This window comes from Tamandua tetradactyla, chromosome 1 (assembly GCF_023851605.1).
Source record: "Tamandua tetradactyla isolate mTamTet1 chromosome 1, mTamTet1.pri, whole genome shotgun sequence".
NCBI lineage: Eukaryota > Metazoa > Chordata > Mammalia > Pilosa > Myrmecophagidae > Tamandua > Tamandua tetradactyla.
The window spans coordinates 98,317,032-98,389,120 of NC_135327.1; the positions used below are offsets into that span (position 1 = coordinate 98,317,032).

A 72,089-nucleotide genomic window follows, 5' to 3' on the forward strand; every position below is an offset into this window, starting at 1 on the left:
TGATATTGTGAATTATTGATTATATACATAGAATGGAATGATCATTAAAAATAAAAATTTAAAAAAAAGTAATTCGGTCATCCCTGACAAACTTCTGTGGAAGTTGGCTTCCTGCCTCTCCTGGGCTTGGGACTGAACACTTGTTCCTATATCCAGGTGGGACTGTCAATCTCTTTGTTAGGCCACTAGCCTGGAGAGTCACGTGCTCCTCAGAGCACAGGGAAGCAGGTGGGACGTGAGCCCCACTGGTTTATATATTACCTCCCTTGCTGCCCCAGCATAGATAACTTATATAGTGATGTTGACCTGCACTACTGTTCAAGGCTGTTGGAGGGAAGTAGCCTTTGGGGAGAATTATTTTCCTCTGCTCTAATCTCCTACTTACCTATTGAAAATTCCAGCACCAAGCAACTGGGCTGGTTTGGGTGGAGACGAGGCTGGGTTCTGGATGGTAGAACCGTGTTTCTGGGAAGGACCAACTGGACTTTACCCCCTTGGTGGGAGATAAAATGGGGTAACAGATCAGGAAAGGCATCTTTGAGGTGAATCTTTTGTCTTGTCCTTTAATTTTTTGTCTTTGGGCCTTCTGCTACCCTCTGTACCACGTAACTGATATTATAGATCAGCTTTTTTTTGTTGCTGCTTTTAGAGGCAGTGAGGGCCTAGCCAGCCTGGCCTCAGGAGCAGGCTGAGTAGCTAAATAAAGACTTAGGCTTTTTCTTGTTTTTCTTTTAAATGCTTGCTCTTTCCCCGTTTCTTTCTATTGCTCTACCTTTATTGTTGTTAGTTACAAAAATGACCATATATTATAAGTTTTCCCATGAATAAAGACTGAACAAAAAGGATTAAAAAAAAATCAAGCCCTAAACCCAAATGTAGGGGAATTTATTATGAATTCTTGGGGGGATACTTTTTCCTCCCTCCAAGTCCTGAGGTCAAGCCAGACAGGACTCCTTGTTTCTCCCCTTTGCCAATGGGTGGGCAGCATTTTAACCATATTATTCAAGTGTTCCAGCATTATGCATGGATCTCCGTGACCACCACACACTACCTCCTGTCCTTACCTGAGCTTTACTTCCCTTCTCCTGGGCTGCTGTTAAAGACTAAGGCTCTTTCACATCAGCAAAAGTCCTTAAGATAGGGCCAGAACCTGCTTATGCTTAACCCATTAGTTTTCAGTTTTGGTTCCCCACTTTACCCCTGCTTCCTACCAGAAGATTTCTTTGCTTTCTTGTGGCCTGCTATGTTTGTTTTGTTTGTTTTTTCCAAATCAATAGTTGAGTTTTACCTGCATATTTAAAATCACAAATAGGTCTAGGTCTAAGGAATCATCTGGCATCTTATTTCCATAGCTGAACAACTCTTAGATCTTATTCATCAGCCTGCTGAACTGTTCCTTTTTTCCAGAGATACAGAGACCATACAAAATTTTCCTGATATCCTTATTTTTGACTGTTGTGGTTTGCTTAATCAAAGCAGCTGAATTTCTTCAAGAATAAGCTCATCTTTCTTAGCTTGAGATACTGAATAAGCAACGCCTGGCCTCATCCAAACCCTGAAGATATATTTTTCACCCAAGAAATTTCAGATGTGAGCAAAAGACCAACTCTCCTGAATAATAACATTGATGGGGAAGTGAGCAGACACAGATCTTCTCTTGTAATGGAAGCCCAGTGGGACACCCTTGATTATGTTCTATTCATAACTACAGGCAGTGTGAACTCTAGTCAACTCCTTTTTAGTTCCTCACCATTTGTTGACTCCAAACCGCTTCATTATCTTTACAAGGAGATTGAGTTCTCATTGATGTGACTGAAATTTACAGCTGGATAAAAATGCTCAATACAATCTTTAGCTGGAAAATGCTTAGTATAGTCTTTGGTAGCTAGAAATGTTTATTGTAATCAAAGGTTTGATTACAATAGACTTGATTCACTTCAAGCCTGAAAGCCCTTGTCAGCATAACTTGCTGTGACCTAATCTCAAGTTTGCGCTCTGTCCCTAGTTATATTAACAAGACTTTTTCCAGTCTTGCCTGCAGAGATTAGACTACAGTCTAATGCAAGATGGAGCAAAGTCATAAACACCATATGGACTAATAAATCAATGCCACCCTTTTCTTAAAGGAGATCACAGCCTTAATGACTAGCATGAGAGGAGGAATTATGAGATAACGGGATATGCTGACCAAACAAAATAAAGCAGGCAACCATTACTCAATTTTAATGAATCTGGTGACTTAGCTTTTTTTTTTTTCTTTTCTTTTTTTCTGCTTTCTTCTGGACCCTTGCCATTCCTTTGTCAGTTTGGAATGTGAAAACCCAAATCACTTTTCTCACTTCAATTTGGTCTTTGAAAAATTTTCCCTCCAGTTCCATGTGGATGCATCTTCAACAAACACACCTTCTCACTAAAGAAAAGAGACTTGTTTCTTTGTTTGATGCAGGATCAGTGGCCTAACTATTGAAGAGCGTGTATTCTGATGGTAACAAAGTCCCACCACAGGGTTCCTCTAGGGCTTTTCCCAATAATTGTGTGTCCCTTCAGTGTGATGTTGACATTTCCTGGAATGCTGACAATCTGGTTGCTGAGAATGATCTTCATTCTTGCAGTAGACATGGCAAAGAGCTCAATTATACTTTAATTTTGGCGGGGGGAGGGCTATTTTACTAAAATATTTTTTCATCAGGAGGGTTTTCAAAATATGTCTTCCAATATATTGCTGGAAATAGAAATCTAAGGCATTTGCTTTACAACAATATATATACCCCTTACTAGTCACTATCTGTTCTGAGAGATTAGATGAAGGTAGGCAGAACAGGTGTACCAGATATGAATATGAAACAGAGCAATTGGAAGAATATTACTGTGCTCCTCAACTAATGCTCTCAGATATCTTGATAAGCTGTACGTCCCATGAATCTCTTTAAAACTTAAATACATAGATTTTATAACACAGAACTTGTGGTATCTGCTTTATGACAGGAATGTGCTAAATGATCGTTTTTGTTGCTTTTTCTCTTCATCCTCCCATTCTTTCAATAACAGGACACTATATCCACAATTTCCTTAGTTAAAAGTCAAGAACTTGCTGTTTTCTATTCTCCACCTCATTGGAATACAGCTAAGATGATAGCTATCAATTCACTTGGCCAACTGATTTACTGCTACATCTATACAAACTGTAACATTAACACAGTGCAACCTCCCCATTGGTCAATTCCTGTATGATTGGAGACTAGAAATTTATGATACCACAACACCAAATTAATTTGAAGAACAATTATCTATTTAAGGACATTTTCCTTGGGAGGGATATAATTGGTGTTTCAGTTTGCTAAAGCTTCCAGAACACAATGTACCAGAAATGGGTTGGCTTTTACAATGGAGATTTATTAACTTACAAATTTACAGTTCTAAGGCCATGAACATGTCCAAATTAAGGCACCAAAAGGAAGATACCTTCTCTGAAGAAAGACTACTGCCATCCTGGGTTCCTCTGTTAGACAGCAAGGCACATGGCCAGCATCTGCTGGTCCTTCACTCCTAAGTTTGTTGCTTTCAGCTCCAGGCTCCAATGGCCTCCTCTTGAGCTTCTCCAAGGCTGTTCTGTCTAAGTTCTCTCCCAAGTTCTCTCTGTTTCTCTCTGAGCACTCTGGCATTTTTCTGTCTTTTATCTTTTCACAAAGGACTCCAGTAAAATGATCAAGACCCACTTTGAATTAGGGGGTCACAACTCAGTTGAAACAACCTAATCAAAAGGTCCCACCCACAATAGGTCTATACCCACAGGAATGGATTAAAAGAACCTGTCATTTCCTGGGGTACATAACAGCTTCAAACCAGCATAGGTGGCAATATCAGAACTTGGCTTACAAATTGTGGGCTGAATTTTCAGAGTGTTGCTAGGCCCAGTCTTTTTAAAACATATCCATTTGTCATATGAGACTATTGTTCTAGTTTTCTAGCTGCCAGAATGCAATATACCAGAAACGGAATGGTTTTTAAAAAGGGGAATTTAATAAATTGCTAGTTTATAGTTCTAAGGCTAAGAAAATGTCCCAATTAAAACAAGTCTATAGAAATGTCCAATTTAAGGCATCCAGAGAACAATACCTTGGTTCAAGAAAGCCGATGAAGTTCAACGTTTCTCTCTCAGCTGGAAGGGCACATGGTGAACATGACAGCATCTGCTGGTGTTCTTGTGACTGTACAAAAGGGACTCTCTCCAAAATGCTTCCTCCTTTAAAGGATTCCAGTAAGCAATCCCACCTTCAATAGGTAGAGACACACCTCCATGGAAATCATCTAACCAAAAGTTACCACCCACAATTGGGTGAGTCACATCTCCATGGGAACAATCGAAATGCTCCCACCCAGCAATACTGAATGAGGATTAAAGGACATGACTTATCTGGGGTCCAACACAGATTCAAACCAGCACATTCCACCCTTTGGACCCCAAAAAGACATGCTCTTTCCAAATGCAAAATACATTCATTCCATAACAATATCAGAAAGCCTTAAACCATTTCAGTAACAATACAAATAAAATACAAAGTTAGAAACAGTATAAAATCTCATCAAGTCAGTTACAGGCATGATCTGTCCTGAGGCAAAATTTTCCTCCGGCTCTGGACCTGTAAAACTCAGAACACATTATTTACTGCCAACATATAAAAAAGGAACATTCATAGGATACATATACCAAATTCCCTAGGGAAGGAAGGAACACAGGGGTCAGTTTCGAAAACCTGCAGGGCAAAGCCCATCAGATTTCAAGGTCTGAGAGACATTTATCTTTCTGCCTTTAGAAAGCAGCAGTCCCACCCTTTTCAAGGGCCTATGCAGTGGCTTGCCTCTCTCTGAACACAACCTTGAGGGACATTGGGGAGATCACTTTTTTCTCAGTTCCACCCTCTCCTAGCATGGGGGCTGCACCCGGGCTCTCAAGCATCTTTGGGACACATGCTCAACTCCTCCATGTGGTAGCAGCCAGGCTCTCCCCAAACCCCAAAGAATTGCTTCACCCTCTCCAAGGCCTAAGGTGGCATAACTCTTCCACTGCAACAAAGCAGAAGGCCCATCCTCTGCCTTCGGGGAAAACTCATCCTCTCCCCATGCTTGGGTAGGTCTGCTCTCCTGGCCTGAGGCTTCTTGATTCCAGACCACAGCCTCAATGGTTTTGCCTCTGAATTACTTTTCCTCCAATGTGTCTCTTCTCTGTCCCTCTCAGTCCTGACTGGCAGTGGTTCTCTTTATACAGATCCTGCTACACTCTTGCTGGCTTTCTATGCAGGAGCCTTGGATCATGCCCATCAGACACAAGGAGTTTCCACAAACCCTTCCTGGATAACTTCATGTCTGAGCCTGGCTTTCTCTGAACTGGCTGACTGGTTCCACAACTGGTTAAATACTCAAGTGGGACACTTTTCTCTGGGATCTCCCTTTCTGGAGGCCCAGAATTTTCCAGAACTTCAGTTTCTGGTTTCTTTGTATCCAAGAGTTCAGTTCTCAGCTTATCTCTTTCCTGTCGCATTTCACTATAAGCTGCGAGGAAAAGCTACTGGTGTAGAAAACTCTTCTGCTAAATATCCAAGTTCATGGCTTTTAAAATCTGCCTTCCAGCCAAACCCACTAGTGAATTTACCAGATTATCTGCCATTTAAAAAAAAAAAAAGATCACCTTCCTTCCAGTCGGTAATGACACATGCTTCATTTCTATCTAGAGCCTGGTCAGAGGTATCTTTAGAGTCCACATTTCTACCAAGAGTCTCTTCAAAGCATTCCAGGCCTTCTCTATTAAGCTCCTCACAATGCCTCCAAAATCTTCCCCTTATCCATTTAAATAGCTGTTCCAACAGGTTTGGTATTTGCAAACTGCAGCAGCACCCATTCCTCTGGTACCAAAATCTGTTCTAGTTTGCTAGCTGCTGGAATGCAATACACCAGAAACGGAGTGGCTTTTTAAAAGGGGAATTTAATAAGTTGCTAGTTTATAGCTCTAAGGCTGAGAAAATGTCCCAATTAAAACAAGTCTATAGAAATGCCCAATTTAAGGCATCCAGGGAGCAATACCTTGACTCAGGAAGGCCGATGACCTTCAATGTTTCTCTCTCAGCTAGAAGGGCATGTGGTGAATATGGCAGCATTTGCTGTCTTTCTTGAGGCTCTACAAAAAGGACTCTATCCAAAACATTTCATCTTTCAAAGGATTCTAGTAAGCAGCTCCACCTTCAACGGGTGGAGACACACCTTCATGGAAATCATCTAATCAAAAGTTACCACCCACAATTGGGTGTGTCACATCTCCATGGAACAATAAAAATGCTCTCACCCAGCAATATTGAATGAGGATTAAAGGACATGGCTTTTCTGCTGTAACCACAGATTCAAACCAGCACAACTACTTAAGAACATTTCACTATCTTGGTCCCCTCAAAAACACACAAAAAGTCTTGAATAGTGGTGTAATTGTGCAGCAGTAAGACTGGACAGAAAGGGAAGTGAAAATCAGGACAGAAAAAAGCCATAGAAATATCCTTAGCCCTATAATGGAATGGCTGGCCTGGAGCCAAAATCATAGGATCCGTGTTTTGGAAGGACTGTAAAGTAATCTATGTCAGCCCCCAGGTATTGCTTAAATTGGAGGTAGGAGGAAGCATACTCAAGTGTAAGCTACACCACAGGAGTGTTCACTGATTTAATCCAGAAACCCAGAAAAACGCCTGACACATAATATGCATTCAATAAAAACTTTACTAATGAATACAACGGTGCTAGACAGAATATAGCAGAGGAGGAGCAATTCACTAGATTTGGGAGGCTAAATTTAGGAAGCAAAAGGGAATAGAGAAGAAACTTTCCAGTGACAGAACTGAGTATATCAGAAACGGCAGCTAAATTTTGGAGGAAAAGTGTGGTATCCGGAAGCCCCTGTAATTGTTTGAATTTCTAATGATACCAACCAATTACTTTAACACGACGTTTACCTAGGTTATAAGGAAAGGAAATCCTTTAGATTTCCAATAATTATTCTCTAATCATCTTAAAACGTTCCTTCTAGATGCTGCCGGGACACAGACGCAGTGGGGCGAGGGATGGGTGAACCCGAATGTCGGCAGAAAGAAGGCGGCAGGTGAGAAGCTAGAGCTATAACACTGTCTTTGCCGAAAACTGCAGCACCTTCGTCAGTCTGGGGGCATCCATCAAGGGAAGATTTGGAAGATGACTTAAAGTAACAGGTTAAAGAGCAAGGTCACCAGCTTGAGTCCAACTTTTAATGTCTCCTGGTCACAGACTTCCCCAGGGACGTAGTTGGCGCCAGACACAGAATTACGGTTCAGCTGAGTAAAGGTCGTCGGCTGAAGGGATAGTAATCAGAAGACCTGTAGATGTGTCAATGATGAGGCGTCTCCTTCCCGGCAGGTAAAACACCCTTTCGAAGCGTATTACCTCTGCAGGAGAACACCCACCACGCCCATCTCGCCGGCCCACGCCTGCGCACTAAGGCCGAGGTAGGTGATGTCAGCCTTCCCAGCACAACCTGACGTCACACTCCCGATGGCCTGTCGTAAAGGCCCGGCAAGTTAGGCCTTCAGGGGAAGGGCACACACGCGAGACAACCTACCATGCTAGCTGGCATGCGCGCGCATGCTGCTACGTCAGGCCGCGGAGACAGGAGCCAATGCGGTGCGGCTGACGTCACTCCGGATGTGCCGGCCCGGCCGCACGTTGGGCCGCAAAGAGGCGGAGCGCGTTAGGTTGCACCAACACCGGTACATAGGCGCGGAGCGGCGTGTCCTTGGAGTTAGAGAGCGGGACGTTGGTCATCTGAGCGGTTTCTTCGTACCCTACGCGACGAGAGAGCGGTGAGCACGGGGCCCGGAAGCTGCAGTGGGTGGGAGGTCGAGCCAGGAGGAACTCGCACCTGCGTGAGGGACGCTCGGGTGTAGTCGAGACCGCACCAGTACCAGGGAGCGAAGCCCGTGCGCAAAGGCGGGTTGGTAGTGATGTCACTGCCCTGTGGTCAAGCCATGAGGGAACGGAGCCCCATTAAGGTAGCGGCGCGGACTCAGGGAAGTCCTTGAGGGCCCTGAGGCGGCTGGGATGCGAATCCAACCGAGACATGGGCCCCTCCATTGTCGGTTCTGAGAGGTCCTGGAAATGGTGACCAAGGCTTCTTCCCGGGTGTGGGCGAGGTTGGGGAAACGATTGGCGGTGCTTTTTGTCCTTTTTCAAAGAGAGCGAAAGCTTTTACTTCTCTTATCAGGGATTATTTCATTTTCTGGTCCCTTGTCCCAACGGTTAACCAGCTTAGGTGCTATAGAAGGGCGGTTTTCATCGCATTTCCCTAGAAACCTGAAAGGATGACCTCATGATGGCCCCCCAGAGATCCCAGAGCTGGAGGATGGGAATGTCACTAGGAGAACTTGTAGCCGGCAACTGTCTTCTAGTCCTCAGCAAAGCAGGTTCTAGTGACCTGAGCTATGCGTGTGACCTGAACAGGTTGAATCAGGCCTCGACCTCTTTTTTTTTTTTTAATTGACTTGCCTTGCTTTATCCTGGAAGAGAAATGACTCGAAATTGGAATATGTATGAATAATTAAGTTTTCTTAAAGTTGTAATTTGGGTGCTTTTAGTTCAATGTAGTCGTGGTTCAACTTAACCAGAGTTGTGACTCTTTGACCTTGACCTCGTCCTTTGAAACTGGGGTTTTGAACTTGGTTCTCACCCTGCTTACTTGGATCTTAACTTTCCTTTATTCACACACAACATATCCACACCCAGGCACAGGAGTTTCTCCTTCCAAATAGTGTTTTGGTATTAAAAAGTCTATTGCAAGTGGATTATTGTTAACTGAGTGGAGTGATCACTGGTTTCCCTTGTATTTCTTATTAGAAGAGAAATTACTAAGTTGGGACTTTCATTTTTAGAACTCAAAATGGGTGATGTTGAGAAGGGCAAGAAGATTTTTGTTCAGAAGTGTGCCCAGTGCCACACCGTGGAAAAGGGAGGCAAACACAAGACTGGGCCAAATCTGCATGGTCTCTTTGGGCGGAAGACAGGTCAGGCCCCTGGATTCTCTTACACAGATGCCAACAAGAACAAAGGTAAGGGGGGGGCAGTTGTCAAATATCCGAAAGTATTAATTGCGTAAATGTAGCTGGTAAACCCTTTATCAGCAGTGTAAAATACTTAACCAATGTATCTCTTTTTGTTTAGGCATCATTTGGGAAGAGGAGACATTGTTGGAGTATTTGGAGAATCCCAAGAAGTACATCCCTGGAACAAAAATGATCTTTGCTGGCATTAAGAAGAAGGCAGAAAGGGCAGACTTGATAGCTTATCTCAAAAAAGCTACTAATGAGTAATAGTTGGCCACTGCATTATTTATTCTAAAACAGATGTCTTGTGACTTTTGTACATGTATCATATTTAAATTGATCTCATACACCAGAATTCAGATCATGAATGGCTGATAGTATATTTTTGTTGAGCAGTCCTGAGTTAAATAAGATTAGCTTATAGTTAAAATGAATAGATCAAGCTTTTTTAATTTTGATAGTAATTCTGGTTCAGCAAGTGGTATCACTATTTCCCCTTTCTAAAGACATAATTGGATTTGAGCCTAGTTTGAATCAGTAATGTTCAACTTTTCACAGAGATGGTGAATACCAATTCCTTATCTACAGATTGGTTTTATATTTAGATATACATAACTGGTTTTATGAATATATTTGAATACTAGGGAAATCACTTCACTGTCCCAGAACAGAGCAAGACTCACCTGGGTTTCAATTGGTGTTATTAGCCTGTTTAAAGGCAGGTGCTGAAAATAAGGTAGCTATGTCCGCTTTATCTTTTTGGTCTTAACTGTGTCAATCTAATTAAAATTCGCTCAATTTTATTATCTGAAATGTTGCCTTTTAGTTAGCAAAAGGCATTTTGTTGTGGTTTATGTATAATACCCAATAAAGAATGCTGAACCTTTCTCACATTTTATAGATAACATAAAGTTGAATGTTTTAAAAAAATCAGTGTGGCAAGTTAAATTTTGCTTTTTCTTTACTATCTTAAGTCAAGACTAAGTTATAATTCAAGTTGTCTTTAAACTGCAATTCAAAAAATAAACACACATAATACATAAAATTGTAGAGCCACTGAATTATGTGTGTTTGGTCATGATGCTTTTGTCAGCTCATAAGGAGTTAGGTGGGAGAGATAGACCAGCAGTACAAGTTTGTAAATTTTGTTATCAGAAGGTTTAAAATGATTAAAATACACACACAGACCATGAGTTTTTTTAATGTGCTTGATTTAATGTCTGGTGCCAAAATTTTAATGGTATTAAAAAGTACAGTAGCCCTGAATAGCCACATAGCAGAGGTACTAGTCAGTATTAGATTGTGTTTACTTGCTCCTCTGGGACCATCTGAACTGTAATAACATGTCAGTAATTCAGCTTTAGTATTTCTTTGGCCAGTGAGAACTGCAACATTTATGCCACATGTGGATAGAAGAATGTGCTCCTGGTCATAGTTTTTTGGTATGTAGCTGTACAGCAGTTATGTACTAAATTATTTCATACATGTTCCATACCATACACATTTAGAGTAATCCCTGGGAATTTTAGAAATGGTGAGTTTGAGCTAAGCAGTAAAGAATGATGAGAAATGTTCTTAGGGACGTTAATCTACTCTGGTTGAGGTGAGAGTCCTGTCTTTGTGGGATAGTGAGGAAGGAGGGTTGGCTGATATGTGGGTTCAAAGATGAGGTGAATGATTAGATAGTCCTTTAAAGCCTGGCAAAATAAATTATAACATGTGGATCTTCTTTTCAGTCAGGAAAAATGAGAAAGCAAAATCTGGAAACACAAGCAGAAACAATTTGGGGAGGCAAAGGAAGGTGTACTATAATTCAGATTTTAAGTCCTACTCTGAGGGTTAATTGTGGGAAGTTTTATCAGTTGGGCCTTTCATCCTGATTTGCCAATTCAAAAATTTGATTTTATCAGCTTAACCCAGAAGTGATCAAGCCCTGTGATTTAGCTCTCATGAAGAGTATGTTTTAATTTTTTTACAGGTTTAAAATATTTTCTCATACTTGGACCTGTGGTGAGTGACACAGATAATTACTACATACCTTAACCATCTTTTAGTCCAGTGGTACTCAAATAAGTACTTCTGGTGATTTATGATGTAAATAGTTCTGTAGATAATTCAAGAGATACTGTTGAAGGCACCATAGGAAATGGGAAAAAAGTACATTTCTAGCTGTAAGAGGTGTATGCCCTTTTAGAAATAAGGAAACAGGCAAAAAGCTAACACTATACCCCATGTATTTGATTCTTGGAGCTTCATGTTAGGTGGCTTGGTGAGTGGTATCTAAAGAAAGAACTGGGTATATTTAAGGGGTGTTTCTTTCACATGCCACCTACTCTCAATCTTGTCTAGAATAACACTGATACAATTTTCTACGATGATGGATCTCTTCTAGACCTACACCATCCAGTATGTGGCTGGCCTGACTGAGGAACTGAATTTAATCTTCAGCTTTAAATTTACCTAGCTACACATGGTTAGTGTCTGCTATGCTGACAGCGTAGGTCTGAACTAAAACGGGTAGTCTGTAACAAAAGGGTCCTCCCCTGGACTTTTATCCTCTTAATCTAGGATTTTGCAAGTACACTTTTATGTCCCTCAGAACACCATTTCCATTTCCTTTCTCTAAACCTGTTATGCTCAGCTCTAATTTTACCAAAGTTTTTACCTATTCCGTCTATAAGTTTGCAATTTATTTTAGGTAGATGGCATTCTGGTGGTAGGTTAAGGATACATTTTTTTCTCATCCTTTTTCTGCACTTTTCTCCAATTTATTTTTTGACATTTTACATCTTAGCTTTGACCTGTGAAGATTGTTAGAAATTGAAAAGGATGTGACCGAATTCATGTAGCTGTCTAGGAAGATATATTGAGTGGCATGGCCTTAGTGAACTTTTTAATAGACCATATCTGGCTTTTCTCAGTTGACAAAACATAGGCAGTTTCATGTGGTCAAACTCGAGAATAAACCAAAAACCAATTTACTTAACATGGGGATCATTCTGTTTTAGTGATAGGCTCTTTTGGCTGCCATTCCTCATATCAAATTACTTGAAAGCCAAGTAGGATATTGTTCATCAAAGCTATAATTCACACAGGCAGAACTGATGTCTGTTGCATACAAATATACCTGCCTGGACCAGATGAATCTCCTCTAGGCAGTGCTGGGTACACACTGAGCCTGCTTCCTTGGCTGTATTTTCTTATATCCCCAGATTGACCATACTATCCTGGTGTTCACATACTTAAAAATATAACACAAGGTATTAGGTTTCTGTTTGCTTAATAATTGAGTTTCGGGTTGGGATATTTGAAAGTTCGACTTGGGATATTTGAAAGCACCAGTTATACCCTTGGGCTAGTTTATTCACCAGATGGACTGTGTTTATAGTTAGTTTATTTCTCAAAAAAGAGCAAATCTATTTCCATGTTTTTAAGGGGAGCTTGACTGGCACTCGCCTAATATATCACCAACAAATAAAAGTAAAGCTTTCCATACAAAGAGTTGCACAATGATGAGAGGATTGATGGGTCATGACTGAGATATTGTTGACCATTTTTAGAAATTGATAAAAGTGGCAAGAGATGGACTCACTGACTTAAAGCATATTATTTTCAGAGAAGTCAGAATGTCAAAGCTGGAAGAGAACTGATAATTTTTTTTTACAATCCAACTGTGCCATTATACAGATGAGAGGTGAAGTTAACCTGAACTAGACTCAGCTGAAACCAGAACCAAGGTACCTGACTAATTGTGTCAGCCTAAACCCCCTTCTTCCAAACATTGTATTGAGTGTCTTTGCTTTTTACTTGTTCCTTTATTCATTAGAAATGTGGCCAGGTTCCAGATTAGGGCCGTTAAATATGTGTCTATAGCTTGAACGGGGTACTTTGAAAATGGGTCATTGCCTGGTTAATTGTATTTTCTGTGCTATAATGGAAAGGATGCTGGGCTTGGATTAGAAAAGTGTGGAGAGTAGAGTCGGCGAACTGCAGCCTATGAGCCAAATCTAGCCAGACACCTTTTTTGTAGATGAAAATTTTTATTGAGACACAGCCATATTCATTTATGTATTGTCTAGGGCTGCTTTTGTTACAACATCAAAATAGTTATGACAGAGACTGAAATATATACCATTTGGCACTATATAGAAAGTTTCCCAACTCTTAATTTAGAGTTGACCTTGCCCTGCTACTCACTTTTGCTGTCTGGAAAGTAGGAATAATCTATATCTCGTAAAATTAGTGTTGAGCATTGAATGACACATGTGGAAGCCCCTATTGTGACCAGCACTGAAATATTTGTGTGGTTTTTATACCCATATTAAGTTCTTCGAAAGTCACAGTGTAAAATTGCTGGTTCAGTACGACATTTTGCCCACATTCTAATCCCATAACATTGTTTTATAGTTAAAAGGTGCATTCACACCTCAGTTCATCCTCATAAAGTACAGGGACAGTTAGTGTCAGTATTTTATAGGTAAGTAAACAGGCTCTGAGAGGTTGTACTGCCAAGAGGTCACACAGGTTTATTACCTTGTTAGTATCACGTATGTACTGACCCCTACCTTATACTGTGCCTTGTGAAATTGTATTAACTGGGTTAACTATATTAGACTCTTCACAGAACACTGGCATGCTTCCTTTCCTTAGTAGAAATGCAGATTTCTCCAGACTTCACCACCTCTACAACCCTGACAAGTGGAGCATATGTGTGCATGTTCTTCCAGGATGTGCACAACAGATGCCTCATGGTGGCCTCTAGATCGTTATTCTGCTACAAGCAGAACTTTTTGCATGGAATTTTTTTCTTTTTAATTATCTTGGTAATAGCTCAACATATAAGTGAGTGAATGACTGATCCTTATACTGTGTTAGCCTCATTATTTCTCTTGATTTTAATTCTTAGCAACTTTCCCATGGTGACAACTTGTCATTGCTCCAAAACTACTACACCTCTGAATTTTTAAGTTCCACTTTGCCGGTCTTTGATCACAACCTCCCATTTCCCTACGTTTGGGCTGTCTCTGAACTCCTCAAGACCCCCATGCCCTGATTATTCTCTTGTGGTCTTTCCGCTTTTATCACCTGTGTTTCCTTTCATGGCATTCACTGTGTAAACACCCAGCCTTGGGGCGGTCCAGCCAACTGCTTTCTCCACATTTGCACCTGACCTGAGCTCTCTTGGACCAAATCACACATTTTTGTTAATCAGTGTTACTAAACCTTTCCTCTGTGGTTAAAGTGAACCAGCAGAAACCCTGTGCAACTGTCCTTCTATATGTCCATCCTGAGTCTTCCTTGTAGGTATTTTAGACCTCCACCATGTTCCTCAAGCTTCTTGTCTCACTCCATCCCCCTTATTCAAGTGGATGGCGTGGGCTGCTTTTTCAGATAAGAATTCTGCTTCCTGACTACGAGGGAGTTTTCTGTCATCCCCTACCACCCCCCTCAACAATGTTTTCTTAATTCAGATATGGTTCAGACTGTTTGATTGCATCATGGTAGCTGCAGATGTCACAGATGCTTCAAAATGGTCAACCTAACACCCATTACCAAGCCCCTTGTCTTGCTTTCCTCTCCAGTTGAAGTTGCAGGAACTAAATGTTTGCTTTTTGTTTCAGTACAGCAGCTTTGCATTGGGACCCACACTTATGCTGTCTGCATAAGTTCTGGTAATTTAAACTTTCCTTATTCAGTTTAATTGTAGCTGTCTACCTGAATTGGGCATCTGGATCAAGAAAATAATTGCCATTTTGGGAATGGTGGGGAAAATATATAGATTTTCTGTCTCCTGCACTGAGTTAGGGCATACTGTATTGTTAGAAATATGAAAACTGTTTTTCTTGTTTGTACTCTTGAAATTAGAGTTCAATGATGAAAGAAGACAGTCCAAGGGTCTGAGCCCTCTACTGACACTGCTTACATTTGGGCAAATTGCATGGAAGGAAAAGGATGCTCACTGAAATAGCTCTTGCTAAGTAAAGTCAACAGGAGGTTTATTGGTAGAGAAAGACCCGGAATTAAGATTTATGCCCATGACTTCAGCCCAGAATTCTTATAACTCACCCATTAGGTGACTTCTCATTCCCTATTAGTGACCTAGATCAGCAATCATTAAGTCCAATCTTTACCAACTCCGTTTATTTTGAAAACTTTTCTGTGGGGGTTCGAGACTTGTGGTCAAAAGATAAATTGGATACCTAATTTTCATACACTCCATCTTCCTAAGTGTTTAGTTTTTCCAGTAACCTGACAAAGGCAGTTTTAGCAGCCTGCTTACTAGGATAATGCCAGCCCTAGCCAACTTTTGAAATTTTAAAGGTCATCTCAACAAGAAGGGAGATAAAATTAGATGCGAAAATGTGCATTAGAAGCAGCTTAGAGTGGGAAGTGCTTTAGGAGGTTAGCTATGGCCCTTCTTTGTTCCCCATCCCCATGCTTTGTCAGGAAGCTCAATCCGGGTCGTAGTAGCGTGCCACATGGAGGGCCCTTGACTGTGAAGAGCTAGCACTTTCTTCCTGTCCAGTCACAATGCATTGTTGACTTGTCATAAGAAGTATTCAGGTAAAGATTGTTCTGGAGCACAGCATCTCATAATTCTTGGCCTTGTGTGATATAAGAAGGCATAACTATGTTGGCCAAATAAACACTTTATCACACACACCAATAACTTCATATCTTTATCTACAATCCAAATTCTTGATCTCAAAAGCCAGGTACTCAAGTGCCTTTTAGATTCTTTATTTGGGTTCTCTCCATAGGCATGTGGTAGGCTAAATGATGGTTCCCCCAAAGATAGTCCCTGGAGCCTGTGAATGTTACCTTATATGGGAAAATGGACTTTGCAGATGTGATCAAATTGAGGATCTTGAGATGGAGAGATTACTCTGGATTATCCAAGTGGGTCTGATGCAGTTACAGGGGTCATTATAAGAGGGATGCAGAAAAAGTCAGAATAAGACATGTGACACCAAAAGCAGAGATTTGAGTGATGTGGCCATAAGCCAAGGAATGCCAGTACCCTCTAGAAACTGGAAGAGGAAAGGAAAGAATTTCCCCCTTTGGAGTCTCCAGAAGGAAACAGTTCTCCCAGCACCTTGATTTTAGCTCCTTAAGACTTATTTCAGACTTCTGACCTCCAAAACTATTAGAGGACATTTATGGAAATTTGTTCCATCAGCAGTGAGAAACAAATACAGGCACTTCCAACTTAACATCCCTTAAATAATTCATTAGTTTTTCTCAAAACCAGGTCCTCCTATATTTCCTGTCTTTACTATTTTATCATTCAAACCAGAAATTAGGCACAAATCCTAGATTGTTTCTTTCCATTGTTCACTGATTACATGGTATTTTCAGTTGTATGTATTGTCTTTCAAATCAGTCCTAATGTCAAACCTGCATTATCTTCCATCTGTACCATTACTATAGCTCAGTGGTTCTCAATAGAGAACTATTTTGCCACCCCACAGATACTTGGCAACATCTGAAGACATTTTTGGTCCTCACCACTGTGTGTGCGGAGTGCTACTGAACAGCCCACTGTGCACAGGATGGACCCCCACAATAAGGGATGGGTCTAGCCCAAGAAGTAGCGCCATGGTTGAGAAACCCTGCTTACAACTAGTTTCTATACCGTCCCATATTAAGCCATTCCAGTCATCATTGTAAATTCCATTTCTCTGGTAAAATCTTTTTTCTTGTTAATCAGAAATCTTTTGGAGTCCTTGTCTCATAGTACCAATATCTAGATCTCTTACGGAGCTCTCTATTGTCTCTCAGTTTTCAGTCATTTTGCCTTTTCTTGACATGTCTGGTGACTTTTTTTTTTAGTTTTAGTTTTTTTATTTCTGGTAGCTTTTAATTGGATGCCAGCATGGGGTATGAAAAATTATAGTGGCTCTGAAATCTTCCTGAGAATGTTCATCTTTTCTTTTGATAGGTAGATAGAAATGGAGGCTGAATTCTTAATCCATTTAGAGACTGAGCTGACTTGAGGCTGGCTTAGAAATGTGGAAAGGCTCTACCTTTGGTTCAACGCTGCTCTTAATGTGTAGACTTTTCATGGGCTCCGTCAGAGCCTGGAGAGTTGGACAGAGCTGTTGGGGCCCTTGCCCTGGTGAGTTTTTAAATACTAATTCTTGTCCCTCTGGTACTACAGGACTGACAAAAACTCTCTTCTCTTCATAGACTTTCTGCCTGGCCTCCTGCCTTGCTCAGTTTGAAAATTCAGTAAATGTCTTAAGGGCAGGGACTTAGACATGTATTTTGCCCTTCTCACTAGTATGTTCACCTTTGATTCTTCTAAAATGTGTCCCCCATCCCCGTGGGACTGCCAAAAGTTCTATGGTTTCTCTGCCTTTTCGTAGAGGCACTCTGCCTAAGTACATTCCCTGGATTCTTAGGCTTTTGTCCCATAACCAGAATTGGCAATTGTCCTGAAGGAAAATGCCACTGCAGAACATTGGCTCACCTATATCTGAAGTTCTCTCTTCTCTAAATTTGTCTTTTCAAGTCCTGACTGCTTCTCTGTTATCTTCAAAGAGATAAAAACAAACAATAACAAATTGGCTTTTCTCATTTTTCCTAATTGTTCTCAGCGGGAATTATTGTGCTGCAAGCTGCTTCATCTTGGCTCCTTGCATGAGGGAGAGGTGAATGTCAGGCCTTCTGAGCTGGCCTCTGGCTTCTATCCTGGACCTACAAGTTCATTTATAAATAACCTGTCCCTGTAAGGAACTTGCCTGTATCTGAGCCCTCCTTAGTGACAGAGGAATGACACTCTCTCTTTCCCTACCATCTAATAGTGCCTCAGTCCTGTTTATTTCCCAACCCTCAAACTAGCCTCACTCTATATCCCAAGGTAGAGTAAATAATATGTGGGCTTTGTTTGTTTTTCTGTAAAGTAAGCTTATCTGCTTTCTCAATCCTGTAACTTTATGTTATAGAGTTCTAAGTCCTCTCTCCTTGTCAATTAATTGTTGTTAATCCTGTGCCAGCTCCAGATCAATCACTAAAGAAGGCTCATTTGGTCGTTCATAGATGTAATGCATTGTTTTACAATTTATCCCTGAATGGAAGCCTTGATAACTACTTTGTATTTTCTTCTGTGGATTATGAGTTGGTTAATTTGGGACTATTTTGGTAAACAGTGGTGAAGATCTTTATTAAAAAATAATGTCCCTACCATCTGGTAATACCACTACTTGGTATATACTCAAAGGTCTGAATGCAGTGACAGGAACAGACATTTTCACACCAATGTTTATAGTGGCATTATGCACAATTGCCAAGAGATAGAAACAATCCAAGCGACCCATCAACAGATGAGTAGATAAACGAAATGTGGTATATACATACGATGAAATATTATGTAGCCCTTAAGACAAAGTGAGGTCCTGATGCATATAACAATATGGATAAACCTTGAGGTCTTCATGCTGAGTGAAATAAGCCAGACACAAAAAGGATAGATACTGTATGATTTTGCTAATATGACCCTAGTAAAGGTAAATTTAGAGGTTTATAATGTAGAATATAGGGGACCTAGAGATACACAGAAGCTAGAGATAGGTGAATGGTTGGTTATCTGATGAGGTTGAGCTTAAATCTATGGGAATGGATAGAAGTGATGGTAATTGTTATTGGGTTTATAAGTAATATTGCCATAATGAAGGTGAATATGATTGAAATGGGTTGTATATAGCTATATATCTCACTGAGTAACACTACAAATATAAGTAAGTTCTTGCATGAACCACTTTGATGATATGAATCTTGTTCAAAGAGTCAATAATAGAGGGGTGCAGGGGGAAAACTACTATTGCATGATATGATATATATTTAACAGGAAGACACCAGTATCACAGCAATACTAGAAGTAAATAATTGAGGGTGGGGAAGGGACAAGAGATAGAGGGAGTTTGGGATTTTCTCTTTGGTCAGTGTGTGTTTATCTATTATTTTTTCTCTTTGGAAAAAACGATAGCTATTTTATAGCTATATTTTGTGCTCCAACTACATGGGTACCAAGTGTATCATATGCTCAGCCTCAGTTATTGCTCACAACAGTTCTGTGTATGTGTGGTTGTGGGACGGGAGGGCAGCTATTATTGACTGTACTTTGTTTTGAGGAAACTGAAGCTTAGAGATGTTAAATTGTTCAATAGTAAGTGATAGACTAAGATTCAAAGCTAGATCTCTCTGACTCGAAAGCCCTTGCTCTTTTGAGTACATTTCACTCTTTCTCTTTAGACTGAAAACCCTAACTCCTGACCCGCAATTCTCGGCATCTGATGACGCATAACATTTCTAACCTCCACCCTGGCTTGACATCCTGACTACCCATGGGCACCCAGTGAGAGTGTTGATAACACAAAGCAGTTGTTCTAAATTGCTAGCTGTTGGAATGCAATATACCAGAAACGGAATGACTTTTAAAAGGGGGAATTTAGTAAGTTGCTAGTTTACATTTCCAGGCCGAGAAAATGTCCCAATTATAATAAATCTATAGAAATGTCCAATCTAAGGCATCCAGGGAAAGATACCTTGGTTCAAGAAGGCCAGTGATGTTCAGGGTTTCTCTCTCAGCTGGAAGGGCACATGGCAAACATGGTGGCATCTGCTGGCTTTCTCTCCAGGCCTCTTGTTTCATGAAGCACCACGGGAGGCTCCAAAAGTTGCTGGCTGGTGGAGTCTGCTTTGTGGTACTGCAGCATTCTGCAGACTTCTCCAAGATGCTTCCTCTTTTAAAGAATTCCAGTAAACTAATCAACACCCACCTGGAATGGGTGGAGACAGATCTCCACCTAATCAAGTTTAATACCCACACTTGATTGAATAACATCTCCATGGAGATAATCTAGTTAAAGTTTCCAACAAACCATATTGAATAGGGATTAGAAGAAATGGCTGCCTTTACAAAATGAGATTAGGATTAAAACATGGCTTTTCTAGAGTACGTAAATCCTTTCAGACCAGCACAGCAGTTCATTACCTTGACTGCACAGTTAAAATGCAGTGACACAGACTACCTCTTTAGAGGCTGATAATAACATGTAAAAGTATCGTGCTTAAATACAAGTCAGTGATTGTAAACACACAAATCCAATAGCACTGACTTTTATTCATTCATGTTAAGTTACCTGAAATGATGTCTAAATGCTCATCTAAATGCATGTAAATGCTCATTAACATAAATGGCTGAACAAATCCATTTCAATGGATGCTCAATATCTCACATAGTAAGTCATTTCAACACAGCCTCATGACAGCTCCCACACCAAAACGGTGCTTTATTTTGTAAATAAAAATTAATTAATTAATTAATTTAAAAATAAAATTTAGAGATGATTGGAGGTTTTTAAGTACTTTGTTATCTCTAGAAAGAAAATAGTTTCATGGCCCATGCATTGTAACTTGTTGACAGGGTCTAAAAGAACTGCTGGCCTCACCAAATTGTGCATAGGTGGGTATAGGATGTGGATAAGGTAATGGAACCATGATCCACATAGCTTCTGAGCTGGCCAGCTAATAGGGAGAGTCTTGGAACTCGGTTCCAGATAGAGCCACACGTGTTAGTTTTTCCAGCCCTAGTAAACTTTGTGTCACTCTTATAGTTGGAATTGCGTTTTTTCCCAGAATAATTTTTTTTAAATATGTTATATTATTGTCAAGATAGCTCAGGTAAGGGAAAGTTTTGAAGGCTTGTTTTGTTTTTATAAGATATACTGTCAATAGTGAAAAGTCTGAGATTTACCCTATTTATGAGATAACTATGAGATAAGTTAACTTGCCATAGTTTAATGGATAGCAGAAGAAATGGGACTGCCACATCAGAGACAAAGGACAGTTATTAAAATAGCACCAGACACTATTATCATTTTTGCATCTGTTTTCTAATCCCCAGTTCCCTCAGAACAGCACTAAGAGGTCCAGATAATGCCTGCATATGCAGTGGGTTGCACTAGATGAGGAACCATAGCTTTGAAAACTCAAATCTTTTGTACTGAGCCTAAGCCTGTCTAACTTTTGCCTCCTTGGGAGACATTATCTTTATTATGCTGGACAGTAAACACACCTGCCCTTTGCTCCAGAGGGAGACCCTGTAGCTCCCAAGTCTGTTCACTATACAAACATCCTTGAAAATATAGTCCAGAGCAAAGACAGTGTGTCTGTTCATAAGATATGCAGAAATATGAGAGACCCGTGGAGAATTAACTCCCAAAACACCCATGGGATCTGATGAAATTCCAAGGATGAGTTTGGGACTCACTAAATCTGGAGCTGAAAGATAGCAGGGGTTTGGGGATCTTAACTCTTGAGCATTACTATTATTGGTATGCTGCCACACTCCACACATCTGACTCTGCTACCCCCTACTAGGAAATTCTTCCTTTGGCTTCAATACAAAAATATAATTGGCTCAGCTCTTTTTTTCATCCCAAACCTTATGTCACATGTTGACCAGTCCATGAATTGGCTTAGTCATGTTCCACCGATGGTCTAGACAACAGTGGGGGAGGAGTTTGTATAATCTTTAAAACCGCCGTGTGTGTTGGTGTCTCCAGAGTGTTTCAGAAATGATCTCTCTTCTCCACCCAGGTTCTGAACAAAATGAAAAATAAAAGATCAAGGCAGATGGGAAATAAAAATAACACTTTATTTACTGATAAAGATGAAGTTGGAAAGTGGCCTACTAACTGAACCCCAGAATTAAGCAGATTTATGCACCCACTTGTAGGCAATGCTGGATCAGAGTTAGAATGTTTGCACCTTAGGCTGCTAACTCCTAAAAGGAAGAGAAGATTGGTCTACATATGCCCCTTTTAATTTTTGCTAAATCTATACTTTGCCAGAGGAAGGATTAAGAGAGTAGAGACAGGCTATGACTGACATTAACTGAGCTTCTTTAATGTAGTCAGAAGCATTGGCAAGTATTCTAACAGTAGAAAGCAATACCTGTTGGCATTGAAGTTTTCACTGACCTTCGATCTGCTCCCCCGACCCTTACCCCTGCCCTGCACCACTGAAAGCTGGGCATCTCCTTATACATCCAATTCCGAAGATTCCCATGACATTTCCAATTGGAATCTCTGAATTCCTGGAAGTCAGGGTTAATGTTCTATTTATCTTTGCATCCTTAGCTTTTAACATAATGCTTGGTAGTAGGATATTAGTAAATGTTACATGAATTGATATGCATGATCTTCCCAACTATCATTGAAATCCTGTGATTACAGACTACCTCTTTTAATTTTTATTCCCCACACTGCTGTTAGTTAATCCTGTTTGTATGAACCAGAATCTCAGACTACCTCAAGTAGTCGAGTCTATTGGAAAAAACTCACTGCAGTGAGAGGAAGCTTCTAAGAATAGCGTCCATTCCTGATCTAAGGCAGTTCTAAGGACCAGATTTATTTGTTTTGGCCCACTCAGCAGGAATTGTTGAATCCTTAATCTACACTTACACTGCCATAAATATTACTCCTCTTTTAATTTTTTTTTGCCTTCTGTAAACCTGTTATTAACTGCCGAACTCCACCTGAGTCTTCAGCTAACCTTACTAATTACCACTATGCACAATACATAAGAGCTTTTAAACCAAACCACCTCATAGCTTGCCGGGTGCTCATCTCTACCCCAGTGAGTGGCCTTACTCAAAAAACAGCCCGGTGCACATTGCCGATAGCCTGGCGCTCGCAGGGCAGGAGCAACATTTTCTAGAAATTGGTTAGTGGCCTGGTATGTCTAAGAAACCCTCACATAAAGTTCAAAATACATTTATTTATGCTGGATTATCTGAAGGGAGAGTCAGAAGAGTTTCATGGCTGGATAATTTAATCGTGATTGGTAAATCCTAGATGTTTGTTTGGGTCTTACCACTGAGTAAGGCTATAGAGTTCCTGTTCTGTGATTTGCAGCTGTCATTGCCATTTCGAGACTCCATAAGAGTGTGAATCTGCCCCTCTCTTCACAGGCAGTTCCATGCCTTTAACTAAAAAAGCCAATTCATTTCTGAAGTTAAGCAATTTGCAGGGTGAACTCTAGAGTTAACACACTTTGTTTTCAAATGGTCATTTGATCTGGGTCACCTGAACAATATGTTCTTTCCTCTCTCAGAATCATCGAGGACAGCACCTTTGCAAAAATAAGCTAGTGTATTTCACATTATTCTGATTTGGGCCTTAGTATTTATTATATTTACCTTATATCTGCTTTTTAAAAATTTAACATGAATTTTAAAATATACAATGTGTATACTTTTAATATTCTCCATACATTGACTCACTCAATCCTCTCAACTCTGTGAAGCAGGTATTATAACTGTTTTACAGATTAGAAAATTAGAGCCCAGTCTTAAATTTGCACAACTTGTGTATAAGAATCAAAGTTCAGTGTCCACAACGGTCAAAGCCCATGGTCTTTCTGCTCACTTAGGTTAAGCCATTTCCAGGCTTTTACAGAACACAGGGCGCCATTTGGGGTCACAGAAAAGTAAAACTGCCTTCCAACTCTCTTCCTCTCTTCTCACACCCACCCCTCCCTTTCTCTCCCTTCCCTGTGTCTTCTGACTGCGTTCTCTGGCCCCATCCATCCAACTATCCAGCATATCTTAACGCATAATATACATCTTGAAGATACTTCTTGAAGTCTGTGTTCAAATTGGCATTCAAATGATTTGATAGCAAATTATAGGACCAACTATGATCTGGAATCTCTGAAGGGAGTAAATGGGGAAAGTGTCAGAGAAAGGAGGGAAAGAGAAAAGGGATCTAAAGAACTTTTTCTTCTCAGTTTTGCCTAGAGCTGACTCTGTACACAGGATTCTCGGGGTGACAGCTCCTTCTAAAAACTGGCAGCCAAATTCTTTCAGATACTTGTTTAAAAATACCCCTTGGCAAGACTTGGAGAGCTGCTTGCATGGCCTCCCAGTGACCACAAGAGGGAGACAGGCTCTGCAGCATCACCACAGCCCCAGTGAAAGCTGTTTTCAGGTGATATTTTTAAGAGCATACAAAGTGCTAAAAAGAGAATTATAACTTCTACCCTTGTTATATCTGCCTCTAGTTTAGTAGATACATATTTCAATTAATTTTGTAATTTTATGTGCTGTAGGATTTGCCAGATAGTTGATTAAAGATACAATATTTCTAAGGAAACTAAAAGAAGGCTGGTCAGGTATGGGGGCATAAAAGAAAGGTTGTAGAGGCATTGACAGGGACCTCCTAAGCTTTCTCGGTGAAGAGGGATCCTTAGCATAGAAGTATTCGAATTCCATAAGAAAGGCCCAACCGCTAACTCTTCAAACCTTGGGGCCCCCCGTGCTCTGGTTCCAGGCTCACAAAACAACTTTTTGATGAGGATTTGGCTTCTCATGTCCCTGGCCAGGGACAGAGTGGTCAAGGACTAAACAAATCTTTAAAAGACAGACCAGAGGGAACTGCCTGAAACTGTAGAGCTGTTTTCCAGTAACCATGTTCCTTGAAGATGAATGTATTATGATATAGCTTTCCTGATGTGACTATGTGATTATGAAAACCTTGTGTCTGATGCTCCTTTTGTCTACAATATTGACAGATGAGAAAAAATATGGATTAAAAATAAATAATAGGGTGAACAAATGATAAAATAAATTTTTAAAAATTTAGTAAATTTTTTTTAAATGTAGAGATACTTTGTTAGGGTAGCTACAATAATTCTTAATCAAAATTTCTCTGGAAATTCTTGTGATTTTTTCCCATATCTATTAGAAGTTGTTTGCCAACTATTTTTGCTCAAAGTGTGATTTTTTTTCCTTTTTTCTCCAACCTCTCTTGCAAAAAAAGAAGTAGGTTTCTGCTGATTCAGCAGACTTCTAATATTTTATATGCCTTTTGGGCTGTGTAACTTAATATTTGTATACTTGATAGTTTGTTTTATTATGTAATTGATAAATGGTGCTACGTATTAATGTAGTTTAACCATATATTTATACTGTCTGGGAATGTGTGGTTATAGTTCTGTGGGAGAAATAATTTGTCAATGTTCACCACCTTGTAAAAACTTAGTGCAAAAGTTTAAACATCTGAATAAATAATGAAATGCATTTGTAAAAAAAAATTTTTTTAAGGAAAGACAAGTTTAAAAAGTTAGTGGTTGAGGATATTCAGGCAAGATGTTTATTCCTTCTCTCTCTCTTTTTACTTTATTAGATAAATTGTCGGGATAAATTGATTTTTTAAAACATTTTTTATGGTGAAATACAACACACATACAAAGAAAAGAAAGAAAAAGCAGTAATTTTCAAAGTACAGTTCAACAAGTAGTTACAGAGCAGATTTCAGAGGATATTATGTGTTACCATTCCACAATTTCAGATTTTTCCTTCTAGCTGCTCCAAAACATTAGAGGTTAACAGAAATAGCAGTAGGGGGTGCGGGGGTAGTTCTTTGGTCGAATTCTCACCTGCCATGTGGGAGACCTGGGTTATATTCCCAGCCCATGCACTTCCCAAAAAAACCAACCAACCAACCAACAAAAACAAACAAACAAAAATTCATCAAATAGTGCTGCAATAACAGGATACTCACACGGAAAAAAAAAAAGAAATGTAACCCCCACCCTACAGCATACAAAAAGAAAGAAAGAAATAGCAATATAGTCATTCAGCAGTCATACTCATTTGTTAAATTTTATTTTCTCTGTTATAATTGATCCTTCTCCCTATCTATAGGGCTCTTTGGCAATGCCTATTCTGACTTTTTCATGTTGAGAAGGGGTATCAGTAATAAAGGATATGGGGATGTAATTAGTTGATAATCTTGGAGAGATTTCAAAACCCTCGGTTTTAGTATTTATCTGGCCTAGGAAACCCCTGGAATTTATAGGTTTAAGGAGAGTAAATTTAGTGCATGAAACTTTATAGAGTCTCACTTAAGAGCCCTAGCCATTCTTCAGAGTTAAGAAGAGTGATATTGCTTACAGTTTGGCAAAACATGGCAATTAGCAATATCAAGCTGAAACTTGCATAAGAGTAGCCTCCAGAATAGCTTTTAGACTCTATTTGATCTCTCGTAGCCACTGATGCCTTATTTTGTATTATTTTGACATTTCTTTCCCCCCTTTTGGTCAGGAAGGCATTGTCTATTCCACTGTGCCAGACTCATCCCTGGGAATCTTGTTCCATGTTGTCAGGGAGACTTTTACCCCTGAATGTCATGTCCCAGGTAGGGGGTAGGGTAAAGATTTTCCTTGCAAAGTTGAGCTTAGAGAAATACCACACCTGAGCGGCAATAGAAATAGTTGCTTTTCCTGGAAGCAACTCTTTGGCCTCATTATAAGTTGTTTTAGCTTCTTTGCTAGAGAAATAAGTTTCATAAATTTAGTCTTCAAAATCAAGGGCTTGGCCTATTTTCTTGGGAGTCCACAAAGTTTGAGAGGGTATTTGGGGTTTCCCAGACTGGAAAGTTTAATAGTCCCATATATTTTCTTCAGTCCCTTAAGGGATTCTGCTGACACTTTTTAATTATCATATGTTTATATGGTATATATACCATAGTCTGAGATATGTCCAGGAATTACATTTAGCTATACAGAATTTGTAAGTCCTCATTTCCATTCTGGGACTCATGAGTTTGAGTTGTTTAAATGAGCTACCTGAACAGGTTGATTTAGATTGTGTGTTACAGAAAATTTAGGTTCTAGATACAATAAACCTTTCTGCCTTTGGTCTCATTCAGTTGGTGAAGGTCTAGTGTACATACACTATCATCTTTTACCCTGTATTCTGATTTACCTTAATCCCAGCCAAATTGTCTTCATTTATATCTCTAAATGAAGCCTGATCTCCTTTTGGTTACTTTAACTGTTATTGTATATAGCTATGCTAACTTTCAGGGCTGCAGAACTCCATTTCTGAGTCTTAGGTGTCACAGAATTACTCAAAGTTCTAGGGAAATACCAGCTTAGACACTGTTCTAGTTTGCTAGCTGCTGGAATGCAATATACCAGAAACAGAATGGCTTTTAAAAAGGGGAATTTAATAAGTTGCCAGTTTACAGTTCTAAGGCCGAGAAAATGCCCCATTTTGTTCTAAAACAAGTCTATAGAAATGTCCAATCTAAGGCATCCTGGGAAAGATACCTTGGTTCAAGAAGGCTGATGAATTTCAGGGTTTCTCTCTCAAGTGGAAGGGCACATGGCGAACACAGAGTTTCTCTCTCAAGTGAAAAGTCACATGGTGAACACAGTCAGGGTTCCTCTCTCATCCGGAAGGGCACATGGTGAACATGGTGTCATCTGCTAGCTTATTCTCCTGGCTTCCTGTTTCATGAAGCTCCCCGGAAGGCATTTTCTTTCTTCATCTCCAAGGGTCGCTGGCTGGTGGACTCTGCTTTGTGGTTCTGTAGCAATCTCTGCTCTCTCCGAATCTCTTATTCTCCAAAATGTTTCCCTTTTTATAGGACTCCAGAAACTTATCAAGACCCACCCAAAAGCGTGGAGACATGTCATCACCTAATCCAGTTTAACAACCACTCTTGATTAAATCATATCTCCAGGGAGATGATCTAATTATAGTTTCAGACATACTGTGTTGCATAGGGATTATTCTGCCTTTACGAAATGGGATTTAGATTAAAACATGGCTTTTCTAGGGGGTATACATTCTTTCAAACCAGCACAGACCTAATTTTGTCTTACTGCTGCACATATTCCATCATAAGTATGTCTATATATCTCCATATATACCACATTTTGTTTATCCACTTGCCTGTTGATGGGCATTTGGATTGTTACCATCTTTTGGCAAATGTGAATAGTGCCACTATGAACATCAGTGTGCAAATATCGGTTCATGTCACTGCTTTCAGCTCTTCTGAGTATATACTGAGTATTGGTATTGCTGGGTCAAAGGGCAACTCTATTTAGTTTTCTGAGGAATTGCCAAACTGTTTTCCACAGCAACTGTACCATTATACATTCCCACCAGCAGTGATTAAGTGTTCCAATTTCTTCACGTCCTTTCCAATATTTGTAGTTTTCTGTTTGTTTAATAACAGCCATTCTTTTGAGGTGATATCTCACTGTCATCTTGATTTGCATTTCCCTTATGGCTAATGAAGATGAGCATCCCTTCATGTGCCTTTTAGTCATTTGCATTTGTTCTTCAGAAAAATATTTATTCATACCCTTTGCCCATTTTATAATTGGTTTGTTTGTTCCTTTGTTGTTGAGTTATGTACACAGGATATCAAGCTTTTATCTGATAAGTTGTTTCCAAATATTTTCTCCCATTAAATTGGCTGCCTCTTCACCTTGTTTATAAAGTCCTTTGAGGCACAGAAGCTTTTGATTTTAAGGAGTTTCCATTTATCTGTTTTTTTTTCATTGCCTGTGCTTTGGGTGTAAGGTTTAAGAAGATACCTCCTATTAGTAGGTTTGAAAATGTTTCCCTATATTTTCTTCTAGGAATTTTATGGTACTAGCTCTTATATTTAGGTCTTTAATTCATTTTTAATTAATTTTTGTATGGGGTGTAAGGAGGGATCCTCTTTCATTCTTTTGGCTATTGATATCCAGTTCTCCCATGCCCATCTATTGAAAAGACTATTCTGTCCTAGTTCCGTGAACTTAGGGGCCTTAACAGAGATCATTGTCCATAGATTTGGTGGTCTATGTACGCAGTCTTGATTCAGTTCCATTGGTCAGTACTTCTACTTTATGGCAGTATCATGCTGTTTTGAGCACTGTGGTTTTATAGTGAGCTTTAAAGTCAAGAAGTTTTAGTCCTCCCACTTTTCTCTCTCTTCTTTTTAGATATCTTTAGCTATTCAAGGTCTCTTTCCCTTCCAAATAAATTTGTTAACTAGCTTTTCCAAGTCTTCAAAGTAGGTTGTTGGGATTTTGATTGGTATTGCGTTGAATCTGTAGATCAGTTTGGGTTAAATTGATATCTTAACTGTATTTAACCTTCCTATCCATAAACAGGGAATGTCTTTCCACCTATTTAGGTCTTTTAAAATTTCTTATAGCAATGTATTGTAACTTTCTGTGTACAAGTCCTTGACATCCCTGGTTAGGCTTATTCCTAGATGCTTGATTCTTTTTGGGGGAGTGGTGGGGTGGTGGTCGTGTATGGTCTAGGAATCAAACCCGGGTCTCCTGCATGGAAGATGAACTTGATTCTTTTAGTTGCTATTTTGAATGGAATTTTTCCTTTGTCTCCTCAGATAGGTCATTGCTCATTATAGAAATATTACTGATTTTTGTACATTAATCTTGCATCACACCACTCTGCTGGATTTGTTTATTAGCTCAAGTAGCTTCATCATAGATTTCTCAGGGATTTCCAAGTGTAGGATCATGTCATCTGTAAATAATGCAAGTTCTATTTCTCCCTTTCCAATTGGGATGCCTTTTATTTCTTTCTCCTGACTAATCACTCTAGCCTGGATTTCTAGTACAATGTTGAATACTAGTGGTGATGATGGGCATCCTTGTCTTGTTCCCAATCCTAAGGGAAATGCTTTCAATCTCTCACAATTAAGTATGATGCTGGCTATGGGTTTTTCATATATGCCCTTTATGATATTGAGGCAGTTTTCTTCAATTCCTTCTTTTGAAGTGTTTTTATCAGGAAAGGATGCTGAATTTTGCCAAATGTTTTTTCAGTGCCAATCAATATGATCATGTTATTCTTCCCTTTCTATTTGTTAATACGCTGTATTACACTGATTGATTTTACTTGCGTTGAATCACCCTTGCGTTCCTGGTATAAATCTCACTTGATCATAATGTATAATCTTTTTAAAAATGTTTTTTAATTTTTATTGACCAAACAAAACAACATACAAATATGAACATTCTTAACATATGAACATTCCTACTTGGTGTATAATCAGTGGCTCACAATATCATCACATAGTTGTATATTCTTCACCATGATCATTTCTTAGAACATTTGCATCATTCCAGAAAAAGAAATAAAAAGAAAAAAGAAAAAACTCATATATACCATACCTCTTACCCCTCCCTCTCGTTGACCACTAGTGTTGCCATCTACCCAATATATTTTAACCTTTATTCCTCCTAATTTTTTCTATACCTCTTACCACTCCCTTTCATTGATAACTAGTATTTCAATCTACTCGATTTATTTTAACATTTGTTCCCCCTATTATTTATTTATTTATAATCAATATTTTTTTTACTTATCTGTCCATACTATAGATAAAAGGAGCATCAGACACATGGTTTTCACAATCACACAGTCACACTTCAAAAGCTATATCATTATACCATCATCTTCAAGAAACATGGCTACTGGGACACAGCTCTACATTTTCAGACACTTCCGTCTAGTCTCTCTAATCCACCCTAAACTAAAAAGGGGATATCTATATAATATGTAAGAATAACCTCCAGTATAACCTCTTGGTTTGAAATCTCTCAACCACTGATACTTTATTTTCTCTCATTTCACTCTTCCCCGTTTCAGTGAAGATTTTCTCAATCCCTTGATGCTGAGTTCCAGCTCATTCTAGGATTTCTGTCCCACGTTGCCAGGGAGTTTCACACCCCTGGTAGTCATGTCCCACATAGAGATGGGGAGGGCAGTGAGTTTGCTTGCCGTGTTGACTTAGAGAGAGAGAGGCCACATCTGAGCAACAAAGGAGGTTCTCTGGGGGTGACTCTTAAGCCTGATTTTAAGTAGGTTTAGCCTATCCTTTGCAGGGATAAGTTACATATGAACAAACCCCAAGATCTAGGGATCAGCCTATTGATTTGGTTGTCCCCACTGCTTGCAAGAATATAAAAAATTCTCCAAATGGGGAAGCTGAATATTTCCTCTTTTCTCCGCATTCCACCAAAGGAACTTTGTAAATACTTCTTTATTCACTGCCCAAATCACTCTGGGATTCATAAAGGCATAATGCTAACCTGGACAAACTAACAAAATCTCAGACCCTATTGTTAAGGAATCTTAATATCATAGCCACCTAAGAGTGACCAGAGAAATCACGGGACTACCACAGATTTTGTCCAAGGGCCGAAGGAACCAGTCCCACCGAGTGTGTTTTTACAGGCAGTCGGGGAAAGAATTAAGTTTTCTGGTTACATTTGCTTTTGATCGATGTACCTGCTATGCTATTAGTATATTTAGGAAAATTCAATCATCACAACAATAAAATGAAGGAAGGAAATCAAGATGAATAATCCACAGAAATTGATTTTATTTCTACCCTGTGTTAAATTTTTAATGACTAAAAAGTCCACTCATAAAAGAAACAGTAGCATTAATAACTGAAGACAGAAAATTTTGTCAAAGTAATTTTAAAATCCTGGGAGATCCTGTATAGATTATTGTAATGCCTGGAAACATCCTAGAGTATATTAAGCAGATAATAAAAAAGTATTGGCAAAGTCCCCTGAGGGATGGGAAAAAGAATATAGAACTATTAAACCTTACCATCAGGGAATCCCGATACTGTGTTAAACTTTGCGAATACCCAAATCAATAGGCCATGCCCTCAATCATTAGGCTTACTCTTGTGAAGCTTATAAAGGCAACGGAGAACCTTAGACTACCTATAGGTATGCCTAATAGTTACTTCTGGAGTACCTCTATTGTTGCTCAGATGTGGCCTCACTCTCTCTAAACCCAACTCTGCATGTGAAATCAATGCCCTCCCCTCTACATGGGACATGACATCCAGGGGTGAAAGTCTCCCTGGGGCCGTGGGAGATGAATCTCAGGGATGAATCCAGACCTGGCCCAGGGGATCAACAATTTCATTCTGGCCAAAAGGGGGGAAAGAAGTGTAATTAATAAAGTATTAGTGGCAGAGAGAGTTCAAATAGATTCAAGAGGCTACTCTAGAGGTTGCTCTTACTCAAGCTTCAGTTACACCTTGCTGCCTATCATAACCTGCACAACCCCCAACCAGGACAATCCCAGTCAATCCTAAAGAACACCTGCAGCAATATATAAGATTCCACAAGTGTTCCTGGCAGTAGAGTAACTTTCCAGAAATCTGCAACCTCCAGATTGGTTCCTGGTCCAGATAAGTCCTGAAACCTAGCCCAGCCTCTCCCAAACATCAGATAGTTCCATCTCCCTACCCCATATTAGGGACAGACCCTTCCAATATCAAAAATTTGAAATTGCCATAATCCAAACAACCCCAAAGAGAGGTATAGAAGGATCAAAGGTGATAGTAGTATTATACATAGAAGATAGAACTTAACAAATGAATATGAATGCTCAATCATTAAATTGATATCTCTTTTAGTTGCCAGTATTTTAGACAGCTAGAAGTAAAAACCTAAAATTGTGACATTGTAACCCATGTCAAAGTCTAAAATATGTTCTATAATTTATTGTGGTGCTGTGCTTTGTCATTTATAGCTTTTTTGTATATATGTTATTCTTCACAAAAAAAAAAGGAAAAAAAGTCCATTGTGATAATAAAAAAGTATTTAAGCCCTCTAGCATCCTATATTCTAGAGCAGCTAGAAGGAAAAGTCTGAGAGGATGGTATGGTAGCCCATGACAACCTCTGGAATCTGTCCTGTAAGCACTTGTTGAAGAGTGCTTTGAAAACTGTTGCTTTTTATTTCTTTACTTTGTATATATGTTATACTATACAATAAAAAAAAAGTTAAAAAGAAAAAAAAAAGATTTAAATATCCCCTCCCCAAAAACAAAATCCTGGGAGAATGTAGAAAAATTAAGCACAACACATCAGCATGAATGGAAAGTTTATGCCCTGATTAAGTCTGAATATAGAGATGATGGTCTGTAGGGCAGTGGTCCTCAGTGTGATCAGCTGCTCTACTAAGAACTTGAATATAATATCTCTCTAAGTCTTCATAGCAACCCCATTGCTGGGCATCACCAGCCACACGTACCACAGAGGTGTGGGTTAGACAGCTAAAATGTTTAGCTCCTACAGTCCCACGGTTCCTGAGTGGTAGCACCAGAATTAAAATACAGATCTGCTTTACTCCAAAGCTATGTTTTGCCCCCCAAAGAAGGCTACCTCATAAATTAATGATGCTAATAAAATAATTTTGTGACTGCAAAAAAGCTATATAATAAAAACCTGACTGTTATGTACAGCATGTCCAATTCCCCTGCTCCCAAATGCCAGGAAGCCCTAGGACAACCACATATTCTTATGTGACTTACACTCAATAATGTGCTACTATAACCACCATCCATTTCCAAATCTTTACAATCAATCTAAATAGAAATTCTGTACAAATTAAGCATCACCAACCCATTCTCTACCCCCAATTTATCCCCGGTAACCTATATTCTAGATTCTAACTCTATGAGCTTGCTTATTATAATTAGTTCAATAATTTCTTTTTGTCCCTGAAGAATATTTCATTGTATGGATATGCCATAGTTGTGTATCCATTCATCTATTGAAGGGCATCTTGGTTGTTTCCGATTTGGGGTAGTTATGAATAAAGCTGCTATAAACATTTGCATGCAGATTTTTGTGTGGACATAGCTTTTCAACTCCTATGGGTAAAAGGAGTGCAATTGCGGGAACATACGGAAAGCCTATGATTAGCCTTGTAAGAAACTGCCTAATAGTCTTCTGAAGTGGCACACCGCTTTGCCTTCCTGTCAGCAGTGAATGAGGGCTCCAGTCATTCCACGCTCTCACCAGCATTTGTTGTTGTCTAATTTATTTTAAAAAGCTAGTATAACCTGATTTCCAAACCAAAGAAAAACATTATGAAAAAGAAAAATTCAGACTCTTCATTCATAAATATGGACACAAACATTCTAAACAAAATGTTTGCAAATTAATCCAACAATATATAAAAATATACCAAATTAGACAAGAATAATTCAAAATATTAGAAAATCCTATGATATAATCCATTATATTGATAAATGGAAAGATTAAACCATAAGATGACCTCAATAATTACAGATAAAGCATTTGATAACACTCAACCATCCATGCTGAAAAAAAAATCTTAGAAAATTAGGAATAGAAAGAATGTCTTTAACTTGATTAAAAAACAACAACAAATATCAGTATAAATTGGTAAACATTGGATGTATTTTCATAAAGCAAGTAGTGATACAAGGAGGTCCACTATTATCATTTCTAATACGTTGACATTATACTAGAGAAATAGAACAAAAACAAAGAAATAAAAAATTAGAAGAAGAATAATAATTAAAACTTAAACATTGTATTAGATGTTCATGCCAACAAAAGATATTAAAAAGAACATATCCAGCCATTGGAAAGAAGGAAATAAAACTGTCATTGTTTGCAGTTTACAAAGAGAAAAGTCAACAAGGTATTCTATTATTATCTTGTTATTAGAATTAGTAGTCAGCAAAGTTGCTGGAGATTAGATTACTGTGCTGGTTTGAAACTATATTATACCTCAGAAAAACCATGACTAATCCAGTCTTGTGTGAGCAGACCAATTGTTTATGGTGGGACCTTAGTTAAGGTTCTCTAGAGAAACAGAATCAACAGGGAACACTTACAAATATAAAATTTATAAAAGTGTCTTACGTGACTGCAGAAACACAGAGTCCAAAATCTGCAGGGCAGGCTGTGAAGCCGACGACTCCGATGGAGGGTCTGTACAAACTCCACAGGAGAGGCTCGCCAGCTGAAGCAGGAATAGAACCTGTCTCTTCTGAATCCTTAAAAGGCTTCCCATGATTAGATTAAGCATCACTCATTGCAGAAGACACTCCCCTTTGGCTGGTTACAAATGGACTCAGGTGTGGATGCAGCTGACGTGATCATGATCTAATTCTATGAAATGTCCTCATTGCAACAAACAGGCCAGCACTTGCCCAACCAGACAAACAGGTACCACAACTTGGCCAAGTTGACACATGAACCTGACTATGACACATGGAGATGTGACTCACCCAATTGGGGATGGGATCTTTTGATTAAGTGGTTTTCATGGAGATGTGTCTCTGCCTATTCAAGGTGGGTCTTAATCTGTTTACTGGAGTCCTTTAAGAGGGAGCCATATTGGAGAACGCTCAGAGCCAACATAGAGATGTTTGGAGATGCAGAAAGAAAACGCCCCCAGGAAAGCTGTTTGAAACCAAAAGCCAAAGACTAGCAGATGCCAGCCACGAATCCTCCCAGCTGACAGAGGTGTTCTGGACCCCATCGGCCTTTCTTGAGTCAAGGTATCTTTCTCTGGATGCCTTAATATGGACATTTTTATGATACTGACACCAGAACTATAAACTTGTAACTTAATAAGTCACCTGTATAAAAAGTCAACTCCTTCAGTGAAGGGGAGGGGTAAGGGGTATGGTATATATTAATTTTTTTCCGTTTTCTTTTTATTGCTTTTTCTGAATTAATGCAGATATTCTAAGAAATGATCATGATGATGAATATACAACTATGTGATAAAAAAAAAAGCCAACTCTTTTCTGGTATTTTCCATTCCAGCAGCATTAGCAAACTAAAATAATTACTATTTAAAAACTGTAGTATTTTTTATATGCCAGCAACAAATAACTGGAAAATATAGTAAACTACTAAATGTCAAATACTAGGAATAAATGTAACAATATGCATGTAAAATCTCTTCAGGGGAAGTTATAAAACTTAAGAGACACTAACGAAGAGCCAAATAAATGGAGAAACATACCATGTTAATGGAGTAGACTCATTATCTTAAATATACCAGTTCTTCCCAAATCAATTTATGGATTCAACGCAATTACAGTCAAAATCCCAATAGATTTTTTTCATGCACTTGATAAACTCATTTAAAATATAAGTGGAAAATAAAGGGCCAAGAGAAGGAGAGCAGGGAAGAGGTTTTATTCCCATCTGATGCAGAACTTATTATGATGAAAAAGAAGTAGAATAGGATGGTACTATTGAAATATGGCCAGTGGTATAAAATAGACTCAGGCTCAAATCCAAGGATTTTTTGAACTTCGGAATATGATGGAAGTAACATGTTTAAAGAGTGGGCAGAGGAGGAGATTGTAAATAAATGAAGTTGGAAAAAAATGGTTATACATGAGGAAAAAAGTGAAATATGTTTCCTACTTTATATCATATTTCAAATCATCTTTAGATAAAGAAATAAACTATTAAAAATAAAACTTTAGTATAGGGCTGTGCAATGGTGGCTCAGTGGCAGAGTTCTTGCATGCCATGCCAGAGACCTGGATTCAATTCCCAGAGCTTACCCATGCAAAAAAAAAAAACCTGGGTGCATGGGTGATTTAGTGGTAGAATGCTCGCCTTCCATGTGGGAGACCTGGGTTCAATTCCCAGACCTGCAACTCCCTCAAAAATTTTTAACTCAGTACAAATTATTGACTTAGTAATAATGTGTACTTTGGTGTGGGGAAAGATGCTTTTTAAAAATCACACACACACACAAAAAAAAACACTTTTCACAAAGATGAAAGTAAATAAGGAAGCCCCTGCCCCTCCCCAAAGCCAAAGCAAAGGCTTTGAAAGCTAAGAATGCAGTTGTGCTGCTTTGAAAGTATTATGTACCCCAAAAAATGCCATGTTTTCATCCTGATTCAGTCTTGTAGAGGCAGCCATATCTTTTAATCCTGATCCAATATTGTAGGTGTAAACTTTTGATTAGGTTATCTCCAGAGAGATGTGACACACCAGATTGTGGGTATGACCTTTTGATTACATGAAGATGTAACTCCCCCCATTCCAGGTGGACCTTGATCAGTTCACCGGGATCCTTTAAAAGAAGAAGCATGTGGAGAGAGTTAGAAATGACAGAGCTGACACAGATACTGACACTTGGAGAACAGAGACACAGATGTTTGAAAGATGCTTGGAGCCCATCAGATGTCACCATGAGATGTTAAGCAAGCCAGAACCTGGAAAGAGCCAAGAGAAGCCAAGAGATGAAAGCCAGCCCCAGAGAAGCAAAGTGAGGAACCTCCAAAGGAACAGAGGCTGAAAGCAGTGGAGCCCAGGAGCAAGGGAATAGCAGATGGCAGCCACGTGACTTCCCAGATGACCCATCAACCTATCTTGAATTAAACTATCTTTCCCTGGATGCCTTAGTTGGACATTTTCATAGGCTTAGAATTGTAAACTTGTAAATTATTAAATCGCTTTTCAAAAGCCATTCCATTTCTGGTATATGCATTTTGGCAGCTTATAAACTAATACAGCAGTACTGAAAGGTGTGCACAGCCACAAAAAAAAAGAAGATTCACACTTCAGCCACATTCCATCAGCCCAAGACACTGCATCTCAGAAGACAACACAAATATCCTCAGAACACCCCCAGGAGAAACAAGCTTGACTACTCTGCCATCATGAAGATCCCCCTGACCCCTGAATCAACGGCAAAGAAGACTGAAGACAACAACACACTCGTGTTCAGTGTGGATGTCAAGGCCAACAAGCATCAGATAAAACAGGCTGTGAAGAAGCTCTATGACATTGACGTGGCCAAGGTCAACACTCTGATCAGGCCTGATGGAGAGAAGACGGCATGTGTTCGACTGGCTCCTGACTATGACGCTTTGGATGTTACCAGCAACATTGGGATCATCTAAATTGAGTCTAGCTGGCAAAATCTAAATACAAGTTTTTTTATCGTAAAAAAAAATCACAAAAAAAGTAACTATTAAAGAAATTGGCTGTATTAAAATTGAGAATTTGTATTCATCAAAAGTTATCTTAAAAAGTTAAAAGACACATTGGGAGAAGATATTTCTTAGAATAAGAGCAGATACACAGGATCTCTCATGTAGGTTGTAGAGTGAGACTTGGTACAACCACTTTGGAAACATTTTGTCATTATGTTGTATAGTGCAGCATGCACACACCCTGTTCCCTAGCAATTCCACATCCAAGTATACCCAAGAGAAGCTTTCCATATGAATCATAGGATATGTGCAAGAATGCTCACAGAAGGACTGTTAGCTATAACAAAAACCTGGCAACAGCCCCCATGTCCATTATAGGCAAGTAGATGATGAAATGGGACGTATTCACAAAAAGAATATACATCAGTCAAAATGGGTGGACTGAAGAATAATATGGATGGACCTTAGCAACTTAACATTAAATAAAACGCTAAGTCCCTGATGATTATATGTAGCATAATAATCTTTTTACAGAGACATCTTCTAAAACTAAAGAGGAAAGTATTCTTTTTAGAACACACATAGTTGAAATACTCTAAAAAAGAAAATGAGAATAATGAACACAGGATTCAGGATAGTGGTTACCTTGGTTTGGGGGAGATAGAGGGTAGACTGGGGGTGGATATTTATGTAAATTATTGTCAGGCCTAGTTTTAATGTTTGTTGGTAGGTTCCTGGATTCTGTTACACTGTTAAAAACAAAGAAGGCCACACTCAAGCCAATGTTGAGAGTGTTTCCTGATTATGATCATCCTTCTCTGTACCTGAGCTGAAACAAAACAACAAACAAACAAAAAGAGCATAGAAGTGGAAATTTAGGAATCTTGGGGGTTTTGCAGGATTGAAATAAGGAGAAATGGTGTGTTCTCAACAGACTCTTAAAATCTGTTCCTGAAAATGTATGATTTTGATTAAATGAAATCACCTGTCTTTCCATCAGTATCTTTAAATTGCAAAGAAAGCATCTTTACAGCCCTTCCAACATTTCTTTTAAAAAGGAAAGCTGCAGATCTAGTGTCATGTTGTACCAGAGTGGTCCATTTTTCCAAGCCTCCTTCTGAGCATACTAGAAATGTTTAAAATGGGGATAGGTTCTTATGTCATTAGAATTAGAGCCTAAGTGCCATTTATGGTCCCAAGGGGACCCTGAAAAACAGGCCATTCATTATGTGACAGCACTTGCAAGGCTCCAGGGGCAAAGGCACTGAGTAAAATGGGTTGTGACATTTAAAAGACATGTTTTACATAATCCAAGAGGCTGGGAGTGGAGGGAGAAGCGTTGCTAAGTACATCGTTGCATATGCATTATGGCATCTACAATTTCCATTTTAGCTAAATTTCGATCTGCAAAGACTGAATGAGACAGTACATCAGCCATTACGAATGTCTGCTATCTCTTGACAGTGAGAAGATAAAGTTTATGGATATTGGTAACAGTGATGGACAAAATCTGTCAAAACTGGGGGATGGGGCACAAAACACTAAGTCAGGGATAGATTGCTGAGGGGGCGGCACATGGGGAGGGTGTGTTACCTCATCTCACAAAAGATGAGGGCTGACTGTTTACCCTGTTATAGGTTGAACTATGTGCTCCCAAAAGTCACATTTGAGTCCTAAACATTGGTCCCATAAATGTGGCCTTATTTGGAAAGAGGTCCCAGTTAAAATGAGGCCAAACTTCTAAGGCCTGCTGTCCTTCTAAGAAGGGGAAAGGAGACAGCAGACAAACACCTGGGAGAAGTCTCTTTGAAGACAGAGACAGAGATCAGAGTTACATTGCCACGAGCCAAGGCATGCCATGGAGGCCAGACAACCACCAGAAATGAGGGAGAGGCAGGGAAGGGTTCTCCCTAGACGTTCCCAAGGAAGCATGGCCCTGCCAACACTTTGAATTCAGACTTCTAGCTTCCAGAACTGTGAGACAATACGTTCTGTTGTTTTTAAGTCACCCAATTTGTGGTAATTTGTTACGGCAGCTCTAGGAAACTAAAGCATTCATAACGCTTGGCAGCTTCAGGGCATCTTATCGTCCTACCACCACAATTTTCTGTGAAGGGTCTCTAGAGTCAGACAGCCTGTGTTCAAATTAAGGTATCACCATTGCAGCTTCTCTGTCTCTAATAGCTGACCAATTTGGCTGCTACATGTTTGCTTTGATCTTTGTGTTTCTTGATTTGTTCTGGCATGAGTTGGTAAATGAAGCTAGCTAACCATCCTCTAGCAAACACACTTAAGCACAATATTCACTTTAATACGTTTGCTAAATGTGTTAAACTCTGAGACCTTGGGGAGTAAATAGCGTCTTTGAACTTCAGTTTCTGTGTAAGACTGATTTTATAGCTATTTCCTAAGGTTGTTGTAAGAATATGATCAAACTATAGTTGTTTTTTTTTTAACTAGAAAAAACGTCCTCTAAAAGTTCCTGGCAGACTTCTGTTTCTAGAAGGGGAAGAGCTATTGATTTGCCTTTGGAAGAGTCTTCCTTTGTTTTGGGAAAACCACCATAATGGGCAACTTTAAACAAAGGTAAATCTCTAGTCATACTGGACTTTTCTCAGTTTCCTTAAAGCCTCAAGCTCTTTCTCTTCTCAGTGCTTTCCCATCACCATTTATTCTGCTATCCCCACCTCCTTTGGCCTGAACCACTCCTGAATCACCCCTACTCTTTATTTTTGGTTCCCCTTAAATGTCCTTTCTTCATATAGGCCTCCCAGGAACTACCTGATGAGATTGGGTTCCTCGGTTCTATACGTATATATTCTTGACGCCTTGTGGCTCTCCTGACTGTGATTTCCATGAGGACAGTGTTCAGGTCGCCTGGTTCATCGCTGTCCCCCTTGCATCAGGAAGTACCAGGCTCACAGCAGGTGTTTAGTCATTTTATGCTATAATTTTAATGTATATAGTATAGTATGCTTGACATAATACTTATATGATATATTTTCTACATTTTACAATGTAACTTATTTAATACAATTTATATAAGGTAATTAATTTACATAAGGTGATAATATACTTATGTATTTATTTGACCTTATAGTTTTGCAATATAGCATATAATCATAATAAAACTTCACAGCTGTGACATTTTTCAGAGCTCATGACAGAAGAGTTTCCCCTATCCTCCAGCACGGTTGTATTTATTCCTCACAACAAACCTATGAAGTAATAAGATCAGAACTCAGAAGCCATCCTGCTCCCCACTCCCCTCTCTCCCTGCCTTCCTAGGGGCTCCTTCTAACCCCTGGGCCCCTCCTTCTAGGGGTCTCGTAGGGTGAGGTGAGTGTAGACTGAGTGCCATTGATCACCCAGGATGGGAGAGCCAGCAAATAGTTGTTCTGACAATGTGACAATACATGAATATCATTTCTTAAGCACTCACCATGTTCCAGGCACCATGCCAAGCTCCTTTCATGGGCATGTTAATGCCTAAAACAACCCCATGACATAGATATTATTATCTCCGTGTACAGAAGGGGAGATGAGAGTGCATGAGGCCTAGGTTTTGCCCAAGTTTTCAGCTGCTGAGTGGCAGATCTAGGATTCAAACCCAGGTTGTTTGACTCCAAGCCCCTTGCCCTTTGGGAAAAAAGATGCCATCTCTGCCCAATGAGGTAAGGGGAGTCTGTGGGAGGAAAGCATCTAATCCTGTTCTTCCCAGTCTTCGCTCATGGGGAGCTTCATCACTGCAGAGCGCATGAAAAAGTGTATTTGGATAGCATTCCTAGGATTACCAGGTGAGACAAAGAGCTCAGTTCCCCCATCCTGCCAGCTGCCTCAAAGACCCAGGGACTTGATATTCCAACCTTTCCCCAACTGAGGAGTTCTGATCTAATCAAATTGAGGTGATGGAACACCAGGCAAGAATAAAAGCCACCTGGAAAAAAAGTGATAATGGCTTAATAACAGTCAACACCAAGTACTTTCCTGTGGGTCAGGTGTTGTTTTAAGCAATTTGCATGAACTCTTTATAACATTTAGAATTTAAGCTTTATTTATTTATTTTTGCATGGGCAGGCACCGAGAATCAAACTTGGGCAGGCAAGAACTCTGACACTGACCCACCATGCCCCACCCTTAAGCTCTATTTATTTTATTTAGCTAATATTTATATAGCACCAGGTATCATGCTAAGTGCTTTGCAAATATCAAATCATCTGATCCTTTTAACAACCCATATTACAGATGAGAAGTAAAATGGCTTAATTGCTCAAGATCACACAGCTATAATAGAGTCAAGATTCAATAGAGGCAAGCATTGGAGGCTGTGCACTTAACCATTATGCCATGCCCCCAGACTCTCTAAGTGCAGGAACGGTGTCTTTCTTGTTCACTGTCATGTCGTCGCACCTAGGAAAGTACCTGGACCATAGCAGGCACTCAAACACTGATTGAAAAGATGGCTATGAGCCTGGCTGCCTGGCACTATTTTAAAATGTTTTATATGTATTAATCAGTTTAATCCCCTTGATACCCTTTAATATAGGTACTATTCTTAGAGTGACTTTATAATTTATCACCTCAGCCTGGTGACTATTAATGATTATGGCAGGACAAAAAGCACAAGCCAAGTCTGTTCCAGACAAACCAGAACAAATGGTGATCAAAATTATTATTATTATTACTAGATTATTATACAGGACAGGGAGGTTAATGAACTTGCCCAAGATCATGTATTAGTAAATGATAGCAACAGAAAGCCAGACAGTCTCCAGAGGCTTCAGTTGTGACTCTATGGGGAACTGAAACTTAGGTGGAATGTTTCCTTAATGTCACACAACAAATTAGTGTCAGACAAAACACAGGTCATTTGGCCCCAAATCCTATGCTACTTCTATTATTTATTCTTCCTCTTCTAAGGTGTTTATGCCAAAGAGATCATTTATATTTCTCATTTGTCTTCCAAACGACCTTTTAATCCACAGTTGTTTAGATATGGTTGATTTCTGATGGAATGAATACAAAGAAGTTCTAGTAGGAAACAAGCACTCTCGTACGTGTGAATGTGCTTTGCTAAAACCTTTTGGGGAAAAAACTCAAAACAATATCTATTATATTTTAATTTCCAAATATTTGCAGATTTTCAAATATCTTTCTTTACTGATTTCTAGTTTAATTCCACAATGGTCAGAGAACATAGTTCATATGATTTCAGTTCTTTTAAATTCATTAAGTTATATTTTATGGCCCAGAAAATGGTTTATGCTGGTGAATGTTTTGTGTGTACTTGAAGACAGTGTGTATTCTGCTTGCATTTGGTAGAGAGGTCTGTAAGTGTCAACTAGATCCAGTTGGTTGAAGTGTTGTTCGGTCTTCTATTTTTTTTTTTTAAGGGAGAAGAGAGAACTTTCATGTCTTCTTCAGTCAGCCAGCTCCTCCTGGAGAGTTCACTGATGACCTTCATTGGAATTACCGGCTCGTTCCTACCTTAAGGAATTTGGACTCATGCATCCACACGGTTGTTTGAGACACTTCTACAAAATCTCATATTTATAGATAGCTCCTGTTGGTGCTATTTCTCTGGAAAACCCTGATTAATACAGTAAGTTCCCTTGGAACAGTCTAAGTTAATGTGGAAAATGATATGCCTGCTGTTTTATTACTATCATCTGAATCCACACCATATCCCTAGAGCACAATAATTATTTAGAACATATTTAGTCCCCTTATTTATCCTTATAGATAGCACTCATTATGTGCCCATAATTGCACTGAGTGTTTGACATTGAGTAAAAGAAAAACAAGAAATTTGTGTTCACAAAGATTGTATTTCAGTCAAGTGAAAAACTAATAAGTAAAGAGACAAAAATTGTAGGTAGTTTTTCATATTGTAAAATAACATAGAATCTGTATATAAAGTAAAAAAATCAAATCTAAAACAATATTGACAAGCTGTTCTAGACTTCTTAAGAGGATTGGAGAGGTAAGTTTGACTCACCCACTGAGAGTAGATGACTGATATTCTCCAGCATCACATCTCTGAACAGCTTTCTCTGGGATGTACACAGCATGGCCACTCTTCCTAAGTGAATTCTGTAACTACATCGTTCAAGTTCACTAACTCCTAAAATCATCAGAGATATAAGAGTTCAGAAAAGGCCATCTGCCATTATCCACAGTAGAATATTGAAACCATAGCACTGAGGAATTGGTGACTATTGACAGAAAGCTCAAACTACATGTGAGTTTCAAGTCAAATGATTCTCAATGCTGAACTGTCATCTGTCTTTCACAGATATGGACCCATGCACACACTGATCATTTAAGACTCAACTGTTTGAAAAAATCTCAAAAGACACATGGTTTAATATAACTGGACATTTCCTAATAAACTGGTCATTATGACTTGCAGATGGTGATGTATAATTTGCACTTCAGTATTTATAACAAAAAAAACAACCTTTTCCACCTATTTCAAGTAAATATACAGACTCATCACAGGACAGTGAATACCCATGTTTTGCCACTTTTATAACTATGGTTAGATTATTGCCTGAGATGACCTCAGTATTCTCTCATCTATGAAATAATTTCACAACAGTTTGAAATTTTGAAAGATCCAATGAGCTTATATGTGTAAAGTACTTTGTGTCTGAACACAATATATTATATAGGTATATTGTTCAACAGAATGGCAGCAAACTTTGCAGTTAAGTATAGCATTCTGCAGAACTAAACAGGTATCACAGACAACTTGGAACAGTGTATGCTCTCACTCAACTCCTCAGGATTTAGGTATTCATCATAGCATACAAGTCTGGACAGATCAGCAGCACACTGAGACTCCTATACCAAAGGATGAAAAAGCCTAGCAATATCCAGACGCAGTCCTCCAACTGGGAATAACCTCAGTCCAATAAATAGTGATTAATCCAGTTAGCATTATATAATTTCACTATTTATCCCTAATAAGATTTCTTATTCTGAATCTATTTTGTCTGATACCAATACAATCAACTTTCTTTTTGATTAGTAGTTGTATGGTTCATCTTTATGCATCCTTTACTTTAAACTGTATCTTCATGTTTAAAATGGGTTTCTTGTAAACAGCATATAATTGAGTCTTGATTTTTATTTAATTTGACAATATCTGTCTTTTAATTGGTGTGTTCAGGGCACTCACACTTAATGTAAATATGGTTAGTGTTAAATTTATGTTGGCCATTTTATTATTTGTTATGTATTTATTCCTTCTGTATTTATTCCTCTGTTCCCTCTTTTTGTCTTCTTTTGGTTTAGACAAATACTTTTTGGTATTCTATTTTAATTTTATCTATTGATTTTTTGGCTGTATCTCTTCATATTTTTTTTCCTTTAGAGATTAATGTAAGGATTACCTATACATTCTAACCTTTCATAGTCTATTAAGAGTAAATATTTTACCACTACAAGTAAGCCTTGCAACCATATACTGTATATCTTTTCCCTTACCCCTCCACTGACCATTATGTTATAATTGTCATATATATTACATGCACATACATGGAAAACCCCACCATACAATGTTTATAATATTTAGTTTCAGCAGTTATATTTATTTTAAAGAACTTGAGGGAAAAAATTTTATATTTACCCAGATATTTACCATTTTTGTTGCTTTTTCTTCATTCATAAAGGTACAAATTTCCTTCTGCTATTATTTCTCTTTAGCCTGAAGGACTTCCTTTAGCATCAGTTTTCCTTGTCTGAGTATGTCTTTATTTCACCTCCATTTCTGAAGCATATTTTTATAAGCTATAGAATTCTAGGTTGACTGTTTTTTTTTTTTTCATCACTTTAAAGATATCATTCCAATGTCTTCTGGCCTCCATGGTTTTTGATGATAAATCCATGATGCTTCCCCTGTATCATTTAGCTCTAGCTACTTTTAAGATTTTTCTTTATCGTTGTTTTCAGCAATTTGATTGTGTTTTTTAAGCATTTTGTATTTAGGCATGGTTTCTTCTAATTTATGCTTTTGGGGATGGCCAACCTCCTTGATTATGTCTTGACAGCTGTAAATTTATGTCTGTCACCAAATTTGAGATGTTTTTATTCATATTTCCTCAAATATTTTTCCTGCCACAATCTCTTTCAGAATCTCTTTTCTGGGATTGTAATGACTATATGTTAGCCTTTTTAATGTTTCCCCAAAGGATCTTAATTCTCTGCTCATGTGTTTTCAATCTTTTTTCTCTCTGTTCTTCAAATTAGAGAATTCTTGTTGATATATCTTCAAGTTGACTGACTTCTCTATCTTGCTATCAAGCACATTCAGGGAATTTTTTTAATTTCACATTTTTTTCTACTTTAAAATAAATTGGTACTTTCATATAGCTTCCAGTTCTCTGGTGATGACTTCTTTTTTTCTATTCATTTCACATGTATTTACCTTTACCTCATGGGTGTTAGATATAAGAGCTGCTTAAAGTCATCTTGAGTCATCTTGGTATTGGCATCTACTGATTGTCTTTTCCCTTGAAGACTGGCCACATCTTCCTGGTTCTGTGCCTCTCAAGTAATTTTGTATCCTAGTTATTGTGACTGTTGTATTGTGCACACTCCGGTCCTGTTATAACCCTCTGGAGAATACTGCCCCCCCCCCCAAACACACACACACATACACATACACTTTGTTTTAGGAGATCATCAGACTGGTTAGGTTCAGAGGTAAGTTCTGCCAGCAGTAGTTCCCATGTCAGTTCAGTTCTCAAAACCTTTGTTGTGCTTCTTCAGGGATGTCTGGCTTATACGTCCTTAAGGGGAACCTAAGACTTGTACAAATTTGCTCATAGGGTTGGAATCTCTATCTCCCATTCTCACACCCCCACTTTTCATGGCCAGAAAGATGGGGTTTCTGTAGGGGTTTTATCCTTGCATGCTGCTGTTCTGCCATGCAGCTCCATGACTGGGACCTGTCCTTGGGGCAAAGCTGTGAGAGGAAAAGAAACTAGAAAACGCAGTCTTTTGCAGTGCCCTTCACCAAATTTTGATTCCCTTTCACAATAGGCCTTATTTTTTTACTTTTCAACGTATTTAGGTGGTTGTTTTTCATGTTTTCTGCAAAGACTCTTGTTTTCATCAGCAGGAAAGAAAAGCTGTAGTGGGATGATATAATTGGGCCATGCTGGAAGCAGAACTCTATAAAATTTTAAAGTGCATTTATACTTGATCCATTAGTCCTATTTTGGGGACTCTATCCCTATGAGATAAAATAACTTTCAGGTAAGGACATATACATATGAATAGTTATTACAACATTGTTTTCAGTGGCAAAAAATAAATGGAAATAAGCTGAATGACCATTAACAGGAATGGTTCAATATATCCACACTAAGGAATGCTCTATAGCTATTGAAATGAATGATCTGGATCTGTGATTTCTAGTTGTCCCTCAGTATCTATATCAATTCTCCATAACATCATTATTCTACATAATAATGAAGATTTCAGTGAGACCTCTGTCTGCCCAGTTGGAGACTCCACTCTCCAGCCTTCCTTGCAGCCAGATGTAGCTGTGTGAATAAAAGTTACAGCCAATGTGAGTAGAGCAGAAGCAATATATGAAAATTTGTAATCCTATCCTTAAATGGCCTCCTCTTCATCTCTCACTACTAAAACTGATTGAAATGGAGTATGATAATGGAGCTGGAGCAACTGTCTTGGACTATAAGATAAAATCTTTTTTTTTTTTGCAGTTTTATTGAGAAATATTCACACATGATACAAACCATTTGAAGTTTACAATCACTGGCTTACAGTATCATCACATAGTTGTGCCCACAACCCTGTTCTAGTTTGCTAGCTGCCAGAATGCAATATACCAGAAACAAATGGCTTTTAAAAAGGGGAATCTAGTAAGTTGCTAGTGTACAGTTCTAAGGCCAAGAAAATGTCCCAATTAAACAAGTCTATAGAAATGTTCAGTCACAGACATCCAGGGAAAGATACCTTGTTTCAAGAAGACTGATAAAGTTCAGGGTTTCTCTCTCAATTGGAAAGGCATAAGCAAAACGGTCAGGGTTTCTCTCTCATCTGGAATGCACATGGCAAACACAGTGTCATCTGCTAGCTTTCTCTCCTAGCTTCCTGTTTCATGAAGCTCCCCAGGAGACATTTTCCTTCTTCATCTCCAAAGGTTGCTAGCTGGTAGACTCTGATTCTCGTGGCTATGTCATTCTCTGCTCTCTCAGAAATCTCTTTCATTCTCCAAAATGTTTCCTCTTTTATAGGACTTCAGAAACTAATAAAGACCCACACAAATGGGAGGAGATGTGCCTCCACCTAATCCAGTTTAACAACCACTCTTGATTAAATCACACCTCCAAGGAGATGACCTAATTACAGTTTCAAACATACAGTGCTGAATGGGGTTTAGAAGAAGCAGCTGCCTTTACAAGTGGGATTAGGATTAAAACATGGCTTTTCTAGGTTACATTCATCCTTTCAAACCAGCACACTCCACCCTATGGACCCTAAAAATGGCATGCTTTTCCCATATACAAAATACATTAATTCCAGCACAATATCAGAGAGCCTTAAACCATTTCAAGTAGCAATGCAAATGAAATACAAAGTTAGAAACAGTACAAACTTCTATCAAAGTTAGTTACAGCCATGGTCTGTTCTAAGGCAAAGTTCTCCTCTGGCTCTGGACCTATAAAATCTCAAAACAAGTTATTTGCTAACAACATACAAAGGAGGAACATTCATAGGATACATATACCCATTTCCACAGGGAGGAAGGAACCCAGGGGTCACTGGATCCATACAGTTTCAAAAACCCACAGGGCAAAGTCCATTAGATTTCAGACTCTGATAGTAATTTATCTTTGGGGCTTTAGAAAGCAGCAGTCCCACCCTTTCCAAAGGCCTGTGCAGAGGCCTACCTCTCTTCAAACGCAAACTTGGGGGATACTGGGGAGACCATCTTTTTCTTGGCCCCACCCTTTCCAAGCCTTGGGGCTGCACCAGGCTCTCTGCCATCTCGGGGGCACATGCTCAACCCCTCCATGTGGTGGCAGCCAGGCTCTCCCCAAACCCCAAGAAATGTGCTTCAACCTCTCCAAGGCCTGAGGTGGCATTCCACTGCAATGAGGTGGAAGGCCCATCCTCTGCCTTTGGGGCAAACTCACCCTCTTCATGGGCTTGGAGGGGTCCACTCCCCTTGCACGAGGCTTCTTGGCTTCAGACCTCAATCTCCATGGTTTTGCCTCTGAAGTTATTTTTCCTCCAGTGTTTTCCTTCCTGAACCCCCCACCCCAGACTGGCAGCAGCTCTGTTTATACAGGTCCCACAGCACTCTCATTGGCTTTCTATGCAGTAGCCTTGGATCATGCCCATCAGACATAAGGAGTTTCCACAAATCCTTAGTGGATAACTCCATGTCCGATCCTGGCTTTCTCTGGAATGGCTGCCTGTCTCCACATTTGGCCAAGACTTCATGTGGGGCACTATTCTCTGGGGTCTCCCTTCCTGTAAGCCCAGAATTTTCCAGAAAATCAATTTCTGGTTTCTTTGTACCCAAGAGTTCAGTATTCAGCTTATCTCTTTCCTGTCACATTTCACTATGAGCTGTGAGGAGAAACCAGGCTGAACTTCCCACATTTAATTATCACTTCTGCTAAATGTCCAAGTTCAAGGCTTTTAAAATCTTTCTTCCAGCCAAAGCCACTAGTCAATTTTGCCAGATTATCTGCTATTTTAAAAAAGGTTCGCCTTCCTTTCAGTTTGCAATAACACTTGCCTCATTTCTATCTAAGGCCTTATCAGAAGTATCTTTAGAGTCTACATTTCTACCAACAGTCTCTTCAAAGTATCCTAGGCCTTCTCTATCAGGCTTCTCACAACTCCTCCAGATTCTTCCCCTTATGCATTTAAAAAGCCATTCCAACATGTTTGGTATTTGCAAACTGCAGCAGTAGCCCACTCTCCAGTACCAAAATGTGTTCTAGTTTGCTAGCTGCCAGAATGCAATATGCCCGAAACAAATGGCTTTTAAAACGGGAATTTAATAAGTTGCTAGTGTACAGTTCTAAGGCCGAGAAAATGTCCCACTTAAGCAAGTCTATAGAAATGCCAAATCGCAGGCATCCAGGGAAAGATACCTTGATTCGAGAAGGCTGGTGTATTAGTTAGGGTTCTCTAGAGAAACAGAATCAACAGGGAACACTTGCAAATATAAAATTTATGAAAGTGTCTCACGTGACCGTAGGAATGCAGAGTCCAAAATCCACAGGGCAGGCTGCGAAGCCAACGACTCCAATGGATGGCCTGGATGAACTCCACAGGAGAGGCTCACCAGCCAAAGCAGGAATGCAACCTGTCTCCTCTGAGTCCTCCTTAAAAGGCTTCCCATGATTGGATTTAGCATCACTAATTGCAGAAGACACTCCCCTTTGGCTGATTACAAATGGAATCAGCTGTGGATGTAGCTGACGTGATCATGACCTAATCCTATGAAATGTCCTCATTGCAACAGACAGGCCAGCACTTGCCCAATCAGATGAACAGGTACCACAACTTGGCCAAGTTGACACCTGTCCCTAACCATGACAGTCCACCCCTTGTCAACTTGGCATATATATATATATATATATATATATATATATATCACCTTAGACCATACTTAATTTCCAAATGAAAACAAATACGCACACATTTTTTCTTTTACCTGACAATACTCAACTGTCCAGCATATAACTGGAAACACATTAAATCTCTCCAGAATAGGGTGCAAATCCTTGGGCAACATTCATTCTTAAACTTGATATCTTACAACTTAAATAGTATAACACAAACAAAACAGCATTACAGTCCTCGTTTCTGTAACTGATCACGTGGTCGAAGTTCACATTTATCACTACCTTCTTCCACTACCCATTCCATGTTCCCTTTCCCCTCAGCAAGCACTTCAGCTGGCCGTGGTTCTTTGCCTGGTGGGGTGACCCAAACCTTCATTCCTGAAGTCTCAGAGCCATTAGTGGTCCTGCCTGGATTGTGTTGTTGCAGTTTTCCATTGATTTTAATCACAGGGCATGGCAGTACTAATAGACGCCCCAGGGGATCTCCTATATTCCAAGAAAACTCTTCTTTACCTCCATTATGTAGTTGCAGTCCTACTTCCTTCTGATAGTCAGGGTCAATTACCCAAGACAATAATGTAATCCCCTTCTTGGTGTGTTGATCCAGAGGCATAAGTAGCCCAAAGTGGCCAGGTGGCAATCTTAACTTCCAGTTCAGTGGTATCACTGTTGTTTCTCCTGGAGAAAGCACACCCTGTTTTGGAACTAAAACCTGTAGACCAGCAGAACTCAGGGTAGCAGGGACAGGAAGCAAAAATTTTCCTAGTGGATCACTAGGAGTAATAGTGAGTGGCACCACACCCATTTCCACCCCTTGGTTCCTGGACCCATGGATCCTGGCTATGGGAGAAACAGCACCATACAGCGGACGCTGATTCAGAGCATATACAGCTTCCTGGAGAACATTACCCCAGCCTTTCAAGTTTTTGCCACCTAGTTGGCACCGTAATTGAGTTTTCAAAAGGCCATTCCACCGTTCTATCAATCCAGCTGCTTCTGGATGATGGAGAACATGGTAAGACCAGAGAATTCCATGAGCATGTGCCCATTCCCGCACTTCATTTGCTGTGAAGTGTGTTCCTTGATCCGAAGCAATGCTATGTGGAATACCATGACGATGGATAAGGCATTCTGTAAGGCCACGGATAGTAGTTTTGGCAGAAGCATTGCGTGCAGGGAAACCAAACCCATATCCAGAGTATGTGTCTATTCCAGTTAGAACAAATCGCTGCCCCTTCCATGAAGGGAGTGGTCCAATGTAATCAACCTGCCACCATGTAGCTGGCTGGTCACCTCGGGGAATGGTGCCATATTGGGGGCTGAGTGTGGGTCTCTGCTGCTGGCAGATTGGGCACTTAGCAGTGGCTGTAGCCAGGTCAGCCTTGGTGAGTGGAAGCCCATGTTGCTGAGCCCATGCATAACCTCCATCCCTACCACCATGACCACTTTGTTCATGAGCCCATTGGGCAATAACAGGAGTTGCTGGGGAAAGAGGCTGACTGGTATCCATAGAACAGGTCATCTTATCCACTTGATTATTAAAATCTTCCTCTGCTGAAGTCACCCTCTGGTGTGCTTTCACATGGGACACAAATATCTTCATGTTTTTAGCCCACTCAGAAAGGTCTATCCACATACTTCTTCCCCAGACCTCTTTGTCACCAATTTTCCAATTATGGTCTTTCCAAGTCCCTGACCATCCAGCCAAACCATTAGCAACAGCCCATGAGTCAGTATACAAACGCACCTCTGGCCAGTTTTCCTTCCAAGCAAAATGAACAACCAGGTGCACTGCTCGAAGTTCTGCCCACTGGGAGGATTTTCCCTCACCACTGTCCTTCAAGGACACCCCAGAAAGGGGTTGTAATGCTGCAGCTGTCCACTTTCGGGTGGTACCTGCATATCGTGCTGAACCATCTGTAAACCAGGCCCGAGTTTTCTCTTCCTCAGTCAATTCACTGTAAGGAACACCCCAAGAGGCCATAGCTCTGGTCTGGGAAAGAGAAGGTAATGTGGCAGCAGGAGTGGAAACCATGGGCATTTGTGCCACTTCTTCATGTAACTTACTTGTGCCTTCAGGACCTGCTCTGGCTCTATCTCGTATATACCATTTCCACTTTACAATAGAGTGCTGCTGTGCACGCCCAACTTTATGGCTTGGTGGGTCAGACAACACCCAACTCATGATAGGCAACTCAGGTCTCATGGTAACTTGGTGGCCCATGGTTAAGCGTTCAGTCTCTACTAAGGCCCAGTAGCAGGCCAAAAGCTGTTTCTCAAAAGGAGAGTAGTTATCTGCAGCAGATGGTAAGGCTTTGCTCCAAAATCCTAAGGGTCTGCGTTGTGATTCTCCTATAGGGGCCTGCCAAAGGCTCCAGACAGCATCTCTATTTGCCACTGACACTTCCAGCACCATTGGATCTGCTGGATCATATGGCCCAAGTGGCAGAGAAGCTTGCACAGCAGCCTGGACCTGTCGCAGAGCCTCCTCTTGTTCAGGTCCCCACTCAAAATTAGCAGCTTTTCTGGTCACTCGATAAATGGGCCGGAGTAGCACACCCAAATGAGGAATATGTTGTCGCCAAAATCCAAAAAGGCCAACTAGGCATTGTGCCTCTTTTTTGGATGTGGGAGGGGCCAGATGCAGCAATTTATCCTTCACCTTAGAAGGGATATCTCGACATGCCCCACACCACTGGACACCTAAAAATTTTACTGAGGTGGAAGGCCCCTGTATTTTTGTTGGATTTATCTCCCATCCTCTGACACGCAAATGCCTTACCAGTAAATCTAGAGTAGTTGCTACTTCTTGCTCACTAGGTCCAATCAACATGATATCATCAATATAATGGACCAGTGTGATGTCTTGTGGGAGGGAGAAACGATCAAGGTCTCTGCGAACAAGATTGTGACATAGGGCTAGAGAGTTGATATACCCCTGAGGTAGGACAGTGAAAGTATATTGCTGACCTTGCCAGCTGAAAGCAAACTGCTTCTGGTGGTCCTTACTAATAGCTATTGAGAAAAAAGCATTTGCCAGATCAATAGCTGCATACCTGGTACCAGGGGATGTATTGATTTGCTCAAGCAATGATACTACATCTGGAACAGCAGCTGCAATTGGAGTTACCACCTGGTTGAGTTTATGATAATCCACTGTCATTCTCCAAGACCCATCTGTTTTCTGCACAGGCCAAATAGGAGAGTTGAAAGGGGATGTAGTGGGAATCACCACCCCTGCATCTTTCAAGTCCTTAAGAGTGGCAGTAATCTCTGCAATCCCTCCAGGAATACGGTATTGCTTTTGATTTACTATTTTGCTTGGTAGGGGCAGTTCTAGTGGCTTCCACTTGGCCTTTCCCACCATAATAGCCCTCACTGCACGAGTTAGAGAACCAACGTGGGGATTCTGCCAGTTGCTCAATATGTCTATGCCAATTATACATTCTGGAACTGGGGAAATAACTACAGGATGGGTCCGGGGGCCCACTGGACCCACTGTGAGATGGACCTGAGCTAAAACTCCATTGATCACCTGGCCTCCATAAGCCCCCACTCTGACTGGTGGTCCAGAGTGACATTTTGGGTCCCCTGGAATTAATGTCACTTCTGAACCAGTGTCTAATAATCCCCAAAATATCTGATCATTTCCTTTTCCCCAATGCACAGTTACCCTGGTAAAAGGCCGTCGGTCTCCTTGGGGAAGACTTAGAGGAATGTTAACAGTATAAATTTGTGGCAGTGTAACAGGTTTCTCCCCCATAGGGACCTGGCCTCCCCTTCATTCAAGGGGCTCAGGGTCTGTAAACTGTTTCAAGTCTGGAAATTGGTTAAGGGGCCGTGACTCTGTGTTTTTGTAATTCAGGTTAGACTTCTGTTCCCTTGACTTAGAACTCTTTTGTTTATACAGCTCCAACAAGAATTTTGTAGACTGCCCTTCTATTGTATTTCTAGGCACCCCATGATTTACTAGCCAATGCCACAAATCTCTGCGTGTCATATAATTTTGATGCCTCCTTTGAGTTTGTTGTCTATTATAATACCCACGTCTACCCTGTCTTTGGTGATTAAGTGCTGCCACCTGGCTTCTGCCAACTCGGGATCCTGTCATCCCCATTGTGTTTAAGGATTCCAGCTCAGTGACAGCAGTTCCTACAGGAATATCTGACCTACAGAGAAGTGCAACCACAGAGCTCTTGAGGGATGATGGTGCTAGTCTCACAAATTTATTTCTCACTGTTCTGGTAAAAGGTGCATCCTCTGGACATTCCTGGGGTGTAAGAGCAGGCTTTGCATGATAAATCCACTCTAACATCCCAATCTCTCTAAGCCTCTGGATCCCCTCGTCTACATTATACCAGGGCAGTTCTGGCATTTCAACCTCAGGTAATGTTGGCCACCTTTTGATCCATGTTTCAACCAACCACCCAAACAAGCTGTTAACACCTTTTCTAACTGCTCTAGCTATAACATTGAATGCAGAATCTCTGCTTAGTGGGCCCATATCAATAAATTCAGCCTGATCCAGCCTTATATTCCTCCCACCATTATCCCACACTCTTAAAATCCATTGCCACACATATTCCCCTGATTTCTGTCTATATAAATTGGAAAACTCACACAGTTCTTTTGGAGTATAATGTACCTCCTCATGTGTGATACTTTGTACCTCACCTTTAGGGGCCTGTTGGGACTTTAGTCTAGTTACAGGTCTAGAAGAAATGAGGGGTGGTGGGGGTGGGTCATGAAAAGAATTAGAAATATCTTCCAAGCCATTTGCTTCAGGGCTTTCATTTGCAGTTTCATCTGGTGAAACAGGATTAATAACTCTAGGGCTAATCCCTTCAGGAGGAGGTTGGGTGGCCAATTCCTCAAGGCAGGCTGGAGGTGGGGCGGCTATGTCCTCAGGGCAGACTATTACAGGGTTATCTAAAGAAGGCTCAGCATGGTCTAGGGTTTCAACCTCACCCCCAACATCATTATCAATCCATATGTCACCATCCCATTTTTCAGGGTCCCACTTCTTTCCAATCAATGCCCTCACTTTAACGGCAGACACCATGCAAGACTGAGATTTCAGTTTACGTTGTAAAGTTGCTACTCTAACAATAAGATTCTGAGTCTGATTTTCAGAGATCTCAAGTCTACGGCTACAGGAAATAAAATTTTCCTTCAGGATACTCATAGAAACCTCTACATCTTTCAGACAGCACTTAAGCTTCTTGTTTGAAGCCTTAAGCCCATCCCTTTCACCCTTTAATGTAGACAGTGTATCTAACAACAACCAACCAACATCTCTATAACTCTTATTTCTACAAAACTCTGTAAAGGTGTCAAAAACATTATCCCCCAGAGTCTGGCTTCGTACAAGCGAAGCATTAGGAGAATCGAATGATGATATTTTGACTATCTCCTTTGCCAACTCAGTCCATGGATTGGGAGTGTCATTCTGATTATGGGAATCAGAGTCCTTAGTGTCTCTGAGCCCAGTCAGAGTAGAAAACCATTCATAAAAACCCATTTTTAAGATTCTGTTCCTTAAGAACCACTCCCGGTACCAAGATGTATTAGTTAGGGTTCTCTAGAGAAACAGAATCAACAGGGAACACTTGCAAATATAAAATTTATGAAAGTGTCTCACGTGACCGTAGGAATGCAGAGTCCAAAATCCACAGGGCAGGCTGCGAAGCCAACGACTCCAATGGATGGCCTGGATGAACTCCACAGGAGAGGCTCACCAGCCAAAGCAGGAATGCAACCTGTCTCCTCTGAGTCCTCCTTAAAAGGCTTCCCATGATTGGATTTAGCATCACTAATTGCAGAAGACACTCCCCTTTGGCTGATTACAAATGGAATCAGCTGTGGATGTAGCTGATGTGATCATGACCTAATCCTATGAAATGTCCTCATTGCAACAGACAGGCCAGCACTTGCCCAATCAGATGAACAGGTACCACAACTTGGCCAAGTTGACACCTGTCCCTAACCATGACAGCTGGTGAAGTTCAGGGTTTCTCTCTCAAGTGGAAAAGCACACGGCAAACATGGACAGGGTTTCTTTCTCATCTTGAAAGGCATGTGGCAAACACAGCGTCATTTGCTAGCTTTCTCTCCTAGCTTCCTGTTTCATGAAGCTCCCCAGGAAATGTTTTCCTTCTTCATCTCCAAAGGCCACTAGCTGGTAGACTTTCTGCTTCTCGTGGCTATGTCATTCTCTGCTCTCTCAGAAATCTCTCTCATTCTCTAAAATGTTTCCTCTTTTATAGGACTTCAGAAACTAATCAAGACCCATCCAAATGGGTGGAGATACGCCTCCACCTAATCCAGCTAACAGCCACGTTTGATTAAATCACATCTCCAAGGGGATGATCTAATTACAGTTTCAAACATACAGTGCTGAATAGGGATGAGAAGAAACAGCTGCCTTTACAAATGGGATTAGGATTAAAACATGGCTTTTCTAGGTTACATGCATCCTTTCAAACCAGCACAAACTGCATGATCAATATTAGAACATTTTCATTACTCCAGAAAGGAAATAAAAATTAAAAAGAAAACCCCAATCCCTCCTTACTCCTTATCCTTCCCCCCCCCCCAAATTGTTGACCCATAATCATTTTGTCAACAATGGGTGGTACATTTGTTACTCTTGATGAAATAGTATTAAAATATTACTGTTAGCTGTAGTCCATAGTTTGAATAGGTACATTTTTCCTATAAACCCCTCTATTATTAACTCCACAAGATTCACTGTATTATAAATTCCATGTTTTAACATTCGACTTTCCTTCTGGTGATATATATGACTCTAAAATTCCCCTTTTTACCACATTCACACACCATTCAGTGCTGTTAATTATTCTCAGAATAACATGCTACCATCACCTCTGTCCATTTCCAGTTAAACATTCTGCATATATTAAGCAACTGCTCCCCATTCTTTAGCCTCATTTTATATCCTTGTATGTTAGTTTGGAAGCTGCTAGAATCCAATATACCAGAACTGGAATGGCATTTTAAAAGGGGAATTTATTTCATTGCAAGTTTACAGTTCTAAGGCCATGAAAATGTCCAAATTAAGGCAAGGATATAAAAATGTACAAATTAAGGCATCCAAGGAAAGATATCTTGGTTCAAGAAGGCTGATGATGTTTGGAATTTCTATTTCAGCTGGAAAGGCACATGGCGATGTCTGCTAGTTTTCTCACCAGGCTTCTTCCTGAGGATCTGTTCGTTCTCTTGGCCCTCTCAGTTCTGGTGGCTCTAAAGCTTTTTCCAGAATAGTTCCCTCTTAAAGGGCTCTAGTAAGCAGCCCCAAGTTGAATGGGTGGAGACACATCTCCATGGAAACCATCTAATCAAAAGTTACCACCCACAATTGGGTGGTTCATATCTGTACATACTGCTTAGCAATTTGCTTTTCTCACATCACATATTGTTTGGAAACAATCAAAAAGAGTCCACCCAGCAATGTTGAATGAGGATTAAAGGACAGGACTTTTCTGGGGTATATAATAGCTTCAAACTGGGACACCTGGTAACATATCTTCTATATTTTATGTCTGTGAGTTTACATAATATAATAGTTCATATCAATGAGATCATACAATATTTGTCCTTTAGTGTCTGGCTTATTTCATTTCACATAATGTGCTCAAGTTTCATCCATGTGGCTTGTTTTGGGACTTCATTTCTTCTTACCACTGAATAATATTCCATCTTGTGTTTATCCATTCATTGGTTGATGGGCACTTGGGTTGTTTCCATCTTTGGCAATTGTGAATAATGCCACTATGAACATCGGTGTGCAGATGTCTGCTCATGTTCCTGCTTTGGAACCTTCTGCATATATCCTGAGTTGTGGAATTGCTGGGTCATAGAGCAACTCTGTACTTAGCTTGAGATGGAAGCTTTGTTGAGAATGACAGAGCAACAAGATAAAAAGCACCTAAGTCCCCAACATAAACCACCTTATCAGCCCTGGATCATCTATCCAGACTTTTACATGAGAGAGATATAAACCTCTATCTTGCTTAAGTTTTTGTGTTTTGTAGTCTCTTTGAAATAGCAACCAACTTGTATCCTAGTGAATGCATCTGTTGACCTGAAGAGACAAACATGATATGTGATGTGAGAAAAGCAAATTGCTAAGCAGTGTGTACTTATAAATATGATCTTATATTTGCAAATGCCAAACTAAACAATAACCTGTATTTAAAAAAATAATGTATTTATTTATAAGGTTGTAAATCACCTACTAACTTTGGTTACCTCTGATGTGAAAAATCAAGAGAAGTTAGGAAAGATTAATATTGTTTATATATATTTTATTTATTTATTTTAAAATAATTCAACTAATTATTTTATTTAATTATGAATAGTAATTAGCAATTGCTATTTATTAGTAATTACTATGTAGTAATTACATTTTTATAATTCAAACATATTTCTTAAAAAGTGTAAGTCTTGGAGTACACCACAAGTGAGGCATCCAGAGAAGAAGGTCATGGATAATAAAGAGATGACAATGCATACTTCTTGATTTCAAAACTTACTACAAAGCAACAGTAATAAAAACAGTGTGGTACTGGCAAAAGAACCAACATATAGACCAATAGAATAGAATTGAGAGTTCAGAAATAAACCCACACATCTATGGTCAATTGATTTTCAACAAAGGTGCCAGCTCCATTCAGTGAGGTAAAGAAAGTCTGGGAACAACAAACAGTGCTGGAAAAACCAGATATCCATGTGTAAAACAATGATATTGGACTCCTACCGCATACCATATACATAAAAATAACTCAGAACAGATACTGAGCTGTTTGTATATAGCCTGGTTATTCCCAGAAACTTCGGGTATTTATTGTGACACCTGAGACTCAGAATGAGAGCTCGGAAGCTATGAAATCAGGCATACCTGTATGGAACTGTATAAAAAAATTGAAAAAAGGTAACCCAGCCTATGCACTCCCCAACCCTCCCCCCCGAAAAAGTTGAAAAGGGATCAGGCTTTGACTAGAAATATGAAGGAAATTGATCTGCATAGGACTAAGGTAGATCAGAATACAAGGTGAAGGATGATATCGTCCATATTTTTAAAAATTCAACTTGTGTATGAGACCAAAGGGAGAGATGTTTCTTTGGTGAAAAATTTATATTTTGGGTAGTGCATTTCCTAATTCAATTTGTATGGTCAGTTTAGTTGAACACCACAAGTACATGGAATCTTGAATAGGGTGTGAGATCTTGGTTTGTCCAGGTTAGTCTTACGCCCCATTGTATCCCAGAGTAATTTAGGCAGTGAATAAAGAATTTGCAAAGTCCCCTTGGGGGACAGGGGAGAAAGGAGGAAATATTCAACTTCTGTATTTGGAGAATTTCTAATATTCTTGCAAGCAGTAGGAACACCAAATCAATAGACTGAGCCCTCAATTTTGGGGTTCACCCTATGAAACTTATTCATGCAAAGGATAGGCTAAGCCTACATAAAATTAGACCTAAGAGTCACCCTCAGAGAATCTCTTTGTTGCTCAGATGTGGCCCCTCTCTCTCTAAGCCAACTTGGCAGGTGAACTCACTGCCCTCCCTCCTACATAGGATGTGACTTCCAGGGGTGTAAATCTCCCTGGCAATGTGGGACAGAACTCCCAGAATGAGCCAGGACCTGGCCTCAAGGGATTGAGAAAGCCTTCTTGACCAAAAGGGGGAAGAGAGAAATGAGACAAAATGGGGGTTTCAGTGGCTGAGAGATTTCAATGAGAGTCAAGAGGTTATCCTGGAGATTATTCTTATGTATTATATATATATATCCCTTCTAAGTTTGTGGTGTTTTGGAATGGCTGCAAGGAAATACCTTAAACTGTTGAGCTGTGCTCCTGCAGCCTTGATTCTTGAAGAACTCGGTTTAACTATATAGCTTTTACAATGTGACTATGTGTTTATGAAAACCTTGTCCAATGCTCCTTTTATCCAAGGTATGGACAGATGAGTAAAAATAAACAAGGGGAGTGTTCTAGTTTGCAGCTGCCAGAATGCAACACACCAGAGATGGATTGGCTTGTAATAAAAGGGGATTTATTTCATTAGTTCTTCAGAGGAAAGGCAGCTAACTTTCAACTGAGGTTCTTTCTTACATGGAAAGCACAGGGTGGTCTCTGCTGACCTTTTCTCCAGGCCTCTGTTCCAACAACTTTCCCCAGGGTGATTTCTTTCTGCACCTCCAAAGGCTGGGCAGAGCTGTGAGTGCTGAGATGAGATATGCTGAGCTGCATGGGCTGTGCTGAGTTGAGCTCTCATTTAAGCACCAGCCAATTAACTCAAACATCATTCATTGCAGCAGATATGCCTCTTAGCTGACTGCAGATGTTATCAGGAACAGATGAGGTTCACATGCCATCAGCTCATGTCCACAGCAATTTAACTAGGCATCTTCACCTAACCAAGTTGACAACTGAATCTAACTACCACATGTCCACCCCTTGTCAACTTGGCAACTACATGCATTACCTTAAACAATATTAAGGTGCAAAAAATTCTCTTCTAGCTGTGGACCTATGAATCTCAAAACAAGTTGTCTGGTGCTAATATTCAAAGGAGGACATTCACAGGATACAGATTTTCATTTCCATAGGGAGAAATTGGAAGGAAAACCTGCAGGGCAAACACCATTGGATTTCGAAGTCTGAAAGTCCTTTATCCTTCAGCTTTAGAAAGTGGCAGTCCCACCCTTTCCAAGGGCCTATGCAGTGGCCCACCTCTTTCCAAATCAACCTTTTTCTTGGCTCCACTCTCTCCAGGCATTGGGGCCACCTCTGGGTTCTCTGCCATTTCTGGGCACATGTTCAACCCCTCCATGTGGTGGCAGCCAGGCTCTCCCCAGTCCCCAAGGAACATGCTATACCTTTTCCAAGGCCTGAGGTGGCACAACTCTTCCACTGCAACGAGATGGGAGATTCATCCTCTGCCCTCAGGGCAAACTCACCCTCTCCATGTGTATGGGTGGGTCCACTCTCCTGGCTTCAGACCCAAGCTTCCATGGTTCTCACTCAGCAAACTGCAATTTGTCCCTTTGTGTCCCTCTTTGTCCCGATTGGTGGTGGTTCCATTTACATCAACAATCTCTTCAAGCACTCCAGGACTTCTCCATCATTCTCTTCACAGTTCCTCCAAAATCTTCCCCTTAGCCATCAAAAAAAACAGTCCAACATATCTGGTATTTGCAAACCACAGCAGCACCCCACTCTCTGGTCCCAAAATGTATTAGTTAGGGTTCTCTAGAGAAACAGAATCAACAGGGAACACTTGCAAATATAAAATTTATAAAGCGTCTCACATGACCGCGGGAACGCAGAGTCCAAAATCCTCAGGGCAGGCTGTGAAGTGAACAATTCCAATGGAGGGTCTGGATGAACTCCACAGGAGAGGCTCTCCAGCCTAAGCAGGAAGGAAGACTGTCTCTTCTGAATCCTCCTTAAAACCCTTCCAGTGATTAGATTAAGCATCACTCAGTGCAGAAGACACTCCCTTGGCTGATTACAGATGGAATCAGCTGTGGATGCAGCTGACATGATCATGATTTAATTCTATAAAATGTCCTCATCACAAAGACAGGCCAGCACTTGCCCAACCAGACAAACAGGTACCACCACTTGGCCAATTTGACACATGAACCTGACCATGACAGGGAGATAAGGGGTAAAATAAATTGGGTAGATGGAAATACTAGTGGTTAATGAGACGGAGGTTTAAGGGGTATGGGATATATGAGGTTTTTCTTTTTTCTTTTTATTTCTTTTTCTGGAGTTATGCAAATGCTCTAAAAATGATCATGGTGATGAATACGCAACGATGTGATGATATTGTGAACCATTGATTGTACACCATGTATGGACTGTATGTGTGTGAAAACTTGTCAGTAAAAATATATTTAAAAAAATCAACACCTCTACGTGGGACATGACATCCAGGGGTGAAAGTCTCCTTGGCGGCATGGGAGATCACTCCCAGGGATGAGTCCAGGCCTGGCACCATGGGATCAACAATTCCATCCTGACCAAAAGGGGGAAAAGAAGTGAAACTAATGAGTATTAGTGGCTGAGAGAGTTCAAATAGAGTCAAGAGGCCTCACTGGAGTCCACTCTTACACAAACTTCAGTTAAGCATTGCTACCTATCATAACTTGCCAAACCCCAACCAAAACATTCCAGCCAATCCTAAAGAACACCCAGGGCAATATATGAGATTCTACAAAGGTTCCATGCACAAGGGTAACTTTCCAAAAACCTTCAGCCTCCAGAGGAGTCCCTGGACCAGATAAGTCCTGAAACCTAGAGCACCCAGTCTGTCCAGAACATCAGCTAGTTCCATCTCCCTACCCTATATAATTGACAGCACCTTCCAACATGAAAAAGTTAGAATGGCCATAGCCCAAATACCCCTAAATAGTGGCACAGAAAGATCAAAGGTGATGACAGAATTATACAGAGAAAGTAGGGTTTAACAAATGAATATGATTGCTGAATCATTAAATTGATATTTCTTTGTCTCCAGTATCTTCCAGAGACTAGAAGTAAAAACCTAAAATTGTGAAATTGTAACTCATACCAAACTCTGAATTCAGTTCTACAACTAATTGTTGTGCTGTGCTTTGAAATTTATTGTTTTTGTTTGTTTGTTTACATGTCATTTTTCACAAAAAAAGAAACAAAAGTCGATTGTGATGATAAAAAAATATTTATTCCTTCTAGTGTCTTATATTCTGGAGCAGCTAGAAGGAAAAATCTGAGATGTTGGTATGGTAGCCCATGACAAACTCTGGAATCTTTCCTGTAACTACCTGTTGATTAGTGCTTTGAAAATTATTGCTTTTTTCTTCCTTTGCTTTGTATATATGTTATATTATACAATATAACCCTGAGAAGAAAACAAGGGGGATATCTTCAGGACCTTGTATTCAGCAATGGATTCTTAGATATGACACTAAAAGCATGAGGAACTAAAGAAAAAATAGACAAATTAGACTTTATCAAAATTTAAAACTTTTATGCATTAAAGGACATTACAAAAAAAGTGAAAAAATAATCTACAGAGTGGAACAAAATATATCCAGAATATATAAAGAACTCCTATAATTCAGTAACAAAAACAAGCCAATTTTTTAAAATGGGCAAAGGGCTTGAATAGACATTTCTCCAAGAAAGTTATATGAATGGCCAGTAGGCATATGAAAAGATGCTCACCATTATTAGCCATCAAATAAATGCAAATCAAAACCATGCAAGATACCACTTCATACCCACCAGGATAACTATTCCTAAAAGAAAAATTGAGAACAGGTGTTAGTGGGAATGTAGAGAAATTGGAAGCTTTATGCATTGCTGGTGGGAATGTAAAACGGAGCAGCCACTGTAGAAAATAGTTTGTTGGTTCCTCAAAAAAAGGTTAAACACAGAATTACCATATCATTTGGCAATTCCACTGTTAGGTATATACCAAAAATATATATATATATTGATAGCAGGGATTCAGATTCCTGTACACCAATGTTCATAGCAGCATTATTCACAATAGCCGACGGGTAGAAACGACCCAACCGTCTATCAACCTAATAAATAGATAAATAAGATGTATAACCATACAATGGAATATTATTTAGCCATAAAAGAAATGAAGTTCTGATATGTGCTACAGCATGGATGAACCGTGAAGACATCATGTTGAGTGAAATAACCTAGACATAAAAGGACAAATATAAGAATCCACATATATGAAATATCCAGAGTGAGCAAATTCAGAGACAGAAAGAAGATTTGAACTTACCAGGGGCTGGGGCAGGGATAACGGGGACTTATTTCTCAAAGAATAGAGTTTCCATTTTGAGTGATGAAAAATTTTAGTAATGGAAGGTGGTACAGGTCGCACGATATTGTAAAACTAATTAATGCCCCTGAATTGTGTGGACAAAATGGCAAATTTTATTTTTATGTATATGTTACCACAACTGAAAAAATAAAAACAAAAAAAAAGAAAGACATAATGTGCAGATTCTCTAAAGGGCCCAGTGGCATGAGGAAGTCTCTAGATCAGGTCCTCAGGCCCTTGGCCAAGAAGGTGAGCAGAATGTGCTGTTTGGTTCCTTCTCTGCCAGTGTTTTCCCACTGCCGGGACCTGGGTAGGCAGCTAGTCCACCACAGCGATGTGGGACTCATCCCCAGTAAAGAACAATAAGCCTGGATAATGGAGGGCCACATGCTAGCATTTTGTTTGGGAGGAGAGGAGGGAGGATTTGTGGCTGTGAAGAGCAGCTGTAGTGCTATAGATAATCTCTACGCTTGGAGTTGAGATGTAGTGTCAAAATGAGGTTGCCACTTATTAGTGGTACAAACTTGGTAATTGCTCAACCTGTTTGAACCTCAGCTTTCTTGTCTATTAAATGGGAATAATTATACCCACCTGTGTTAGTTAGATTCAGTTGTCAACTTGGCCAGGTGAGCATACCTAGTCTTGTTGCGGCGGATATAAACCAACGGTATGTGAACCTCATCTGTTGCCAATTACATCTGCAGTCAGTTAGGAGGCATGTCTGCTGCAATGAGTGATGTTTGACTTAATTGGCTGGTGCTTAAATGAGAGATTGCAACGTAAGCAGCTTGGCATTCCTCATCTCAGCACTAGCAGCTCAGCCCAGGCCTTTGGAGATGCAGAAAGAAGTCACCCTGGGGAAAGTTCTTGGAACCCAGGGGCCTGGAGAGAAGACCAGCAGAGACCATCCTGTGCCTTCCACGTAAGAAAGAACCTCAGTGGAAAGTTAGCTGCCTTTCCTCTGAAGAACCAACAAAATAAATCCCCTTTTATTAAAAACCAATCCATCTCTGGTGTGTTGCATTCCAGCAGCTAGCAAACCAGAACACCACCATATAAAGCACTGAAAATCAAGTGAGATAAGACATTATGAAGAGCTGCAACAATTTTGAATCATTTGCTAAGAGGTTCCTCCCTCTTCATAAAAGTTTTGCCACTGAAATTAGTAGTTATTAATACGACTCTTCCATTTCCTGTTTGAAGATGACCTTAATAACTTCATGGGCATAGGTTTAATCATAATGAACTCATGGACATAGTTTTAATTGAAAATGATGTTTCATGAACATTTAAAAGCATTATTTACTTTGCTTGCATCAATTATACAGGGACACCATGCAAGCCGGGGCAAATCATTGAGCCTCAGTTTCTTCTACTGTAGAGTGGAGCTAACATCTTCTGTTCCACTTATCACACAGGATTGCTACATTTCTAACCATGATATACAGTTTTTGAAAGATCTGTAAAATTGCAAAGTGCTAAACAAATATAAGATGTTATTTTTTTTAGTAATTATTTTTATTACAAAAGCAACAGGAGAATAAAAGAAAGAAAAAATCACTTGCATTTCCAGCAAATGCAACTCCAATTAACACTTCACCGAATTTCCTTACATTATTTTTAAATATGTAGAATGCTTTCAGTACAATTTAAATTGTATTATGTGTATAATTTTCTATCCTATTTTTCATTTATTTTATAATAGGCACTTTCTATGATGTTACATGTAATTGTAAAAATTCTTAATAACCATGTACTATTCCCTCAACTAGACAAATGCTACATGTTATTTAGGCTAAATTAAATTTTTTCACCAATATAGATGACAATGTAGAGAACATCTTAGTGCACAAGCTTTTTCATTTATTAAATTACTTCTTTGAATAGAATTCCTATCTTACAGTAATAAAAGTGAGTCACTAAAAAATATATTAGGAATGGTCAAAATGACTAAAAATTTGGGGTGGCCAATAAAAATGTTTAATGCTCTGATTGTTTTAAAGAGTTCTTTAAACCCAGGCTTTCCAGAAATGAAACTGGAAATGACAAATGATGATTTATGAAAGGGATTTATTTCAGAAAGATGACAGTACACAAATCAACAGATGGCATTCAGGGAAAATCTTCTGCTGTGCATCAGATGATTGACAAAGTAAATGGGTTAAAATAAAATATTGAAGATAGGTATTGTATCAGTCAGTGTTCTCCAGCAAAACACAACTAATAGGAGGGATATATATATATATATATATATATATATATATATATATATATATAGTTATTTTAAGGAACTTTGGGTCACACAATTGTAGAGCCTAAAAGCTAGAAATTTGGAGGGTAGGCAGGCAGGATTTTATGTGGGATACTTGAGACAGAATTTCTTCTTCTCTGGGAAACCTCAGATTTTGCCCTTAAAGCAAATTGGATGAAGTCCACCCACACTATGGAGGGTTAGCTCCTTTAGTTAAAGTCAACTTCTAGTAGATGCTAATCACATCCACAAAATATCGTCACAGTAACACTTAGATTAGTGTTGGGCTGAATAACTGGGCACTGCATCCTACTCAAGCTGGCACTTAAGCTTAACCATCACATGTATGTATCTATTTTTAATGATTTTCCACTTTAACTGAAATTTTTGATTAGCTGACTCCTGATTCTGTCTCATAAGAAGTTTCTTTAGTATTACCTATTTTTCCCAAGTGACTTATTGCCAACATCTGTGTGTACCTTCCCAGGACACAAACTATGTTTGTCACATGGGAGGAGAACTTGTGATGTTTGCAATTTTCCTATGAAAATTTCTTCTGGAAAAATATTGCACTTGTTATTTTTTTAATATTTCTAATAAAGAAAAAAACACTTGCCCATCATTGTCCTCAAGAGTTATGACTGGATATCTCTTCTGGCTCATATTTTCTGGCCCTTCCCTCTTTGGAGGGCCCCTGCTGGCGGAGGCTCAGCCACCTGGCGCGGGACAGCCCCGCCCGCTCGCCACGCGCCCAGGGTCTCACGCTCCGAGCTATTTGTGCTAAGACCAGCCCCTTCAGGCGGGGACAAGAGCAGAACCCAGGACTTCCGGGCAATGGTCGTCCCTGTGTCTTGTCGGAAATAAAAGGAGAGCAGCACCCCTTTGTCCAATCTCTGTCTCAGGTGTCCTGAAACTTGAGTCTCATTTCGTAAATAATAATGACAATGATGATAGTGACAGTGGAAGGTCCGGAGAGAGCAAGTCCCATTTTGGTAGATCATAAAATAGAGCCTTAGGATCATATGGCAGTTTCAGTTTTCTACTTAGTTGTTTTCTCTGCTACTGCTGTGCTCACCTCCAGGAAAAGATTATGAGGAAAACAACAATAACAACAACAACAAAGGTTATACACAAAGCTCTTGACAAGTGCTATTTTCTTTCATTAGTAATTTTTGAATTGAGAGAACTCTAGGCTGATGGTTTCATTATGTAAGAAGATCTCCCTCTCTTTAGATATCCATAAATTTTCCCTCCTTGATCTAAAAATCTTTTATCTAGTAAGCACAAAAGACACTTTATTACTGCCCCTTGCACAATGTGTTGTTTTCACAAAGCTGCATATTTTACACAAAATATCGCGAGAAATTTCACAGAGGGGATTCAAAGCTGCCTTTAAAACGACATCTGAAACAGTACTCTCAAATCAAATTTTTATTTCCTAATGGAAGTCTCTGTAGTCTTGGCACCATGGGCAACCTTCCTTAAATGTCTCCATTTTCTTCTTTTTTTCCTCTTGTTTTGCTAATCATGCCACTGACCCTTCTTCCTTATCCCAATCTCTAGTTTTAAACAATCAACACTCCTTCTCTTGCCTCTTGTTTTCGCCTCCCCAAAACGCTCCACCTATTATTGGCTGAGTTGTGTCTCCCAAAGACTTCTTAGAGTCCTGATCCCTGCAACCTGTGAATGTGACCTAATGTGGAAATAGGGTCTTTGAAAATTTAATCAAGTTGAAACGAGGTCATACTGACTTAGAATAGGCCCAGATCCAGTATGATTGGGGTCCTAATAAGAAGAGTGAAATTTGGATACCGAGACACAGCCACATAGGGGAGGAGTCCACGTGAACATGGAGGCAGAAATTGGAGTATCTGCAAGCCATGGGGCAGTAAGGATTGCCCGGAAAGAAGGGGCAAGGAAGGATTCTCCTGTAAAGGTTTCAGAGGGAGCATGGCCTTACTGACGCCTTGATTTCAGACTTATAGACATGAGAACTGTGAGATAATAAATTTCTGTTGTTGCAAGCCATCCGGTCTGTGGTACTTTGTTAACGGCAGCCCTAGTAAACTAATACATCATCTGAGAACTTAATTCTCCCATCTAATTGATGTTTCACACATAGTAAATGTCCAATAAAGTGTTGAATGAATAACACCTAAGTTTCTGTAACTGATTATTTCTTCTCATCCAATCCCAAACTCCAGTCCTGATGTCACTTCTAACTCCTTCTCCTATGACCTATATCCACTTGGTTTGTTCTCCCAGATTCCCAGGTGCTGGCAACAACATTCTTTGTTTTCCTTTTGTTTGGGCTTGTCCAACCGTGGCACAACCAGGATGAGTGCCAGAATCTTCTGACTCCAGGTTTGGTGGACTTTTTGCCTCTAACAGTCTTTCGATCATCCAGACTCAGAACTTTAAAACCATTGTCAATTCATAATTCTTACTCCTTCACAACCATCCAGTCAACAAGACATGTGTTTAAAAATGCCCCTTTTACTCTCCATTTCCCTGGCCACCAACCCAGTCCCAACCCGAATCCTACCCCACGGTGTCTGATCTCCTGTGATCATCCACTGGTTGCCCAACTGGGCTGCCCATGCTTAAATCCATCCTGCCCACTGCTACCCTTCCTTAAACATGTAATTCAATGAATAGAATTTTAGGCCCAGGAGAGCCTTTATAGATTAGATCAACCCATTTACTTTAGGAATAAGGAAACAAAGTTTCAGGGAGGTAAAGTGACTTGTTCAAAGGGGCCACACAGGTGATCACGCACTCCCTACACAAGCGCCTACATCTCTACTTCATGGATGTTCAACTCTGTATTACTTTCCTTGTCCTTCTTCTTCCTCATTTGTTCCCTAAGGAAACTTCCCATCTAGGTACTAGACAAATATTCTCCTGCTGGAGAGAAAGTTGAGGGCCAGGTTTTTGCTTCCAGGATACTGAGGACTCCTTCTGGTGGAAGGAGAAAGAAGATAACTTAGGAAGACCACTAGAGGAATGAGAAATAATCAACATGGAAGGTGGAAGGAGATGCTGCCATCATAGAGTAGAAGGGACTCTGAGAGGGAACTACCTAGATCTGGAAACTTGTCCCCTGCTCCCATATCATATCCCCCTATGCCCCACCTCATGTCATCTTAGCACACCTTTCTGTTCCAGCCATTGCTTCAGCAACCAGTGCAGTGTAACCTTGTAGCTCTTGTTTTCTGCCCCAGGCTTCTCAGGCACCATCTGTGGGAACCACTCAGTCATTCCATAACCTGTGCAAATCTGGAAGCACAAAGGGATATAACCCTCCACGGTGGGAGGTGATGCATAAATGTAGTCCTCTTCCATCTCTAGGGCAGACAATTCTTAGGCATTCTACATAGTTCCTCAGAAGATGCCCAGCAGGATCATCTTGGGGTGGTCATCTTGATAACATATCCTGAGATTGGCTTCTAAGTATCTATGATTAAGTACTTACAATCATATCTCCCATAATAAATATTTTTCTATATTGTTCCATAGCCTTCCTATCATTATTTTTAAATCCTGCTAGTTTGTGGAGTATAGTTTATGAAAGAGCCATAACCAAAATCTACTTTAGGAAGAGAACTCTGTGCAGAAGACAGTTTAGAGCAGTTAGCTTTTGGCCAAGACCCCAGGTAATGGTGGAGCCAAAGAAGAGCCTAAACATAGAGGCGAGCCCCTGCAGGCTGGAATGCCCGTGCTGGACTGATACAGGAGACAGAAAGATGTTCATATTGTATTTGTGCAATTACATCTTGGCTCTATTTATTACAGCAGTTGAAACTACCCTAAATGTTACAAAAGAAGGTTACTGCCATAACAAAGACCCGAAATACATGGCACTCGCTTAGCAGTCCAGCAACAGGAGAGAACAGTATCACTTCCCTCCTGCTATAAATTTGAATATTATAAAGGATGTATTCTTAGCCATGCTGCACCACTGAGCTAAGGCTTCTTGACTCGTAATGAATGCATGCAGGTGTACTGACCTATTGACACCCTTGTCCTCCAAGGATGGTCAGGGCCTGAGCTGGCCAAAGCCCCCATGCTGGTTGCCTCCAGCCAAGAGCAACTTTGTTTTGACCCTGCAGTGGCCATTTAATAACTAAATGAGTGGAAGAGGAAGCAACCTCTCCATAAAACACCAGCATTCACCTCTCTTATAAAATGACTCATTTTTTTCTGTCTTGAATTATACGGATGATTATCTGTATAATACAGGAAAAACCCTAGCCAATTTCAAACCAGTTCCTACCTACCTCCCTCTTTTTTTCTTACATCCTAGGGCAAAGTCTATCAAATTCAGCATGTAACACAAGTCTCTTTTATTAAGTTTAGTATTTTGATTGTTTTTCTTCCCTGCTTAATTATGTAGCGTAGGTAATGACATGGAAGTTCATTACTGAACTCCTTTTTCACAAGTGTGTTTAAGTCAAGGATTTGTGGTTTCCAGCAGTGACAGTGGGAACTGGGGTAATCCATGTGCTCTCTCGTGTGCTTTGCTCCAAATAGTGGAAACAGACCAACTGGTGGAGAATCTCAACAGCAAAACAGTGCCCAGGTGGTCAGACGCTGACCTTGACACATAGCTCAGACATTAGGAGCCCCATATTGCTGTTTCCTGGGTCAGTTGTGTTTCTCAAAGTACTCTCACATTATACCATGCTTTTTAAAAATATGTGAGTAAAAAGTTTTACATTTGACCTTCCTGTTCCCAGATAGAATATTATAGGTTTTCAAAGTAGGAAAGAATCTTAAAGGTCATCTAGACATTTTGATTATTAAGTACTTACTAGTTATTCATTTATAACCCAACTTAATTCAGAAAGAAGACAACTTAAAAGTAACATAAAATATAGTGAGGCAATCAATATAACATAGAAGTGTGTTCTAGTTTGCTAGCTGCTGGAATGCAATATACCAGAAACAGAATGGCTTTTAAAAAGGGGAATTTAACAAGCTTTTAATTTACAGTTCTAGGGCTGAGAAAATGTCCCAATTAAAACATGTCTACAGAAATGTCCAATAAAAGGCATCCAGGGAAAGATACCTTGGTTTAAGAAGGCTGATGAAGTTTACGGTTTCTCTCTCAAGTGAGAAGGCACATGGTGAACACAGTCAGGGTTCCTCTCGCATCAAGTGGCGGGGCATATGGCGAACACAGCATTATCTGCTAGCTTCTTCTCCTAGCTTCCTGTTTCATGAAGCTCCCCAGGAGGCATTTGCCTTCTTCATCTCCAAAGTGCTGGCTCTTGGACTCTCTGCTTCGTAGTGCTGCAGAATTCTCTGCTCTCTCCGAATCTCTTTCTCCAAAATGTTTCTTCTTTTATAGGACTCCAGTAAACCAATCAAGACCCACCCAACTGGGTGGAGACATGTCATCACCTAATCCAGTTTAACAACCACTCTTGATTAAATCACATTTCCAGGGAGATGATCTGATTACAGTTACAAACATACAGTCTTGAATAGGGATTATTCTGCCTTTATGAAATGGGATTTTGATTAAAACATGGCTTTTCTAGGGGACATACATCCTTTCAAATCAGCACATTCCACCCTCTGGACTCTAAAAAAGACATGTTTTCCCTATATACAAAATGCATTTATTCCATAACAATATCAGAGAACTT

The 72,089-nt window shown here is 39.8% G+C and overlaps 1 protein-coding gene and 1 pseudogene across 2 annotated transcripts; both read left to right on the plus strand.

The window, feature by feature from the left end:
• Positions 1–7,721: 7,721 nt before the first annotated feature.
• CYCS (cytochrome c, somatic) lies at positions 7,722–10,295 on the plus strand. 2 transcript variants are annotated; one of them, XM_077121427.1, is made up of 3 exons: positions 7,722–7,871; positions 8,937–9,113; positions 9,226–10,295. In XM_077121427.1, exons 2-3 carry the CDS (start codon positions 8,945–8,947, stop codon positions 9,372–9,374), a joined length of 318 nt encoding a protein of 105 aa, XP_076977542.1. In that variant the 5' UTR covers positions 7,722–7,871; positions 8,937–8,944; the 3' UTR covers positions 9,375–10,295. The 2 variants fall into 2 exon arrangements, with proteins under 2 accessions (XP_076977542.1, XP_076977551.1); XM_077121436.1 differs by lacking the exon at positions 7,722–7,871 and adding an exon at positions 7,924–8,060.
• Positions 10,296–36,530: 26,235 nt separating this feature from the next.
• On the plus strand, positions 36,531–37,681 carry LOC143681057 (large ribosomal subunit protein uL23 pseudogene; annotated as a pseudogene).
• The last annotated feature ends 34,408 nt before the right edge of the window (positions 37,682–72,089 follow it).

Coding starts and splice junctions, on each gene's coding strand:
- CYCS (XM_077121427.1), top strand. CDS start 8,945: ATGGGTGATGTTGAGAAGGGCAAGAAGATTTTTGTTCAGAAGTGTGCC. Junction 9,114..9,225: donor AGATGCCAACAAGAACAAAG/GTAAGGGGGGGG, acceptor CTTTTTGTTTAG/GCATCATTTGGGAAGAGGAG.